Raw genomic sequence first — 71,928 nt, 5'->3', positions numbered from 1 at the left:
CAGATCAATGACGTCATCAGTCATAACCCACAATGGATCCTCTACGCAGCACAAGCCGTGACACATCAATACGGATCCGAGCCATTCGAGAAGGGTGCAACTGCAGCCCACAATTTGAGCATTCCGGAATCTGTAAGAACCCCTCTTTAGACTTTAGGACTACAGTACGTACATAGGCGGGAGGCAGGGGCGCTCCAGTACAGTCGATGGTGGTAATGCAACCGCCGATAAACCCCACAGAAGTAGTGGGGGTGACAACAGTAGATGGCTATAGTTAGCACAGACCGGTAGTGTCTTTCGCACCCGCCTGTCGGGCACTGTTTTCCCGCAATTCAGTTAAAGACAGCGACGGCAGGTGTTCGGCAGGCAGGAGCGAAGGACACTGTTAACTTAGCCAACTAGTCATAAGGAGGACTCCGGTACACAGCAGGTGTTCGGCAGGCAGGAGCGAAGGACACTGTGTTAACTTAGCCAACTAGTCATAAGGAGGACTCCGGTACACAGCAGGTGTGAGGCGACATCGTCTGCTAGCTAACTTGCAAGCTAACTAACTAGCCCCCGCCTCCTACCTACCGGAGTAGCTAGCGGTAGGCGACACCGGTAGACAGTGTCCTTCGCCCCAGCCTGTCAGGCATGGTGTTGCTCCAGCTTCCCACCTGCTGTTAGACGGGGGAGACCGGTAGACGGTGTACTTAGCCCCTGGGTACACAGGAGGCGGGGGCGACACCGTGTGCTAGCTAACAAAGCTATCCCAAGCTAGATAGCTAGCACACAGTGTTTCCCCCGCCTCCTGTGTACCCAGGGGCTAAGTACACCGTCTACCGGTCTCCCCCGTCTAACAGCAGGTGGGAAGCTGGAGCAACACCGTGTGCTGGCTAGCTAGTTAGCGTCACCGCCGTCTGTACTAGCGGGAAGCAGGGGCGACCGGAAGACAGTGACCTTCGCCCTAGCTTGTCGGGCACTGTTTTCCTGCAGTTCGATGGTGAGGGCAGGTGTTCAGCATGGCGGGAGCGAAGGATACTGTCTACCAGTGAAAAAACGCATAATACTTTTATTTCCCTTTTGACCCACATTCAAAAGCGTCACACTTTGGGTGGGGGTTCATGCAGGAACTAATGCAATACTCCTTCCTGCAGATAGAGGAAGTCCACATTGGGGGCTGCAGTTGCACACCATTGTGCCATTCACCGTGTCCCTCTCAATTAAATCTCACTCTCCTGCACAACTTTATTTTAAAAGTATTTTTTCCTTCTTGGTGAAATTTGTTTCAGGCAAAAGATGACGTACCTTGTACTGGATCTCTACCCGGATTCTGTAGCGGGAGAAGCAGGTTCCAGGGGTTTCAACCGTGTCTGTCGAACATCTATAGATGGTAGCTTCTATAGGAGTTAGCTACATGACATCTCATCACTGCCGGACAAACACACTGTATAACCTTAACCAGTTTGATGTAGGTATAAATAAATCTCAAATGTATTATAAGACCTTTCATAAAAGTTGGAAAAGTACTTCTGACCCCATCGCCGCTCGGTCGGTCGGCCGTAACTCCCGATCCAGGCTCACCCCACGGTAATAATATCCCGTTGGACCAGTGAGATGGGCAGAGGGCTTGCCCGGGCAGGGGTGAGCCTCGGTTGCAGTCCCGTTCCTTGTTCCGTCCTGTGCTAGCAGCTCTTCCATGGAGTCCCGGCCGAGACCGGCATCAGTAGTGTAGCCACGGAGAGGGAGAGCAGGCTGGAGTTATCACACACACCAGTCCGTTTTTAGCTGGCCTGGTACTTATACTTATCACAATACAAGTTAGCTAACTAGCTACAGTAGCTAAACATTCTGGCTAGCTAGTTAACTACTGTAACTAACTACTTCTGCTTTCCGCAGCGGCGCCTGTCTTCAGTCACTCCTTCCCCCGTCTCTCTTTCTCTGCTGGAAAAAGACGGGTGGCTTTCTCATTCAGCTATAAAAGAACGGTTCTGGTCTCAGTATCTAGCTACATGTTTTTCTATTTAGCAAACTGTTGACAACTTTTATAAATCCGGAAGTTACGCCCCCGTGGAGCCTCGTGTTTATGGTGCCCTGGTGACCCCTGCTGGCCAGATCCGATTACTACAGCCTTCCAGGTTGTAGGGGCAAGGGTTCCGGTGTTATGCCGAAAATCTTCCCCTGCCAGAATCCCCCCCATCTAATTTCCTTATTTTTGTGGCTAGAGTCAAATACTTTCTGTGACACACATCAGAGTCAAATACTTTATTTTGATCAAACTTAGTCAGGATAGGCAACCGAAATTAATAATTAATGTATGTGTGTTATATTAAACATAGAGGAAGGGGTAAAATGTTGGCAAGCAATGAACATTTCAGAACAACTATGGCTGAATTATTATCCTTACACTTTAAAAAATACTAGTCGAATAAGACATGTGAGAGATGACGAATTTTGGCAAAGAGATTTATTTATAGATTAATACAAATTCAGTAGAGGGTTTAGGTACAGGCGACATGGCATCTTTCCGCCCGGGTGCGGGTGCGGTCGGCGGGCGCTGAAGGGGGAGTTCGCTCAGGACGCCATACAAGCTAGAACCGCCACATACACTTGAAACAAATAGCCAAATAGAAAACTGCAGACAAAAATGCTTTCTGCTACTAAGATCAGTTAAATGTAGGCTAAACTGACAACGGAATGCAGAGCAGAAATCTCAACTAGCAAGCAAGTTGCAGCAATGAATGTTTGTTTATTCCAAGTGTTGTTGTTTGTGTCGCACTGCTTTGCTTTATCTTGGCCAGGTCGCAGTTGTAAATGAGAACTTGTTCTCAACTGGCCTGCCTGGTTAAATAAAGGTGAAATAAAATGAAGAACGCAAATAAAATGAAGAACGCAAGGGGGGGGGGGGGGGGGGATTCTGTCAGGGGGGAGATTTTCGGCACAATGGTTTCAAGGCTGATGCCCAGCCCAGAAAGACAATTTCCAAACATGGCCACTTAGAGAAGTCAGATTTGAATATTCATAATAAGACACTTTAGTCATCACTTTTGTGCACAAAACATCCATTGAATTATTCAAATAATTGTAGCTGAGAAGGAAGATATACATTTGTTTAATTCATCCAATATCTGCCATGTTTTCAGGCTGCACATTTCAGGCTGCACATTTTAGCCTACACATTTCAGCCTACACATTTCAGCCTAAACATTTCAGCCTACACATTTTAGCCTACACATTTTAGCCTACACATTTCAGCCTACACATTTTAGCCTACACATTTTAGCCTACACATTTCAGCCTACACATTTTAGCCTGCACATTTCAGCCTACACATTTCAGCCTGCACATTTCAGCCTGCACATTTCAGCCTGCACATTTCAGCCTGCACATTTCAGGCTGCACATTGCAGCCTACACAAACTATGTGATAAATGGTAGCCAATTTAAATCCGACCACCTCACTGGCACAACTCTGAAATAAAGGACTCTGGAGGCCAAATGGCAAAAACGAGTTCACAAACGGTTCACATCAAAAAAACACTTTAAATTCTTAAACCAATTAAAGATACAATATGTAACTTTTTGGGTAACCTGACCAAATTCACATAGAGATGTGAGTTATAGCTCTTTCATTCACATTGAAAGCAAGTCTAAGAAGTGTTAGAGCTGTTCTATGTGCTCTATTTCTATGCTTCCTGTTCTGAAGTTTAGTTTTTATGTATTTTACTTACAGTTTTGTACAGCTGGAACTACAATATTTTTGTCTATGTAAAAGATATTCCACAGCGGTTTAGATGGTACAACGATTCTCTACGCAATGACTGCTTGTTTTGTCATATTAACTATTACAATTTTAGTAACCAGGAAATGGCGGAGCGATTTCTGCATAGTACATCTTTAACGGTGCATTTGACAATGGTTCAATTACTTTAACCATCAATTAAATTTTTTAGACACATTTGTATTTGTATTTATTATGGATCCTCATTAGTTCCTGCCAAGGCAGCAGCTACTCTTCCTGGGGTTTATTATGGATCCCCGTTAGATCCTGCCAAGGCAGCAGCTACTCTTCCTGGGGTTTATTATGGATCCCCATTAGTTCCTGCCAAGGCAGCAGCTACTCTTCCTGGGGTTTATTATGGATCCCCGTTAGATCCTGCCAAGGCAGCAGCTACTCTTTCTGGGGTTTATTATGGATCCTCATTAGTTCCTGCCAAGGCAGCAGCTACTCTTCCTGGGGTTTATTATGGATCCCCGTTAGATCCTGCCAAGGCAGCAGCTACTCTTTCTGGGGTTTATTATGGATCCTCATTAGTTCCTGCCAAGACAGCAGCTACTCTTTCTGGGGTTTATTATGGATCCCCGTTAGATCCTGCCAAGGCAGCAGCTACTCTTTCTGGGGTTTATTATGGATCCCCATTAGTTCCTGCCAAGGCAGCAGCTACTCTTTCTGGGGTTTATTATGGATCCTCATTAGTTCCTGCCAAGGCAGCAGCTACTCTTCCTGGGGTTTATTATGGATCCCCATTAGTTCCTGCCAAGGCAGCAGCTACTCTTTCTGGGGTCCAGCAAAATGAAGGCAGTTTATACAATTTAAAAAACATTACAATACATTCACAGATTTCACAACACACTGTGTGCCTTCAGGCCCATATTCCACCACTGTTGTATCAATATGTTTTGATGACATCTCAACTTGCTCAATTTACACATAATTTATTACAAGATTTAGTTGAGGTTTAGGGTTTAGTGAATGATTTGTCCCAAATACAATGCTTTTAGTTTAAGAAATATTTAGGGCTAACTTATTCCTTGCCACACACTCTGAAACTAACTGCAGCTCTTTGTTAAGTGTTGCAGTCTTTTCAGTCGCTGTAGTAGCTGACTTGTACTTATTTTATTTTATAGATTTTTATTTAAGATGTCAGGGCTCTTAGTGTTGCAAGCTTTTTATGCCTCAAAAGCTGTGCTTGCAAGCTCTCTGAGTTGTAAGATATGCAAGCCAACATGTGCTGTATGGCCCAAGTAGGTAATGAAGGTGAGATGCATGTTTGACAGAAACATTTGTTTGAATGGCAATAGCTCTTCCATTCCTGTTTCAGTGAGTAGGCCAAAGTAAGCTGAACAAAGCCTATGATAGTAAGCTTGTGGGTGTTCAATCCGAGCTTGTTTGAAAATGTTAGCCAGTGAGCTATTGTATTTGCGAGTCGCAGAACCACTGAATTCTAATTTCAAAGCTGTACTCATTTAGCATGTGTTGCTGTTGTAGATGTGTCTATTCAACGTTCGCTTCAACAAGTAAACCCTGTCAGAACCTGTAGCGTTCGGGTAGCCATCCAATGCATCCTCTATGTCAGCTAGGAACGTCTCAGTATCGTTTGGCTGACCTGGAACGGTGTCAAAGATGGGGACATTTTTGACGAGTTTGTCAAGACGTTCTGTGCCAAGCGGGCGGAGAGGGTTGGCTTCATCCTGTGGGGAAATTGGGTCTGAAAGGCCAAGAGGAGAAGCCAAGTCTTGGCTTTGTTGGCGAAGAGGCGCCACATTACTCAGTGTCGAATGGCCAAGAGGAGAAAACTTAGGGACACATGAGGGAGGCAATGTCTGAAACCTTCTATCGTCTTCACTCCTTTGAGTACCAGACTCCGGTTGCTTGGTTGGGTAGTCACGCTGTAGCGCGGGACCATTCTGGACTTCCTCCAGATGGTACCTAAGGGTGGTATTCTGCTTCATAGCAGAGTCCACTTGGGAGCTTAGAGTACTGATTTTAGACACATGAGTCGCACTTGCTCCATTTAGCCTCATACTTATCTGTCATGGTTTGCAGATTTTATTTATTTATTTAACCTTTAGTTAACTAGGCAAGTCAGTTAAGAACAAATTCTTATTTACAATGATGGCCTATCAAAAGGCAAAAGGTGTCACGCCCTGACCTTTTTAGAGCTTTTTATGTCTCTATTTTGTTTTGGTCAGGGTGTGATTTGGGTGGGCATTCTATGTTCCTTTTTTCTATGTTTTTGTATTTCTTTGTTTTGGCCGGGTATGGTTCTCAATCAAGGACAGCTGTCTATCGTTGTCTCTGATTGGGAACCATACTTAGGTAGCTTTTTCCCACAGGGTTTTTGTGGGTAGTTGTTTTCTGTATGGTTTAGTTTCGTTACAGAACTGTTCGGTTTCCTCTTTGTTCTTTTGTTCAAGTGTTTTGATTTAATAAAATATCATGACAACGCTGCACGTTGGTCCAGTCATTTACAGGAAGAGGATCGTGACAAAAGGCCCCCTGCGGGGACGGGGCCTGGGATTAAAAATGAGAAATAAAATAAAAATATAGTACAAAACACACATCACGACAAGAGAGACAACACCACACTACATAAAGAGAGACCTAAGACAACAACATAGCCAGGCAGCAACACATGACAACACAGCATAGTAGCAACACAACATAACAACATGGTAGCAACACAACATGGTAGCAGCACAAAACATGGTAAAAACATTATTAGGCATAGACAACAGCACAAAGGGCAAGAAGGTAGAGACAACAATACATCACACATAGCTGCACAATATTGCTTAGAAACAAGGGCAGTGGTGTCATCGTTGAGGACCTTTAAGGTTGCAGTGACACATCCATAACCTGAGTGGAAACCAGATTGCATACCCAAGAGAATACTATAGACATCAAGAAAGCCAGTCAGTTGAGTAGATCCACGCCTTTTGCGTAAAGAAAGACGCCAGAAAAGGGGCCGCAGGGCATCCTTCTGAGAATCCGGAGGCGAGTGAGTAAACTCCCACTGCCTTCCATTCTACTGGCTAACGTGCAATCATTGGAAAATAAAATTGATTGATGACCTACGATTAAGATTATCCTACCAACGGGGCATTAAAAACTGTAACATCTTATGTTTCACGAGACGTGGCTGAACGACGATACGGACAATATAGAGCTAGTGAGATTTTCCATGCACCAGCAGAACAGAGACGCTACTTCTGGTAAGACGAGGGGTGGGGGTGTGTGTCTTTTTGTCAATAACAGCTGGGGCGTAATGTCAAATATTTAAAAAGTCTTGAGGTATTGCTCGCCTGAAGTAGAGTACCTTATGATAAGCTGTAGACCACACTATCTACAGGAGAGTTCTCATCTGTAATATTTGTAGCCGTCTATTTGCCACCACAGAACGAAGCTGGCACTAAGACCGCTCTCAACCAACTCGATAAGGTTATAAGCAAAGAAGAAAATGCTCACCCAGAAGTGGAGCTCCTAGTGGCCAGAGACTTTAATGCAGGCATACTTAAATCAGTTTTACCACATTTTTACCAGCATGTCACATGCGCAACCAGGGAAAAATCAGTCCTAGACCACCTTTACTCCACACACAGAGATGCATACAAAGCTCTCCCCCGTCCTCCATTTGGCAAATCTGGCCATAATTACATCCTCCTGATTCCTGCTTACAAGCAAAAACTAAAGCAGGAAGTACCAGTGACTCACTCAATACGGAAGTGGTCAGATGACACAGATGCTACGCTCCAGGACTGTTTTGCTAGCACAGACTGGAATATGTTCCAGGATTCATCCAATGGCATTAAGGAATACACCACCTCAGTCATCGGATTCATCAGTAAGTGCATCGATGACGTCATCCCCACAGTGACTGTATGTACATATCCCATATGGTTTCTGGATTACAGGCAACATCTGCATCAAGCTAAAGGCTAGAGCTGCCACTTTCAAGGAGCAAGAGACTAATCCATACTAATGCCCTCAGATGAACCATCAAAGAAGGAAAGCATCAATACAGGACTAAGATTGAATCATGCTACACTGGCTCTGATGCTCATCAGATGTGGCAGGGCTCGAAAACTACTACGGACTACAAAGGGAAACCCAGACGTGAGCTGCCCAGTGACGCGAGCCTACCAGACGAGCTAAATGCTTTCATGTTCGCTTCGAGGCAAGCAACCATGAAGCATGTACGAGAGCACCAGCTGTTCTGGATGACTGTGTGATAACGCTCTCAGTAGCCGATGTGAACAAAACCTTTAAACAGGTCAACATTCACAAAGCCGCTGTGCCAGACGGATTACCAGGACATGTACTCAAAGCATTAGTGGACCAAATGTCAAGTGTCTTCACAGACATTTTCAACCTCTCCCTGACTGAGTCTGTAATACCTACGTCTCAAGCAGACCACCATAGTCCCTGTGCCCAAGGAAGCAAAGGTAACCTGCCTAAATGATTACCGCCCCGTGGCATTCTCGTTGGTAGCCATGAAGTGCTTTGAAAGGCTGGTCATGGCTCACATCAACAGCATCCTCCCGGACACCATAGACCCACTCCAATTCCCCCCAACAGATCCATAGATGACGCAATCTCTACTGCACTCCACACTGCCCTTTCTCACCCGGACAAAAGGAACACTTATGTGAGAATGCTGTTCATCGACTACAGCTCAGCGTTCAACACCATAGTGCCCACGAAGCTCATCACTAAGCTAAGGACTCTGGGACTAAACACCTCTCTCTGCAACTGGATCCTGGACTTCCTGATGGGCCGCCCCCAGGTGGTAAGGGTAGGCAACAACACATCTGCCACGCTGATCCTTAAGACTGGGGCCCCTCAGGGGTGTGTACTTAGTCCCCTCATGTATTCCCTGTTCCCTGTTCACCCACGACTGCGTGGCCAAACACGACTCCAACACCATCATTAAGTTTGCTGACGACACAACAGTGGTAGGCCTGATCATCGACAATAATGAGACGGCCTATAGGGATGACGTCAGAGAACTGGCAGTGTGGTGCCAGGACAACAACCTCTCCCTCAATGTGAGCGAGACAAAGGAGCTGATCGTGAACTACAGTAAAAGGCGGGCCGAGCATGCCCCCAATCTCATCGACGGGGCTGTAGTGGAGCAGGTTGAGAGCTTCAAGTTCCTTGGTGTCCACATCAACAACAAACTAGATTGGTCCAAACGCACAGTTGTGAAGAGGGACAGTTGTGAAGAGGGCACGACAAAGCCTATTCCCCCTCAGGAAACTAAAAAGATTTGGCATGGATCCTAAGATCCTCAAAAGGTTCTACAGCTGCAACATCGAGAGCATCCTGAATGGTTACATCTCTGCCTGGTACGGCAATTGCTTTAACCATATCTACATGTACATACTACCTCAATCAGCCTGACTAACCGGTGTCTGTATGTAGCCTCGCAACTTTTATAGCCTCGCTACTGTATATAGCCTGTCTTTTACTGTTGTTGCATGTCTTTACCTACCTATTGTTCACCTAATACCTGGTGCACTGGTTGGTCGGCACTATTGGTTAGAGCCTGTAAGTCAGAATTTCACTGTAAGGTCTACTACACCTGTTGTATTCAGCGCACGTGACAAATAAACTTTGATTTGATTTAGGGAGTCCCATTGCTTTAGGACTTGGTTAGGTGGTTTAAGCATGTCCCAGTTTTGGTCAGCTAGCAGGACAAATTCAGACTTACTGTAAGGGGCCAGGAGAGAGCATAGGGCAGGTTAGTGTACAGGCCGGTGCTCATGGAGGACGATAGCACCCAGCAACAGTCAACAAAGAGCTATTTGAAAGTTGAATGCTTAAAACCAGACAATCAAATTGTTTGGTATAGAAGAAAAAGAAACGCACACCTATTTAGGCGAGGTGCTGGCTAGAGGAGTAGAAAGCTTGAAAATACCCTGATGAAGACAGCTTGGCTGACGAAACGTTGGAAATAAAATTTTTGCATCTGAGCTCCTAGAGTGTGCGGCTCTCTTTTATTTTCAATCAAATTGTTTGGAAGAGACTTGGTGGAGACAACCGAGCACTGAAGGTGATCCTTGGTAAAGATTGCCACTCCCCCACCTTTAGAAGATCTGTCTTGCTGAAAAAGGTTATAACCAGACAGGTTAACATCAGTGTTCAAAACACTCTTTTTGAACCACGTCTCATTAATGACCAACACATCTGGATCGGAGCTGTGAACCCACCCTTTCAATGGATACATTTTAGGTAATAAGCTTCTTGTGTTAACATGCAGAAAACCCAGGCTTTTACGAGAGCAGAAATCAGTGAAGCAGAAGTCAGAATTGGGGCAAGCAACAGTAGATGGGCCAGGGTGTACATGCACATTTCAGACAGACATCATCAACAGTAATTCAATCAAGGCACGGCAGAGGACAGGGAGAGCTCTGCAGTGCTGATTTATGACATCTGAATGTGCATCAAGATTATGTTGTACAGCAATTTCATCAGGTAACATGAATATTAAGCCGGCGAGAGGTGGTTAGAATAGGATGGGAGGACAAAAGTCTGTGTAACCAATAGAGTCAGAGTCCTCAGTGTGGGAACAAATATAGTCTGTCCCACGGTTGGGTTAAGAAAGTTTGTAGTCAACAAGGCATGCAGGAGTCATGAGGCAAATATCTAAATAGCAAAATGCACTATATTTAAAAAAAATATATAACGACTTGGGGCTAGCTATTGTAAGTTCAGAGTCACTCGCGTGCGCTGGAGGTGTGCTGGAGTGTGCTGGAGGTGAGCGAAAGCTCAGGAGAGAGGGGGGAGTGTGGTGGGGGTAGCTGTACCAGACAGGCCAGGGAGAGAGGGTTGAGTGTGGTGGGGGTACCTGTACCAGACAGGGGGAGACAGGCCAGGGAGAGAGGGGTGAGTGTGGTGGGGGTACCTGTACCAGACAGGGGGAGACAGGCCAGGGAGAGAGGGGGGAGTGTAGTGGAGGTACCTGTACCAGACAGGGGGAGACAGGCTAGGGAGAGAGGGGTGAGTGTGGTGGGGGTACCTGTACCAGACAGGGGGAGACAGGCCAGGGAGAGAGGGGGAGTGTGGTGGAGGGACCTGTAACAGACAGGGGGAGACAGGCTAGGGAGAGAGGGGTGAGTGTGGTGGGGGTACCTGTAACAGACAGGGGGAGACAGGTCAGGGCAGACGGTGAACAGAGAGGGGTGAGTGTGGTGGAGGTACCTGTACCAGACAGGGGGAGACAGGCCAGGGAGAGAGGGGTGAGTGTGGTGGAGGTACCTGTACCAGACATGGGAGACAGACCAGGGTAGACGGTGAACAGAAAGGGGTGAGTGTGGTGGGGGTACCTGTACCAGACAGGGGGAGACAGACTAGGTGCAGACAGTGAACAGAGAGGGGTGGAGTGTAGTGGGGGTACCTGTACCAGACAGGGGGAGACAGGTCAGGGCAGACGGTGAACAGAGAGGGGTGGAGTGTAGTGAGGGTACCTGTACCAGACAGGGGGAGACAGACTAGGGCAGACGGTGAACAGAGAGAGGTGGAGTGTAGTGGGGGTACCTGTACCAGACAGGGGGAGACAGACCAGGGCATATGGTGAACAGAGAGAGGTGGAGTGTAGTGGGGGTACCTGTACCAGACAGGTAAAGACAGACCAGGGCAGATGGTGAACAGATCACCAGGTGGATTCCAAGCATTAGTGCAGCAGGTAACAGGAGTAGGTGTGGGGTGGCATGTAGCCAAGTGGTTAGAACGTTGGGCCAGTAACCGAAAGGCTGCTAGATCCTGATTCTACCTGGATTATATTTGAGAGGCTTCCATTGAAGAACACCCTCTGTGTTCTGTTAGACAGGTAACTCTTTATCCACATTATAACAGGGGGTGTAAAGTCATAACACCCTCTGTGTTCTGTTAGACAGGTAACTCTTTATCCACATTATAGCAGGGGGTGTAAAGCCATAACACCCTCTGTGTTCTGTTAGACAGGTAACTCTTTATCCACATTATAGCAGGGGGTGTAAAGTCATAACACCCTCTGTGTTCTGTTAGACAGGTAACTCTTTATCCACATTATAGCAGGGGGTGTAAAGTCATAACACCCTCTGTGTTCTGTTAGACAGGTAACTCTTTATCCACATTATAACAGGGGGTGTAAAGCCATAACACCCTCTGTGTTCTGTTAGACAGGTAACTCTTTATCCACATTATAGCAGGGGGTGTAAAGCCATAACACCCTCTGTGTTCTGTTAGACAGGTAACTCTTTATCCACATTATAGCAGGGGGTGTAAAGTCATAACACCCTCTGTGTTCTGTTAGACAGGTAACTCTTTATCCACATTATAACAGGGGGTGTAAAGCCATAACACCCTCTGTGTTCTGTTAGACAGGTAACTCTTTATCCACATTATAGCAGGGGGTGTAAAGCCATAACACCCTCTGTGTTCTGTTAGACAGGTAACTCTTTATCCACATTATAGCAGGGGGTGTAAAGCCATAACACCCTCTGTGTTCTGTTAGACAGGTAACTCTTTATCCACATTATAGCAGGGGGTGTAAAGCCATAACACCCTCTGTGTTCTGTTAGACAGGTAACTCTTTATCCACATTATAGCAGGGGGTGTAAAGCCATAACACCCTCTGTGTTCTGTTAGACAGGTAACTCTTTATCCACATTATAGCAGGGGGTGTAAAGCCATAACACCCTCTGTGTTCTGTTAGACAGGTAACTCTTTATCCACATTATAGCAGGGGGTGTAAAGCCATAACACCCTCTGTGTTCTGTTAGACAGGTAACTCTTTATCCACATTATAGCAGGGGGTGTAAAGCCATAACACCCTCTGTGTTCTGTTAGACAGGTAACTCTTTATCCACATTATAACAGGGGGTGTAAAGCCATAACACCCTCTGTGTTCTGTTAGACAGGTAACTCTTTATCCACATTATAGCAGGGGGTGTAAAGACATACGTTTTCCCACAGCAGACTACGATCAATAATGTCAAACCTGCACTGTAAGTCTAACAAGACAGCACCCACAATCATTTTATTATCAATTTCTCTCTGCCAATCATGGGTAATTTGTATAAGTGCTGTGCTTGTTGAGTGTCCTTCCCTATAAGCGTGCTGAACGTCAGTTTGTTCACTGTGTAATAGCATTGTATCTGGTCAAACACAATGGGTGTGTGCTTATTAGTACCTGGAATAAGCCATTTCAATTGGGGCGTCTGTTTGCTCCTCATTACACACCACAGACCAACAAATATGATTTACATCAACATATGAATCACTACAGAACCTCTTGTATGACCTCTTATAGACTATAGTAGTCCCAGCCTTTGGAACTTTGGTTTTCCTAGATATGGCTATTTTATTGTGATCACTACATCCGATGGATTTGGATACCGCTTTAAAGCAAATTTCTGAAGCATTAGTAAAGATGTGATCAATACATATTGATGATTTCATTCCTGTGCTGTTTAACTACCCTGGTAGGTTGACTGATAACCTGAACCAGGTTGCAGGTACTGGTTACAGTTTGAAGCTTTTTCTTGAGTGGGCAGCTTGTCAATATTTAAATCACCCAGAAAATATACTTCTCTGTTGATACATACATTATCAAGCATTTCACACATATTATCCAGATACTGACTGTTAGCACTTGGTCTATAGCAGCTTCCCACCAGAATGGGCTTTAGGTGAGGCAGATGAACCTGTAGCCAGCCATATTACGTCAACAGTATTTAACATGAGAAAGTGTTTTTGCACCTGGACTACTGTTCAGGTGCCACAAAGATGGACTTGGGAAAATTGCAGTTGTCTCAGAACAGGGCAGCAATGCTGGCCTTTAAAAGCACACGGAGAGCTAACGTTAATGACATGCATGTCAATCTCTCATGGCTCAAAGAGGAGGAGAGATCAACTTCATCACTACTTGTTTTTGTAAGAGGTGTTGACAAGCTGAATGTACCAAGCTGTCCGTTTAAAATACTTGCACACATCTCAGAAACCCATGCCTACCCCACAAGACAAGCCACCAGAGGTCTCTTCACAATCCAAGCCAGAACAGATTATGGGAGGCTCACAGCACTACATAGAGCCATGACTACATGGAACACTATCCCACATCAGGTAACTGATGCAAGCAGTAGAATACTGTCTGTACCTGTGTGTGAAGACATTCAAAGGTACAAACACACACATTGTTGTATGGTGGTATTATACATTTTGTATTGTAGATACAGTACCGTTCAAAGTATGAACACACGTACTCATGCCAGGGTTTCTTTATTGTACTATTTTTCTACATTGTAGAATAATAGTGAAGACATCAAAAGTAATGAACACATATGGAATCATGTAGTAACCCCCCCCCCAAAAAAAGTGTTAAAGAAACCCAAATATATTTTATATTCTTCAAAGTAGCCACATTTTGCCTTAATGAAAGCTTTGCACACTCTTGGCACTCAACCAGCTTCACATGTAATGCTTTTCCAAAAGTCTTGGGAGTTCCCACATATGCTGAGCACTTGCTGCTTTTCCTTCACTCTGCGGTCCGACTCATCCCAAACCATCTCGATTTGGTTGAGGTCGGGTGATTGTGGAGGCTAGGTCATCTGATGCAGCACTCCATCACTCTCCTTAGTAAAACAGCCCTTACACAGCCTGGAGGTGTGTTGGGTCATTGTCCTGTGGAAAAACATATGAGCCCAAACCAGATGGGATGGCGTGTCGCTGCAGAATTCTGTGGTAGCCATGCTGGTTAATTGTGCCTTGAATTCTAGATAAATCACAGACAGTGTCACCAGCAAAGCACCATCACACCTCCTCCTCCATGCTTTACGGTGGGAAATACATATGCGGAGACCATCTGTTGACCTACACCGCATCTCACAAAGATACGGAGGTTGAAACCGAAAATCTCCAATTTGGACTCCAGACCAAAGGACACATTTCCACCGGTCTAATTTACATTACTCTGTTTCTTGGCCCAATGATGATGCTGTATGTTGAGAAGCAGGTGAAACGTTGAATAAAACAACAAACATGGAACGAGCTAACATTCGCGTCTTTGCATAAACACAGGAACAATACTGACTGGGGAAAGAACCTAAGGGAGTGCCAGAAATAGGGGCGGTAATAGGTGAGGTAATGGAGTCCAGGTGTGCCTCATGATGACATGCAGGTGCGCGTAATGATTGATGCCAGGTGTGCGTAATCCCAGGACCAGTGGTGTACCAGAGACGTTGAATGCCGAAGGGGAGGAGCAGGAGTAGACGTGACACTTCTTATTGGTGTTCTTTAGTGGTGGATTTTTTGCAGCAATTTGACCATGAAGGCCTGATTCACACAGTCAATTTCTGAGGCTGGTAACTCTAATGACCTCTGGGTCTTCCTTTCCTGTGGCGGTCCTCATGAGAGCCAGTTTCATCATAGCGCTTGATGGTTTTTGTGACTGAACTTGAAGAAACTTTCAAAGTTCTTGAAATTTTACACATTGACTGACCTTCATGTCTTAAATTAATGATGGACTGTCGTTTCTCTTTGCTTATTTGAGCTGTTCTTGCCTTAATATGGACTTTGTCGTTTACCAAAAAGGGCTATCTTCTGTATACCACCCCTACCTTGTCATAACACAACTGCCTCAAATGCAATAAGAAGGAAAGAAATTCCACAAATTAACGTTTAACAAGGCACATTTTCTAGTGTGTAATTGACTGTACATTTGTTTATTCCATGTGTAACTCTGTGTTATTGTTTGTGTCGCACTGCTTTGCTTTATCTTGGCCAGGTCCCAGTTTTAAATGAGAACATGTTCTCAAACTGCCTACCTGGTTAAAATTCTAGATTTTTTCCCCCCTCTGGTTGCCCATTTAACATTTTGATAGAAATTTGGTAAGACTGATTTAAGTTTCCCTGCATTAAAGTCTCTGGCCACTAGGAGCGCCACCTCTGGGTGAGCGGTTTCCTGTTTGTTTATTTCCTTATACAGCTGACTGAGGGCGGTCTTAGTGCCAGCATCCATCTGTGGTGGTAAATAAACAGCCACGAAAATTATGGATGAAAATTCTCTAGGCAAATAGTGTGGTCTACAGCTTATCATAAGATACTCAAAATCTAGAGACTTCCTTAGATTTCGTGCACCAGCTGTTGTTTACATATATGCACAGACCGCACCCCCTCATTTTACCGAAATGTGCTGGTCTATCTAGCCGGTGCAGCGTGTAACCCGCTAGCTCAATATCCATGTCATTATTCAGCCATGATTCTGTGAAACATAAGATGTTACAGTTTCTGATGTCCCGTTGGTAGGATATTCGCGATCGTACCTCGTCTAATTTATTGTCCAAGATTGCACATTGGCAAGTAATATTGACGCTAACGGCAGCTTTCCCACTCGCCGTCTGCGGATCCTTACGAGTGACGCTGCTCTGTGTCCTCTGTATCTGCGTCTCTTCCTCTTGCAAATAACAGGGATGTTGGCCTTGTCGGGTGTCTGAAGTACATCCTGTGCATCCTGCTTGTTGAAGAAAAAATATTAGTCTAATCCAAGGTGAGTGATCGCTGTCCTGATATCCAGAAGCTCTTTTTTGCCGTAAAATATGGTGGCAGAAACATTATGTACAAAATAAGTCACAAATGACGTGAAAAACCCCCACATAACAGCACAATTGGTTAGGCACCGTAAAAAGGCTGCCATTTCTTCCGCTGCCATTTTACTTGTGTAATTGGCGTTTAATCCGTTTCTTGATATGCCACACCTGACAGGTGGATGGATTATCGTGGCAAATGAAAAACACTCACTAGCAGGGAGTTAAACAAATTTGTCCACAACATTTGAGAAATAATATTTTTGTTTGTATGGAACATTTCTGGGATCTTTTATTTTAGCTCATGAAACCAACACTTTACATGTTGCAATGATATTTTTGTTCAGTGTATTTCATATCACTCAAATATCCAATAAACGGATGCCAATATTGAGACATAGATAGGCTACCCTCCCGTATCTGAAATTACATGATCATTGATGTTTACTGATCATGAAAGCATGCAGTTACTTGCTGTATAACTCTGATGATAGAGCTACATGTGTGCAATCGTTTTGCATGGAATAATCTGACATTTGTTGTTCTGACTAAGCTCTTCAAGAGATGCTGATATTACAACATTTATTTAACAATTCCTTGAAAATGGCACGCAGTTGTCAATGGTTTTAGCAGAGCTGAGGGTCTCCTTGCCCCACAGCAGGCAAATTGAACGCTCTGCAATGTATTGTGATGTTTTATAAAACTCTACAGAACCCTAACCTCCAGCTATTTTTAAACATTTTATTTCACCTTTATTTAACCAGGTAGGCTAGTTGAGAACAAGTCCTCATTTACAACTGCGACCTGGCCAAGATAAAGTATAGCAGTGTGAACAGACAACAACACAGAGTTACACATGGAGTAAACAATAAACAAGTCAATAACAGTAGAAAAAAAAGCTAGAACTCTGACCTAGAAGGTGTTGCAGCATCTTTGGGTTAATCTGTAAATCTTATTTTTTTTCTGATTATACGTGTGAACAACTCTTCACACAGATGTGTGTCTAGATGAAGTGGAGGTGTTTGTCTGGTGCAATGCCGTAGTTCTCCTTGTTGTCTTCAAACACCGTAGTGAGGCCCTCCAGGTAGAGAGAATGGAGACCGTCTATATCATCCTTAGTGGGAGAGGGGGTCTGGACCACTGGAATAGGCCTACCCACTGGAGAGAGAGAGAGAGAGGGGGGGGGGTCTGGATCACTGGAATAGGCCTACCCACTGGAGAGAGAGAGAGAGAGAGATGAGAGGGGGTCTGGACCACTGGAATAGGCCTACCCACTGGAGAGAGAGAGAGATGAGAGGGGGGGGGGGGTCTGGACCACTGGAATAGGCCTACCCACTGGAGAGAGAGAGAGAGAGAGAGGGGGGTCTGGACCACTGAATAGGCCTACCCACTGGAGAGAGAGAGAGGGGGGGGGTGTCTGGACCACTGGAATAGGCCTACCCACTGGAGAGAGAGGGGGGGGGGGGTCTGGACCACTGGAATAGGCCTACCCACTGGAGAGAGAGAGGGGGGGGGGGGGGTCTGGACCACTGGAATAGGCCTACCCACTGGAGAGAGAGAGAAGGGGGGGGGGGTCTGGACCACTGGAATAGGCCTACCCACTGGAGAGAGAGAGAGAGAGAGAGAGGGGGGGGGGGAGGTCTGGACCACTGGAATAGGCCTACCCACTGGAGAGAGAGAGAGGGGGGGGGGGTCTGGACCACTGGAATAGGCCTACCCACTGGAGAGAGAGGGAGGGGGTAGAGAGGAAGAGGTTTCATCCATATTTCTCTCTCTATAACCCACTGGGATGGTCAGGTGCCACAAAGATGGACTCAGAACAGGGCAGCAATGCTGGCCTTTAAAAGCAAACGGAGAGCTAACGTTAATGACATGCATGTCAATCTCTCATGGCTCAAAGAGGAGGAGAAATCAACTTCATCACTACTTGTTTTTGCAAGAGGTGTTGACAAGCTGAATGTACCGAGCTGTCTGTTTAAAATACTTGCACACATCTCGGACACCCATGCCTACCCCACAAGACAAGCCACCAGAAGTCTCTTCACAGTCCTCAAGTCCAGAACAGACTATGGGAGGTACACAGTGCTACATAGAGCCATGACTACATAAACTCTAGGAGTATCAGATTTTAAAAAAAAACTGGTAAAAATACACATAATGGAACAACGGGGACTGTGAAGAGAATCACAATGGCACAGACACATGCATACATTGTGATATTGTTATGTGGTGGTATTAAACATTTTGTATTGTAGATATGTAGTGGTGTAATAATTTTATATGATGTACAGTTTTATATTTAGTTTTATATGTAATATAAGTGCTTTAATATTTTTGGACCCCAAGAAGAGTAGCTGCTGCCCTGGCAGGAACTAATGGGGGTCCATAATAAACCCCAGGAAGAGTAGCTGCTGCCTTGGCAGGACCTAATGGGGATCCATAATAAACACCAGGAAGAGTAGCTGCTGCCTTGGCAGGAACTAATGGGGATCCATAATAAACCCCAGGAAGAGTAGCTGCTGCCTTGGCAGGAACTAATGGGGATCCATAATAAACCCCAGGAAGAGTAGCTGCTGCCTTGGCAGGATCTAACGGGGATCCATAATAAACCCCAGGAAGAGTAGCTGCTGCCTTGGCAGGAACTAACGGGGATCCATAATAAACCCCAGGAAGAGTAGCTGCTGCCTTGGCAGGAACTAGTGGGGATCCATAATAAACCCCAGGAAGAGTAGCTGCTGCCTTGACAGGAACTAATGGGGATCCATAATAAACCCCAGGAAGAGTAGCTGCTGCCTTGGCAGGAACTAATGGGGATCCATAATAAACCCCAGGAAGAGTAGCTGCTGCCTTGGCAGGAACTAACGGGGATCCATAATAAACCCCAGGAAGAGTAGCTGCTGCCTTGGCAGGAACTAGTGGGGATCCATAATAAACCCCAGGAAGAGTAGCTGCTGCCTTGACAGGAACTAATGGGGATCCATAATAAACCCCAGGAAGAGTAGCTGCTGCCTTGGCAGGAACTAATGGGGATCCATAATAAACCCCAGGAAGAGTAGCTGCTGCCTTGGCAGGAACTAATGGGGATCCATAATAAACCCCAGGAAGAGTAGCTGCTGCCTTGGCAGGAACTAATGGGGATCCATAATAAACCCCAGGAAGAGTAGCTGCTGCCTTGGCAGGAACTAATGGGGATCCATAATAAACCCCAGGAAGAGTAGCTGCTGCCTTGGCAGGAACTAATGGGGATCCATAATAAACCCCAGGAAGAGTAGCTGCTGCCTTGGCAGGAACTAACGGGGATCCATAATAAACCCCAGGAAGAGTAGCTGCTGCCTTGGCAGGAACTAACGGAGATCCATAATAAACCCCAGGAAGAGTAGCTGCTGCCTTGGCAGGAACTAGTGGGGATCCATAATAAACCCCAGGAAGAGTAGCTGCTGCCTTGGCAGGAAATAATGGGGATCCATAATAAACCCCAGAAAGAGTAGCTGCTGCCTTGACAGGAACTAATGGGGATCCATAATAAACCCCAGGAAGAGTAGCTGCTGCCTTGGCAGGAACTAATGGGGATCCATAATAAACCCCAGGAAGAGTAGCTGCTGCCTTGGCAGGAACTAATGGGGATCCATAATAAACCCCAGAAAGAGTAGCTGCTGCCTTGGCAGGATCTAACGGGGATCCATAATAAACCCCAGGAAGAGTAGCTGCTGCCTTGACAGGAACTAATGGGGATCCATAATAAACCCCAGGAAGAGTAGCTGCTGCCTTGACAGGAACTAATGGGGATCCATAATAAACCCCAGGAAGAGTAGCTGCTGCCTTGACAGGAACTAATGGGGATCCATAATAAATACAAATACTCACTGGCGAGATAGGGGAGAAAGTGTGTGTGTGTCTCATACCAACAGTGTGTATGGGCTGTCTGTAGGGCAGTAGACCAAAGCTGTACTGGAACACTCCTCTCCCGGTGAACAGCGGCAGTGCCACTCCCATGAGCCTTTGCAGGTGGTCCTGTAGCCAACGGAGCGGCGAGCCGGTAGGGTTGGTCATCTGGTCGAAGAGCTCATTCTCCCCAAAGGAGAACACAGGTACTAACTGAGCCCTATAGATACAGTACATTAACATAAAATCTAGCTTTATTTCTACAGTACATTTCAGGCATGGATTCAACGCAATGCGCTTCACAGGAAAAAACAAATTAAAAAAACATGCAATACTACACAACAAACGTATGAGGATAAAAAACTAAAGAATAACAATAAAAGCTGAATGAATAAAAGTCAAAATCAAAGCTAGAAAATCAAAGCTAGAAAGGTTTTAAGATCTCTTTTAAAAATGTCCCCAGTTAGGGCCCCTCAGGTTCTCTGGCAGGCTATTGCAGAGGATGGGGGCATAGTAGCTAAAGGCTGTCTCTCCATGCCTCTTGGTCCTAGGCTTTGGGATAGTTAAAAGGCCAGAGGACCTGAGGGACCTACTGGGTACATAACTTAAAGCATGTCTGGGGGTGCACAATCATGGATTGATTTAAAAACCAATGGAATAATCTTAATAATCTTAAACAGGCAGCCAGTGCAGAGCCTTTAAAAATCAAATAAAATGTTTATTTGTCACTTGCGCCAAATATAACTTGTGTAGAACGTACTGTGAAATGCTTACTTCCAAGCTCTTAAAAATAAATAAAATATCACAGTAAAAATGACAATATCGAGGCTATATACAGGGGGTACCGGTGCTGAGTCAATGTGCCAGGATACAGGTTAGTCGAGGTAATTATTAAGGTAATATGTACATGTAGGTAGGGGTAAAGTGACCATGAATAGATAATAAGCAGCGAGTAGCAGCAGTGTAAAAACAAAGGGGGGTCTATGTAAATAGTCCAGGTGGCCATTTGATTAATTGTTCAGCAGCAGTCTTATGAGGTAGAAGCTATTTGGACCTAGACTTGGTGCTCTGGAACCGCGCGATAGCAGATAGTCTATGACTTGAGTGGCTAATATAGAGGTCCTGGATGGCAGGAGGCTTAGTGGATGTATTATCTTGGCAGTGATGTACTGGGCCGTACGCACTACCCTCTGTAGTGCTATGAGGTCGGATGCCGAGCAGTTGCCATACCAGGCGGTGATGCAAATGGTCAGGATGCTCTCAAATGGTGCAGCTGTAGAACTTTGAGGAACTGGGGACCCATAACAAATCTTTTCAGTCTCCTGAATAGGCGTTATCGTGCCCTCACGACTGTCTTGGTGTGTTTGGACCATGATGGTTTGTTGGTCATTTTCGGCCCTCCTTTTCCTGTAGTCCACGATCAGCTCCTTTGTCTTGCTCACGTTGAGAGAAAGGTTGTTGTCCTGGCACCACACTGCCAGGTCTCTGACCTCCTCCCTATAGGCTGTCTCATCGTTGTCGTGATCAGGCCTACCGCCGTTGTGCCGTCAACAAACTTGATGAGGGTGTTGGATTTGTGTTTGGCTACGCAATTGTGGGTGAACAGGGAGTACAGGAGGGGACTAAGCACACACCCTTGAAGGGCACCGGTGTTGAGGATCAGCGTGGTAGATGTGTTGTTGCCTACCCTTACCACCTGGGTGTGGCCCGTCAAGAAGTCCAAGATCCAGGTGAAGGTGTTTAGTCCCAGGGTCCTTAGCTTGGTGATGAGCTTTGTGAGCACTATGCTATTTTTATTTAACTAGAAAAGTCAGTTAAGAACAAATTCTTATATACAATGACGGCCTACCCCAGCAAAACCCGAACGACGCTGGTTCAATTGTGCACCGCCCTATGGGACTCCCAATCACGACCGGTTGTGATACAGCCTGAAATTGAACCAGGGTCTGTAGTGACGCCTCTAGCACTGAGAGGCAGTGCCTTTGGACGCTGCGCCACCCAAATGAACAGTATTCTCACATATGTGTTCCTTTTGTCCAGGTGGGAAAGGGTAGTGTGGAGTGCATTTCAGATTGTGTCACCTGTGGATCTGTTGGGGCAGTATGCGAATTGGAGTGGGTCTAGGGTTTTTGGAATGATGGTGTTGATTGACCACGGTTTCAAGTGACTTCATTGCGACAGAGGTGAGTGATACGGGGCAGTAGTCATTTAGACAGGTTACTTTTGCTTTATTGGCTGCTTTTCCTTCACTCTGCGGTCCAACTCATCAAACCATCTCAACTGGGTTTAGGTCGGGTGATTGTGGAGGCAAGGTCATCTGATGCAGCACTCCATCACTCTTATTGGTCAATTCGCCCTTACACAGCCTTGAGGTGTGTTGGGTCATTGTCCTGTTGAAAAATAAATGATAGTCCCACAAAGCTCAAACCAGATGGATGGCGTGTCGCTGCAGAATGCTGTGGTAGCCATGCTGGTTAATTGTGCTGTGAATTCTAAATAAATCACCAACGGTGTCACAAGCAAAGCACCCTCACAACTCCTCCTCCATGCTTCACGGTGGGAACTACACATGCGGAGATCATCCGTTCACCTACTCTGCGTCTCAAAAAGACGCGGCGGGTTTGGAACCAAAAATCTCAAATTTGGACTCAGACCAAAAGGACAGATTTCCACCGATCTAATTTCCATTGCTCGTGTTTCTTGGCCCAAACAGGACTCTTCTTCTTACTGGTGTCCTTTAGTAGTGGTTTATTTGCAGCAATTCGACTATGAAGGCCTGATTCACGCAGTCTCCTATGAAGGGTTGATGTTGAGATGTGTCTGTTACATGCAATCTGAGGTGCAGTTAAATCAGTTAAATCATTTAAATCTAATGAATTTATCCTCTGCAGCAGAGGTAACTGAGTCTTTCTGGGTCTTCCTGCAGCAGAGGTAACTCTCGGTCTTCCTGCTGCAGAGGTAACTCTGGGTCTTCCTGCAGCAGAGGTAACTCTGGGTCTTCCTGCAGCAGAGGTAACTCTGGGTCTTCCTTTCCTGTGGCGGTCCTCATGAGAGCCAGTTTCATCATAGCGCTTGATGGTTTTTGTGACTGAACTTGAAGAAACTTTCAAAGTTCTTGAAATTTTACACATTGACTGACCTTCATGTCTCAGTTTCATCATAGCGCTTGATGGTTTTTACGACTGCACTCAAAGAAATGTTCCACATTGACTGACATTCATATCTCAATGTCATAATGGACTGTCATTTCTCTTTGCTTATTAGAGCTTTTTTGCCATAATATGGACTTGGTCTTTAAAGCAAATAGGGATATCTTCTGTTTACTAACCCTACCCTTTCACAACACAACGATTTGGTCCACGCATTTAGGTGGCTACATTGAAGAATCTCAAATATATCATATATTTTGATTTGTTTAACACTTTTTTGGTTACTGTATGATTCCATATGTGTTATTTCATATTTTTGATGTCTTCACTATTATTCTACAATGTAGAAAATAGTAAAAATAAAGAAAAACCCTCAAATGAGTAGTTATGTCCAGACATTTGACAGGTACTGTATTTCAGTCTGTACTAGCAAAACAGTCCTGTAGTTTAGCATCCATGTCATCTGACCACTTCCGTATTGAGCGAGTCACTGGTACTTCCTGCTTTAGGTTTTTGCTTGTAAGCAGGAATCAGTTGAGGATAACATTATGGTCAAATTTGCCAAATGGAGGGTGAGGGAGAGCTTTGTGAAGTTAAGGTGGTTTAAAGTTTTTTGTTGTTGTCTGGTTGCACATGTTACACGCTGGTAGAAAGGTAAAACTGATTTAAATTTGCATCCCTAGGAGCGCCACTTCTGAATTAGTTTTTTCTTGTTTGCTTACGTTGAATGCAGTCTTAGTGCCAGAAACAGTTTCTGGTGGTAAATAGATGTCTACAAAAAATATAGATTAAAACCTTCTTGGTAGATAAAAATATATATATATATTTCATCTTTATTTATTTAACCAGGTAGGCTACTTGATAACCAGTTCTCATTTGCAACTGCAACCTGGCCAAGATAAAGCAAAGCAGTTCGACACATACAACAACACAGAGTTAAACATGGAATGAACAAACATAGGGTAAATAATACAATAGAAAAAGTCTATATACAGTGTGTCCAAATTAGGTAAAGATTAGGGAGGTAAGGCAATAAATAGGCCATGGTGGCGAAGTAATTACAATATACCAATTAAACACTGGAGTGATAGATGTGCAGAAAATGAATGTGCAAATAGAGATACTGGGGTGCAAAGGAGCAAGATATAATAAATAAATACAGTATGGGGATGAGGTAGTTGGGATGGGCTATTTACAGATGGGCTATGTACACGTGCAGTGATCTGTGAGCTGCTCTGACAGCTGGTGCTTAAAGCTAGTGAGGGAGATATGAGTCTCCAGCTTCACTGATTTTTGCAGTTTGTTCCAGTCATTGGCAGTAGAGAACGAAAGGACGGCCAAAGGAGGAATTGGCTTTGGGGGTGACCAGTGAGATATACCTGCTAGAGCGGGTGCTATGGGTGAGTGCTGCTATGGTGACCAGTGAGCTGAGACAAGGCAGGGCTTTACCTAGCAAAGACTTGTAGATGACCTGGAGCCAGTGGGTTTGGAGACGAGTATGAAGCGAGGGCCAGTCAACGAGAACATACAGGTCGCAGTGGTGGGTAGTGTATGGGGCTTTGATGACAAAATTGATGGCACTATGATAGACTGCATCCAATATGTTGAGTAGAGTGTTGGAGGCTATTTTGTAAATGACATCGCCGAAGTCAAGGATCGGTAGGATGGTCAGTTTTACAAGGGTATGTTTGGCAGCATGAGTTAAGGATGCTTTGTTGCGAAATAGAAAGCCAATTCCAGATTGAATTTTGGATTGGAGATGTTTGATGTGAGTCTGGAAGGAGAGATTACAGTCTAACCAGACACCTAGGTATTTGTAGTTGTCCACATATTCTAAGTCAGAACCGTCCAGAGTAGTGATGCTGGATGGGCGGGCAGGTGCAGGCAGCGATCGGCTGAACAGCATGCATTTAGTTTTACTTGCATTTAAGAGCAGTTGGAGGTCATGAAAGGAGAGTTGTATGGCATTGAAGCTCGTCTGGAGGTTAGTTAACACAGTGTCCAAAGAAGGGACAGGAGAATACAGAATGGTGTCATCTGCGTAGAGGTGGATCAGAGAATCACAAGCAGCAAGAGCGACATCATTGATGTATACAGAGAAGAGAGTCGGCCCGAGAATTGAACCCTGTGGCAACCCCATAGAGACTGCCAGAGGTCCGGACAACAGGCCCTCCGATTTGACACACTGAACTCTATCAGAGAAGTAAGTAGTTGATGAATCAGGCGAGGCAGTCATTTGAGAAACCAATTCTGTTGAGTCTGCCGATAAGAATGTGGTGGTTGACAGAGTCGAAAGCCTTGGCCAGGTCGATGAATACGGCTGCACAGTAATGTCTCTTATCGATGGTGGTTATGATATAAGCACGCTGAGGTGCACCCATGACCAGTTCGGAAACCAGATTGCATATCGGAGAAGGTACGGTGGGATTCGAAATGGTCGGTGATCTGTTTGTTATTTTGGCATTCGAAGACCTTAGAAAGGCAGGGTAGGATAGATATAGGTCTGTAGCAGTTTGAGTCTAGTGTCTCCCCCATTGAGGAGGGGGATGACCGCGGCAGCTTTCCAATCTTTGGGAATCTCAGACGATATGAAAGATGTTGAACAGGCTAGTAATAGAAGTTGCAACAATTTCGGCAGATCATTTTAAAAAGAGAGGGTCCAGATTGTCTAGCCCTTCTGATTTGTAGTTGTCCAGATTTTGCAGCTCTTTCAGAACATCAGCTATCTGGATTTGGGTGAAGGAGAAATGGGGAGGCTTGGGCGAGTTGCTGTGGGGGGTGCAGGGCAGTTGACCGGGGTAGGGGTAGCCAGATGGAAAGCATGGTCAATGTAGAGAAATTATTATTATGACTATTATATTCTCAATTATCGTGGATTTATCGGTGGTGACAGTGTTTCCTAGCTTCAGTGCAGCGGGCAGCTGGGTGGAGGTGCTCTTAGTTTGTGGTACAGGATGCATATTTCTGATTGAAAAAGCTAGCCGTAGCTTACCTAACTGCCTGTATATATAATTGGCTCCTAACTCCTAACCCTGAAAAGTTGCATATCAGGGGGGTTATTCGATGCTAATGCAGTATGCCACAGGATGTTTTTGTGCTGGTCAAGGGCAGTCAGATCTGGAGTGAACCAAGGGCTGTATCTGTTCCTGGTTCTACATTTTTTGAATGGGGCATGCTTATTTAAGATGGTGAGGAAGGCACTTTTTAAAGAATAACCAGGCATCCTCTACTGACGGGATGAGGTCAATATCCTTCCAGGATTCCCAGGCCAGGTCGATTAGAAAGGCCTGTTTGCTGAAGTGTTTTAGGGAGCGTTTGACAGTGATGAGGTCGTTTGACCGCAGACCCATTACGAATGCAGTGCTCGCTGAGATCTTGGTTGAAAGCAGCAGAGGTGTATTTGGAGGGCAAGTTGGTTAGGATGATATCTATGAGGGATAGTGTGATAGTGTAGTCTACAGCTTATCATAAGATACTCAGGCGAGCAGTATCTTGAGATCGCCCACCAGCTGTTATTGACAAATACCACCACCCCTCGTCTTACTGTTCTGATTTACTGATGCACAGAAAACCCAGCCAACTGTGTATTATCCATGTCATCGTTCAGCCACGCCTCGGTGAAACATAAGATATTACAGTTTTTAATGTCCCGTTGGTAGGATAGTCTTCATTGGAGCTCATCCAGTTTATTCTCCAGTGATTGCACGTTGGCCAATAGGACGGATGGTAGTGCCGGGTTATCCACTCACCTACAAATTCTCACAAGGCATCCAGATCATCCACAAGGCACCTCTTCATGTGAATGACGGGGATTTGGGCCTGGTCCGGGAACAACAATATATCCTTCGCGTCAGACTCATTAAAGAAAAACTCTTTGTCCAGTTCGAGGTGAGTAATCGCTGTTCTGATAATCAGAAGCTCTTTTCGGTCATAAGAGATGGTGGCAGAAACATTATGTACAAAATATGTTACAAAAAACACTCAAAATAGCACAGTTGGTTAGGATCACGTAAAACGGCAGCCATCCCCTCTGGCGCCAACCGGCAGTGATTGGGAGTCCCATAGGGCGGCGTGCAATTGCCCAGCGTTGTCCAGGTTTGGCCGGTGTAGGCCGTAAATAAGAATTTGTTCTTAACTTATTTGCCTAGTTAAATAAATGTTAAATAAACAAATATATTTAAAAAATGAAATTATCTGGTGTATAACTGGTGTAATGTGTGCTCTCCATCTGGTCATGGTCAGTACCTGTGCTGCAGCATTCTGTATGTTTTGCAGTTGACCAATGGCTCTCTTGGGTAGACCAGACAGGAGAGCATTATAGTAGTCAAGCCTGTTTTTAATAAAAGCATGAATGAGTCTCTCTGTATCACCCTGAGAATGAAACAGCATCACCTTGGCAATGTTCCTCAGGTGGTAAAAAGCTATTTTGGTCACATTCCTAATGTGTGATTCGAAATTGAGTTCAGAATCTAAAATAACACCTCAGCTTTTTACCTAGTGTTTTATCTTTATTGCCCGTGAATAAAAATGTCCAGATTCTCTCTCTGTGCTTTTTGTCCAACAATAAGTACCTCTGTCTTGACTTGATTTAGCTGGAGGAAGTAGTGAGCCATTCAAGTAATTAAATCACTAATTCAGTCTTATAATTTATCTGTGCAGCTAAAAAGTTGTTTATCGTCTGTGTAGCAGTGAAAATAAATGTTGTGCTTTCTGATAACGCTGCCAAGGTGTAACATAAACTATATGACCAAAAGGATGTGGATACATGCTCGGCAAACATCTCATTCCAAAATCATGGGCATTAATATAGAGGTTGTCCCCCGTTTGCTGCTATAACAGCATCCCCTCTTCTGGGAAGGCTTTACACTAGATGATGGAACACTGCTGCGGGAACTTGCTTCCATTCAGCCACAAGAGCACTAGTGAGGTCCGGCACTGATGTTGGGCGATTAGGCCGGCTCGCAGTCGGCATCCAAATCTCGACAAACCAGTTCTGTATGGACCTTGCTTTCTGCACAGGGGAATTGTCATGCTGAAACAGGAAAAGGTCTTCCCCCAAACTGTTGCCACAAAGTTGGGAGCACAGAGGCGTCTAGAATGTAAATTCCCTTGACTGGAACTAAGGGCTCTACCCCGAAACATGAAAAACAGCCCCAGACCATTATTCCTCTCCGCCAAACTTTACAGTTGGCACTATGCATTCGAGAAGGTAGCGTTCTCCTGGCATCCGCCAAACCCAGATTCATCCGACAGACTGCTAGATGGTGAAGCGTGATTCATCACTCCAGAGACTGCGTTTCCACTGCTCCAGAGTCCAATGTTGGCGAGCTTTACCCCACTCCAGCCGACGGTTGGCATTGCGCATGGTTATCTTAGGTTTGTGTGCGACTGCTTGGCCATGGAAACCCATTTCATGAAGCTCCCGATGAACAGTTATTGTGCTGAAGTTGCTTCCAGAGGCAGTTTGGAACTAGGTAGTGAGGGTTGCAACGGAGGAAAGCCTATTCTTAAGCGCTAGGCACGTCAGCACTCGGCAGTCCAGTTCGGTGAGCATGTGTGGCCTACCACAGCGGATGGGCTATGGTTGCCCCTAGATGTTTCCACTTACCAATAACATAATTTACAGTTGACTGGGGAAGCTCTAGCAGGATAAACATTTGAAAAACTGTCATCCTACATCGGTGCTACATTGAAAGTCACTAAGCTCTTCAGTACGGGCCATTCTACTGCCAATGTTTGTCTATGGAGATTGCATGGTCGTGTGGATATTAACATTACACTGGGACCAGCTGGATATTAACATTACAACTGTGACCAGCTGGGTATTAACATTACACTGGGACCATCTGGGTATTAACACTACACTGGGACCAGCTGGATATTAAAATTACAATGGGACCAGCCGGGCATTAACATTACACTGGGACCAGCCAGGCATAAATCATTAGACTGGGACTAGCCGGGCATTAACATTACACTGGGACCAGATTGGTATTAACATTACACTTAGACCAGCTGGGTATTAACATTACACTGGGACCAGCTGGCTATTAACATTACACTGGGACCAGCTGGGTATTGACATTACACTGGGACCAGCTGGATATTAAGGGACCAGCTGGGTATTAACATTACACTAGGACCAGCTGGGTATTAACATTATACCCAGCTGGTCCCAGTGTAAACATTACACTGGGACCAGCTGGGTTATAACATTACACTGGGACCAGCTAGGTATTGACATTACACTGGGACTAGCTGGATATTAAGGGACCAGCTGGGTATTAACATTACACTTGACCAGCTGGATATTAACACTACACTGGGACCAGCTGGGTATTAAGGGACCAGCTGGCTATTAACATTACACTGGGACCAGCTGGGCATTAACATTACACTGGGACCAGCTGGATATTAACATTACACTGGGACCAGCTGGGTATTAACATTACACTGGGACCAGCTGGGTATTAACATGACACTGAGACCAGCTGGAATTAACATTACACTGGGACCATCTGGATATTAACATTACACTGGGACCAGCTGGGTATTAACATTACACTGGGACCAGCTGGGTATTAACATTACACTGGGACCAGCTGGGCATTAATATTACACTGGGACCAGCTGGGCATTAATATTACACTGGGACCAGCTGGGTATTAACATTACACTGGGACCAGCTGGGCATTAACATTACACTGGGACCAGCTGGGCATTAATATTACACTGGGACCAGCTGGGCATTAATATTACACTGGGACCAGCTGGGCATTAACATTACACTGGGACTAGCTGGGTATTAAGGGACCAGCTGGATATTAACATTACACTGGGACCAGCTGGGTATTAACGTTACACTGGGACCAGCTGGATATTAACATGACACTGGGATCAGCTGGGTATTAACATTACACTGGGACCAGCTCGCTATACACATTACACTGGGAACAGCTGGGTATTAACATTACACTGGGACCAGCTGGGAATTAACATGACACTGGGACCAGCTGGGTATTAACATTACACTGGGACCAGCTGGGTATTAACATTACACTAGGACCAGCTGGGTATTAACATTACACTAGGACCAGCTGGGTATTAAGGGAAGAGCTGGGGATTAACATGACACTGGGACCAGCTGGGTATTAAGAGACCAGCTTGATAGTAAAATTACACTGGGACCAGCTGGGCATGAAGGGACCAGCTCGGTATTAACATTACATTGGGGCCAGCTGGGTTTAAATATGACACTGGGACCAGCTGGATATTAACATGACACTGGGACCAGCTGGCTATTAACATGACACTGGGACCAGCTGGCTGTTAACATGACACTGGGACCAGCTGGGTATTAAGGGACCAGCCGGGCAATAACATTACACTGGGACCAGCTGGATATTAACATTACACTGGGACCAGCTGGGTATTAAGGGACCAGCCAGGCATTAACATTACACTGGGACCAGCTGGATATTAAAATTACACTGGGACCAGCTGGATATTAACATTACACTGGGACCAGCTGGATATTAACATTACACTGGGACCAGCTGGCTATACACATTACACTGGGACCAGCTGGGTATTAAGATTACACTGGGACCAGCTGGCTATTAACATTACACTGGGACCAGCTGGATATTAAAATTACACTGGAACCAGCTGGGTATTATCATTACACTGGGACCAGCGGGGTATTAAGAGACCAGCTTGATATTAACATTGCACCGGGACCAGCCGGGCTTTAACATTGCACCGGGTCCAGCCGGGCATTAACATTACACTGGGACCAGCTGGATATTAACATTACACTGGGACCAGCCAGGCATTAACGTTACACCAGGACCAGCCGGGCATTAACATTACACTGGGACCAGCTTGATATTAACATTTCATCGGGACCAGCCGGTCATGAACATTTCACCGGGACCAGCCGGGCATTAACATTTCACCGGGACCAGCCGGGCATTAACATTACACTGGGACCAGCTGGATATTAACATTACACTGGGACCAGCTGGGCCTTAATGAACACCACACGCATACAGTACATTAACATTAAACACACCACACGTAATATTGAATTACAATATCCAATACACGTGTTTCAGATGTTTCAAACCTAGCCGTGTTTCAGACCTACCCGTGTTTGACATCTACCTGTTTTTCCCACCTACCCGTGTTCAGACGTGCTTCCCACCTACCCGCGTTCAGACGTGCTTCCCACCTACCCGCGTTCAGACGTGCTTCCCACCTACCCGCGTTCAGACGTGCTTCCCACCTACCCGTGTTCAGACCCAGGATTGGGGTCAACTACATTTAAATTCCAGTCAATTCAGGAAGCAGAAATACCAATTCAGGTTACTTTTATTTGGTCTTCCCAGACAGTATCCCTTCCCAAAACGAATCAGGCCTGACCCTGAACTGGCATGTTCAGGGTGGTTTGTATGGACACAAGCGTATTCTTTCTAAACTGTTTCCTCCCCGAATTAAGTCCCTTCGCTAATCTCTAAAATGACCCGTCTGGCTGCCCACTACATACCATACTGCTCGCTGGAATTTAAATTAATTTGACCCCAACCCTGTTCAAACGTAACTGTTTTTCATGCCTATCTGTGTTTCAGACCTACCAGTGTTTCAGACCCACCTGTACTTCAGGCCTACCCGTGTTTTAGTGCCAGTTTGATGAATCCCTTGCGGTGTAGAATCTGAAGGGTGAGAGCACCTGGCCGGGCGTCTAGAGCCTCTGGAGCGCCCCCTATAGCCACCACCGCCACATTACCTCCTCTAGGAGCTGAGAGCAGGTAGGACAGGCTGGCTTTCTCACTGGATACCAGACCTGGCATGAACACATAATACACACATCACACAAACACACAAACACCTTAACCCCCTTAACCTTATTCTTTTTTTGCTATAGTTTATTTGGTAAATGTTTTTTTAACTCTTTCTTGAACTGCATTGTTGGTTAACTTTTTATGGCTGCAGGGGCAGTATTGAGTAGCTTGGATGAAAAGGTGCCCATTGTAAACGGCCAGCTCCTCAGTCTCGGTTGCTAATATATGCATATTATTATTAGTATTGGATAGAAAACTCTAAAGTTTCCAAAACTGTCAAAATATTGACAGGGGAATATTGATATTGCAGGTGAAACCCTGTTGAAAATCAGGGCTTCTATTTTGAAAACTCCATGTTCCATAGCCTCCCTTTGCTGGATTTAAAGGGATATGAACCAGATTCCTTTTCCTATCGCTTCCTCAAGGTGTCAGTCTTCAGACATAGTTTCAGGCTTTTATTTTGAAAAATGAGCCAGAACGATAACATCGCGTCAAGTGGTCACATGAGTTTTGCTCGCGCAACAGAATTTGGACAGCCATTGTTTTCCCCTCTCCTACTGTGAAAGACATTTGCGGGTTATAAATTATCGATTATATATTTTAAAAACAACCTGAGGATTGATTATAAAAACGTTTGACATGTTTCTGTGGACATTATGGAAACTATTTGGAATTTTAATCTGCGTTGTCGTGACCGCTCTTTCCTGTGGATTTCTGAACATAACACAACAAACAAACGGAGGTATTTTGGATATAAAAATAAACTTTATGGAACAAAAGGAACATTTGTTTGTGTAACTGGGAGTCTCGTGAGTGAAAACATCCAAAGATCATCAAAGGTAAACGATTAATTTGATTGCTTTTCTGATTTTCGTGACCAAGCTACCTGATGCTAAGTGTACTTAATGTTTTGTCATGCGATCGATAAACTTACACAAACGCTTGGATTGCCGTCGCTGAAAAGCATAATTTCAAAATCGGACACGACAGGTAGATTAACAAAAGGCTAAACTGTATTTTCCTATATTGTACTTGTGATTTCATGAATATAAATATTTGTAGTAATATTTATTAAATGTAGCGCTATGCTATTCAGCGGTTGTTGACGACACTTATCCCGATATCGGGATTGCGGCCATAACAAGTTAAGGGCTTGTAAGTAAGCATTTCACAGTATTCTGTTGTATTCGGCGCATGTGACAAATAAAGTTTGATTTGAAGGTGACACTGTAGACACAGAGAGAGACATGTATTCAGGATGTTCCCCTGAAGACACAGAGAGAGAGACTTGTATTCAGGATGTTCCCCTGTAGACACAGAGAGACATGTATTCAGGATGTTCCCCTGTAGACAGAGAGAGAGAGAGAGATATATTCAGGATGTTCCCCTGGAAACACAGAGAGATAAATGTATTCAGGATGTTCTGAAGGTGACCCTGTAGACAGAGAGAGAGAGAGAGACATGTATTCAGGATGTTCTGAAGGTGACCTTGTAGACACAGAGAGAGACATGTATTCAGGATGTTTCCCTGTAGACACAGAGAGAAACATGTATTCAGGATGTTTCCCTGTAGACACAGAGAGAGACATGTATTCAGGATGTTCCCCTGTAGACACAGAGAGATATGTATTCAAGATGTTTCCCTGTAGACACAGAGAGAGAGACATGTATTCAGGATGTTCTGAAGGTGACCCTGCAGACACAGAAAGAGAGACATGTATTCAGGATGTTTCCCTGTAGACACAGAGGGAGACATGTATTCAGGATGTTTCCCTGTAGACACAGAGAGAGAGACATGTATTCAGGATGTTCCCCTGTAGACACAGAGAAAGACATGTATTCAGAATGTTCCCCCGTAGACACAGAGAGAGAGACATGTATTCAGGATGTTCCCCTGTAGACACAGAACGGGAGACATGTATTCAGGATGTTTCCCTGTAGACACAGAGAGAGAGACATGTATTCAGGATGTTCCCCTGTAGACACAGAGAAAGACATGTATTCAGAATGTTCCCCCGTAGACACAGAGAGAGAGACATGTATTCAGGATGTTTCCCTGTAGACACAGAGAGAGAGACATGTATTCAGGATGTTTCCCTGTAGACACAGAGAGAGAGACATGTATTCAGGATGTTCCCCTGTAGACACAGAGAGAGACATGTATTCATGATGTTCTGAAGGTGACCCTGTAGACAGAGAGAGACATGTATTCAGGATGTTCCCCTGTAGACACAGAGAGACATGTATTCAGGATGTTTCCCTGTAGACACAGAGAGAGAGACATGTATTCAGGATGTTCCCCTGTAGACACAGAGAGACATGTATTCAGGATGTTTCCCTGTAGACACAGAGAGAGAGACATGTATTCAGGATGTTCCCCTGTTGACACAGAGAGACATGTATTCAGGATGTTTTCCTGTTGACACAGAGATACATGTATTCAGGATGTTTTCCTGTTGACACAGAGAGACATGTATTCAGGATGTTTTCCTGTAGACACAGAGAGACATGTATTCAGGATGTTTCCCTGTAGACACAGAGACACATGCATTCAGGATGTTTCCCTGTAGACACAGAGAGACATCTCTTCAGGATGTGTCCCTGTAGACACAGAGAGACATCTATTCAGGATGTTTCCCTGTAGACACGGAGAGAGAGACATGTATTTAGGATTTCCCCTGTAGACACAGAGAGAGAGACATGTATTCAGGATGTTCCCCTGTAGACACAGAGAGAGACATGTATTCAGGATGTTCCCCTGTAGACACAGAGAGAGAGACATGTATTCAGGATGTTCCCCTGTAGACACAGAGAGACATGTATTCAGGATGTCCTGAAGGTGACCCTGCAGACACAGAGAGAGAGACATGTATTTAGGATTTCCCCTGTAGACACAGAGAGAGAGACATGTATTCAGGATGTTCCCCTGTAGACACAGAGAGAGAGACATGTATTCAGGATGTTTGGAAGGTGACCCTGCAGACACAGAGAGAGACATGTATTCAGGATGTTTCCCTGTAGACACAGAGATAGAGAGACATGTATTCAGGATGTTTCCCTGTAGACACAGAGAGAGAGACGTGTATTCAGGATGTTCCCCTGTAGACACAGAGAGACATGTATTCAGGATGTTTCCCTGTAGACACAGAGAGACATCTATTCAGGATGTTCTGAAGGTGACCCTGCAGACACAGAGAGAGAGACATGTATTCAGGATGTTCTGAAGGTGACCCTGCAGACACAGAGAGAGAGACATGTATTCAGGATGTTCCCCTGTAGACACAGAGAGAGAGACATGTATTCAGGATGTTCCCCTGTAGACACAGAGAGAGAGAGAGATGTATTCAGGATGTTCCCCTGTAGACACAGAGAGAGCGACATGTATTCAGGATGTTCCCCTGTAGACACAGAGAGAGAGAGAGATGTATTCAAGATGTTCCCCTGTAGACACAGAGAGAGCCATGTATTCAGGATGTTGAATGGATGGATGATGAGTACTTGCGAGCTCACACACTGTATGTACACAGTCAGCCACTTGCCTGTTGTGAAATAGAGTTGAGTAAGTCTGTCTGACAGAGGAGTGGGAGAGGTGAGGAGAGGTGTGTGTGTGTGTGTGTGTGTGTCAGTGTTACCTACTTGGTCAGCATTGTCAGATATTTCAACAGAAACTTTCACAACTGGACAACCCTGTGACTGAGAAAATACAGTGTGTATACACACAACACACTACACATACTAACCACTCAGCCTTTTCTCCACACATGATGTCGTCCCTGAAGTGGGATATCAGGGTCAGATGTTAGGGGTTAGAGTTCAGGGTTACTAACCTCCACACATGATGTAGTCCCTGAAGTGGGATATCAGGGTCAGAGGTTAGGGGTTAGAGTTCAGGGTTACTAACCTACACACATGATGTAGTCCCTGAAGATCAGGATCAGTCATCAGAGGTTAGGGGTTAGAGGTCAGAATTACTAACCTCCAAACATGATGTAGTACCTAAAGAAGGGTATTAGGGTGAGGGGTTAGAGGTTAGGGTACCAACCTCCACACATGATGTAGTCCCTAAAGAAGGGTACTCTGAACCAGAATGGCAGCATCAGGAGGTAGGGGGTCAGCCCGGGGAACAGCGAGGAGAACCCTGACGCCTCCGTACAGAAGTTCCCAAAACCCCCCGCCACTAGAACACCATGGGGGTGGAACCCAAAGATGTAGTTAGAACCAGGGTCCAGATCCACCATCTTTATGAGCTGGGGAGGGGGGGGGAGAGAGAAACAGGTACTGTAGTTAGAACCAGGGTCCAGATCCACTGTCTTTATGAGCTGGGGGGGGGGGAACAGGTACTGTAGTTAGAACCAGGGTCCAGATCCACTGTCTTTATGAGCTGGGGGGGGGGGGGACAGGTACTGTAGTTAGAACCAGGGTTGAAGGCTCACTCACCACATACAGTTCAGTTGAAGTCGGAAGTTATATACTGTATATACATTTGTAATGTCTTTATTATTTTGGAACTTTGTGAGTGTAATGTTTACTGTCCATTTTAATTGTTTATTTCACTTTTGTTTATCTCCTTCACTTGCTTTGGCAATGTTAACATATGTTTCCCATGCCAATAAAGCCCATTGAATTTAATGAAAAATATTGAGCGATAGATAGGTAGCTAGAGAGAGGGATAGATAGAAAGTGCTTTGGCAAAGTGGGTGGGGTTATATCCTGCCTGTTTGGCCCTGCCTGGGGGTATCGTCGGACGTGGCCACAGTGTCTCCTGACCCCTCCTGTATCAGCCTCCAGTATTTATGCTGCAGTAGTTTGTGTCGGGGGGCTAGTGTCAGTATATCTGGAGTACTTCTGTCTTATCCGGTGTCCTGTGTGAATTTAAGTATGCTCTCTCTAATTCTCTCTTTCTTTCATTCCCTCAGAGTACCTGATCCCTAGGACCATGCCTCAGGACTACCTGGCATGATGACACCTTGCTGTCCCCAGTCCACCTGGTCGTGCTGCTGCTCCAGTTTCAACTGTTCTGCCTGCGGCTATGGAATCCTGAGCTGTTCACCGGACGTGCTACCTGTCCCAGACCTGCTGTTTTCAACTCTCTAGAGACAGCAGGAGTGGTAGAGATACTCTTAATGATCGGCTATGAAAAGCCAACTGACATTTACTCCTGAGGTGCTGACTTGTTGCACCCTCGACAACTACTGTGATTATTATCTTTTGACCCTGCTGGTCATCTATGAACAGTAGAACATCTTGGCCATGTTCTGTTATAATCTCCACCCGGCACAGCCAGAAGAGGCCACCCCTCATAGCCTGGTTCCTCTCTAGGTTTCTTCCTAGGTTTTGGCCTTTCTAAGGAGTTTTTCCTAGCCACTGTGCTTCTACACCTGCATTGCTTGCTGTTTGGGGTTTTAGGCTGGGTTTCTGTACAGCACTTTGAGATATCAGCTGATGTACGAAGGGCTATATAAATACATTTGATTTGATTTGTGTGTATTGGTGTGTGTGTTTAAATTGGTGTGTGCAGTAGACCTAGGTTTCATTGATATTAATGGGAGCGTCGCACACAATGAAAGAGTTACGGCCCATGTAGGAACCCTGTTAGTGTTAGGGTTATAGTTTAGAGTCTTACATTGAGAGGGAAGTAGTCTCTGAAGTGTTTCCAGACGCTCCAGTTCCGAAGCCACTCTGACCTCCGACCCCCACTGGTGGGTGTGTCCCTGTCCAGATACAGCCAACCAGCATACAGCGCAGCCAGAACCCACCAGTCAGAGACGCATAGCAACACATAGCCTGCTAGACAGCACTGGGCTGGGGGAGGGGGGGGGGGGGGGGGAGAGAGACATGTCACTGGTCAGTTACTCTCTGGGTGGGAGAGAGGGAAGACATGAAGACATGTCACTGGTCAGTTGCTCTCTGGGGGAGGGGGAGTTGGCAGGAGGAGAATAATTTCACATGGTTGGTAAAGGAGAACATAGAGTAAATGTCTGCGTGTGCGTGTGCGTGTGCGTGTGTGTGTGTGTGTGTGTGTGGTGTGTATGTGAGCAGAGCCAAGTGGGCGAACGCCAGCCATGCACTCTCACCCACTACCCTCTACACACACAGTACCCCTGTCCCTTACTCCTACCAAGGTGACCCCAGCTTCACAGTTGAGACGTAGCAGAGACAGAGTCAGGGTAAGGGTTAGACGGTAAGGGTTAGATGGATCAGATCATTGTGAGGTCATGGAGTCCAGAGAGAGCCAATCATATGGACCAGAAAACACAGAAAGTCTAGAATCCTCTCTATAGAATCTGAACTCCCTCCAGCTGTTACAATGGATAGAAGAATGCTAACTGCTTGGCTTCTCCACTGTCCCGTTTACTGGGCTCCCACCAGCAGTCCTCTGCTCACAAACACACGTGACCACCCGCTTGACAACGTACTAACCAGCAGCGTCACAAAAAAGGAACCTCTTCCATGGCGCCATTAGTGCCAAGTCAAACTGTGGAGCAGGTGTTCCTAGATTATCCAGAACCATATCACTCCGTTATACTATACAACCCTAACCACTGATCTAGGACCAGATCACACTACCCCAGCCCAAACCTGAACCATTAGACACTAACCTAACCACTAACCTAGGACCAGTCTAATCGTCATGGGGACAGACACTAAACTGACATTAGACCAGACAGTCAATAAAGATATTGATTAATTTGTGCAAGCCTTTGTGTTACCTACTTTTGCTGAGAAATAGTCTCTCTAGCCTAATCAGAGTTACTATTTACTCTATTTAGCAACAAACGGATTGATTTACCCTTCAAATCAAATAAAAATGTTATGTCACACACACACACACACACACACACACACACACACACACACACACACACACACACACACACACACACACACACACACACACAGAGCGAGAGAGAGGCTTACCTAGCGCCAGGAAAGAGAAAACCCACTGCAGCACAGCAGCTGTCTGGAGTCTCCTCCGCAGCGGGATGTTTAGCGGAGCGAACTGGATCTTCATCTCCGGGAAAGACGCAACCTTTCCGGCTACAAGGTGAGGGTTAGTCTGTCTGGTCCCCTTCTCTCTGTCTGTCTCTGTCTTTCTGTGTGTGTGTGTATGAGGAAACACGTTGCTGTTTTGAGTGAAAGTTCCTAATTTGATGCAACTAAAAGTTCTGAAACTGAAGGGCTCGGGCAGCGCTGTGGAAGTTCTGTTATTCAGTTGTTGCTGGTCTCTAGTTCACCTTCCTAATGGAGTTAAACTCTGCAAACAAACTTGATGAAATAACAGAACAGCTTGCCTTGTGGACCCTCCTCTCATGTCACCACCCTCCTCCTTGAATGGAACCACATCAACCTATCAAAGTAGAGGAGAGGTGGAAAGCATCAACCAATCAGAGGAGAGGTCGGGAGGACAGCATTTATTTGACTCCTGCTATAGTTACTTCAGCCAGAATAATAATACAGTTTTTTCCAACTGCTTACACACAAAATCTTTTAATGTCACACGATTTTTGAAACCTCTCACTCAAAGTGCAAAACTACACACGAAATATCCAAAACCAGAAGCTATTTCCCAGCCTTTGACTCAGTTGTCAATTGCATAAAAACTTTTTTCAAGACACTACACACAATTCTCTACTTAAAACACAAAAATCTAACAGGAAGTGACTTGCTTTCCTTTTCCAAACACAACCAATCAAAATGCTACACTTATTCACCAGGTCACACACACACACTCCTCACATGTGCAAACACTAATAGCTTAACTGATCACCAACCAATCACTGCTTTACTGTAGTATAGGCCTATACATATGTCAAAGGTCAGATTACCTGTTTTGAACAATGGATGCCAACAATGGACAGAGAGCAAGAGGAGTAGGAGGGAGAGGAAGAGGAAGAAGAGGACGAGGGCAAAGAAGAGAAGGAAGGAGAGCCATCTCTGATGAGATTAGGGCAACAATGGTTGATCATGTGATCAACCACGGTTTGACCATGAGAGAGGCTGGACTGAGAGTCCAGCCCAACTTGAGTCGATTTATAGTGGCGTCCATAATTCGACCCTTCAGAAATGAGAACAGGTATGCAATTATCTAATGACTATTTTAGCATTACAGTTATGTACTGTAAAATACGTATGACTGCATAGTATTGCATAAACATTTGTAACCCTAAGCCATCCATTTACTGCACTGCATTGAATGAATGAGGTTGGTTATCAGGCTGTACTACATGTTTTTGTACATTGTTTACAGTTCCTATGCTGAACACATACTGTGTTTGAATTCTGTACAGAGTGGAAAGGCAAAGACATCATGGAGGACGAGGACGCTTGTTTACAGATGTACAAGAGACTGCAATTATAAATGTGGTTTTGGCCAACAATGCAATTAGGATTAGAGAGCATATCTTGAATAATGACACCATACTTAACAACATCAATGCTGTAAGCCTGTCGACCATACAACGCATCCTCCAACGGCACCGAGTGACGATGAGACAACTTCACAAGGTGTCATTTGAGAGAAACTCTAACAAGAATATGCGATATGACTTTGTAGAGGTATGTTTGCAAAACTACTTCCAGTACTTCAGACCATATTTACTCATCTGTATATCCTTTTGTCTGTTACAGAGAGTATTAGAGCTGGATGCCCATGTAATTCACCATGAATTTATTTATGTGGATGAGGTTGGCTTCAACCTCACCAAAACCAGGCACCGCAGAAGAAATGTAATAGGACAGAGGGCATTTACCAATGTCCCCGGACAGCGTGGGGGTAACTATATGTGCTGCCATCACTCAAAACGGGGTCCTCCATCACAACGCCACACTGGGTCCGTACAACACCGGCCATATGCTCACTTTTCTGGTGTAATTTACACAATGCTTGTCCCTGATCCAGATCAGGAGTCTGCTAGATTTGTGGTTTTATGGGACAATGTTAGTTTTCACCGGGCTGTTCTGGTCCAAAACCGGTTTGCCACCCATCCACAATTTGTAGTTTTGTACCTACCCCCATATTCACCTTTTCTAAATCCCACAGAGGAATTCTTCTCAGCCCGGCGCTGGAAAGTGTATGATCGCCAACCCTATGCCCGCATGCCGCTTTTCCAGGCATTGGAGGACGCATGTGGTGACATAGAGGGTGCCTCTGTCCAAGGTATCTTGTGATGTGGACGAAGTATTGTGGCCAGACCCAGGCCGGAGAAGAGATGGAGGGTAGCTTAGCACTGGTGACTGCCCCCACCCTACCAATTCCTGGACTGTCCCCCCGGGACCCCACACACACAATTGTGTTCTTTACTGTATTCTAAAGAATATACTTTTGGTTTACATATGTTTATGGTTTTGTTGTATGCTACTGTATACAACAGTAATGTTTGGCCTAATAAATATTTTCTGTTTCTACATTGCATTGGTGTTTACAGTGTACTTGTTACCCCTCTCAGCAGATTACTTTCACTGTAGAACATTGTATTGAAATGTAGATAGAAGCCTATGAAAGACCAAAGAGCTTTAGATTTAGAACAACAGTGTTTACATGGTAGATCCAGAAATGTACTATTATGAAAGCAGTGTTTGCCATTTGATGCAAATGCTTCATTCTGACATGTGTTCATGGCATTTTGAATGCAGTGTTACATTTTGAAGGAGATGTGAGGCATTTTGCATTTTGTGTCTGCAGTTTTGGGAGATGTGTGTAGAGTTTTGAAAAAAAGGAGACAGTTTTGAAAACGTGTGTAAGCAGTTGGAAAAAACTGTAAGAAGCAGTTACCAGTGGTGGTTGGTGCCGTTTAAGATGAGGGAGGATGATTTGTTTTTTTCATGAGCATGGCCTTATTTCAATTACAGCATATTGGATGACTGTCATTCATATTCCATTCACCCAGTTCAACGTAACAGCGATAGGTTTAGGCTAACCCTATCATGATACTCTAATTTTCTCTATACCCATCATGAGGTTGATACAACCTAGCCTATGAATGAAAGTTTACAACGTAGGTCCACACAGATCGAGATAAAAATTTGAGGCGACAGACAGTGACACATGGACAGACAGTGACACAATCATAACACCATGCATACTCTTGCTTGCATCTAGTTGATGTAGGGTGCAATCATTAGCCCAACAGTTGCAAATGAGAGTTTCTATTGGACAAATTCAAGGTATGTTTATCCCTGTTTTTAACAGAATCAGCAGAATGAATTCACCCCTGTAAACACAGCTCAATTTCATAGCAGCCATGTTGTATTCCTTCTTGAGACTATGCACTCTCCTCCGATCACCTTTTCCCTTTGCTTGTGAACTTCAATGCACAACACATCAGCTGTATGTGACCAGGCGAAAACACCTTTCCAAGCCTAACCATATCAAAACTGCTAGACACAGCCTACATCCTTGTCTCCATATTAGCTAAAGTAATGTCACAGTCAACATAGCTAATAGAACTAATGTAAACAAAGTGCAATCATGCTGTACAGTGTAGTCAGTAATCAGTTTAGCAGTTACACCAGCGGGCCCAGGTGGCAATAAATGAATAAAACCAAAAACTTACACAGTGCCCAAAGAAAGGCCAGGTGTATTCAGAATGGTGTCGCCTGTGTAGAGGTGGATCAGGGAATCACCTGCAGCAAGAACGACATCATTGATATATACAGAGGAAAGAGTCGCCCGAGAATTGAACCCTGTGGCACCCCCATAGAGACTGCTAGAGGACCGGACAACAGGCCCTCCGATTTGACACACTGAACTCTATCTGAGAAGTAGTTGGTGAACCAGGCAAGGCAGTCATTTGAGAAACCAAGGCTGTTGAGTCTGCCAATAAGAATACAGTGATGAACAGTACTGTCTTTTATCGATGGTGGTTATGATATTGTTTAGTACCTTGAGCGTGGCTGAGGTGCACCCGTGACCAGCTCGGAAGCCAGATTGCACAGTGGAGAAGGTACGTTGGGATTCGAAATGGTCAGTGATCTGTTTATTGACTTGGCTTTCGAAGACTTTAGAAAGGCAGGGCAGGATGGATATAGGTCTGTAACAGTTTGGGTCTAGAGTGTCACCCCCTTTGAAGAGGGGGATGACCGCGGCAGCTTTCCAATCTTTAGGGATCTCGGACGCTACGAAAGAGAGGTTGAAAAGACTGGTAGTAGGGGCTGCAACAATGGCGGCGGATAATTTTAGAAAGAGAGGGTCAAGATTGTCTAGCCCGGCTGATTTGTACGGGTCCAGGTTTTGCAGCTCTTTCAGAACATCTGCTATCTGGATTTGGGGAGGCTTGGGCAAGTATCTGCGGGGGGTGCGGAGATGTTGGCCAGGGTTGGGGTAGCCAGGAATAAAGTATGGGAAATGCTTCTTGAAATTCTTGATTATCGTGGATTTATCGGTGGTGACAGTGTTACCTAGCCTCAGTGCAGTTCGCAGGTGGGAAGAGGTGCTCTTATTCTCCATGGACTTTATAGTGTCCCAAAACTTTTTGGAGTCAGAGCTACAGGATGCAAATTTCTGTTTGAAAAAGCTAGCCTTTGCTTTCCTGACTGACTGCGTGTATTGGTTCCTGACTTCACTGAAAAGTTGCATATCGCGGGGACAATTCGATGCTATACCAACATAATACAACCTCATGTATCTGGGTCCGTGGTCAAACGACCACCCCTCATCACTGTCAAACACTCGCTATAACACTTCAGCGAGCAGAATGTTTTTGTGCTGATCGAGGGCAGTCAGGTCTGGAGTGAACCAAGGGCTATATCTGTTCTTTGTTCTACATTTTTTTAATGGGGCATGATTATTTAAGATGGTGAGGAAATTACCAGGCAACCTCTACTGACGGGATGAGGTCAATATCCTTCCAGGATACCCGGGCCATGTCGATTAGAAAGGCCTGCTCGCTGAAGTGTTATAGGGAGTGTTTGACAGTGATGAGGGGTGGCCGTTTGACCACGGACCCATAGCGGATGCAGGCAATGAGGCAGTGGTCGCTGAGATCTTGATTGAAAACAGCAGAGGTGTATTTGAAGGGCAAGTTGGTCAGGATAATATCTGTAAGGGTGCCCATGTTTACAGATTTAGGGTTGCACCTGGTGGGTTCCACAATAATTTGTGTGAGATTGAGGGCATCTAGTTTAGATTGTAGGACTGCCAGGTTGTTATTAAGCATATCCCAGTTTAGGTCACCTAACAGAACGAACTCTGAAGATACAGTGCCTTGCGAAAGTATTCGGCCCCCTTGAACTTTGCGACCTTTTGCCACATTTCAGGCTTCAAACATAAAGATATAAAACTGTATTTTTTTGTGAAGAATCAACAACAAGTGGGACACAATCATGAAGTGGAACGACATTTATTGGATATTTCAAACTTTTTTAACAAATCAAAAACTGAAAAATTGGGCGTGCAAAATTATTCAGCCCCTTTACTTTCAGTGCAGCAAACTCTCTCCAAAAGTTCAGTGAGGTTCTCTGAATGATCCAATGTTGACCTAAATGACTAATGATGATAAATACAATCCACCTGTGTGTAATCAAGTCTCCCTATGAATGCACCTGCACTGTGATAGTCTCAGAGGTCCGTTAAAAGCGCAGAGAGCATCATGAAGAACAAGGAACACACCAGGCAGGTCCGAGATACTGTTGTGAAGAAGTTTAAAGCCGGATTTGGATACAAAAAGATTTCCCAAGCTTTAAACATCCCAAGGAGCACTGTGCAAGCGATAATATTGAAATGGAAGGAGTATCAGACCACTGCAAATCTAACAAGACCTGGCCGTCCCTCTAAACTTTCAGCTCATACAAGAAGAAGACTGATCAGAGATGCAGCCAAGAGGCCCATGATCACTCTGAATGAACTGCAGAGATCTACAGCTGAGGTGGGAGACTCTGTCCATAGGACAACAATCAGTCGTATATTGCACAAATCTGGCCTTTATGGAAGAGTGGCAAGAAGAAAGCCATTTCTTAAAGATATCCATCAAAAGTGTCGTTTAAAGTTTGCCACAAGCCACCTGGGAGACACACCAAACATGTGGAAGAAGGTGCTCTGGTCAGATGAAACCAAAATTGAACTTTTTGGCAACAATGCAAAACGTTATGTTTGGCGTAAAAGCAACACAGCTGAACACACCATCCCCACTGTCAAACATGGTGGTGACAGCATCATGGTTTGGGCCTGCTTTTCTTCAGGAGGGACAGGGAAGATGGTTAATTGATGGGAAGATGGATGGAGCCAAATACAGGACCATTCTGGAAGAAAACCTGATGGAGTCTGCAAAAGACCTGAGACTGGGACGGAGATTTGTCTTCCAACAAGACAATGATCCAAAACATTAAGCAAAATCTACAATGGAATGGTTAAAAAATAAACATATCCAGGTGTTAGAATGGCCAAGTCAAAGTCCAGACCTGAATCCAATCGAGAATCTGTGGAAAGAACTGAAAACTGCTGTTCACAAATGCTCTCCATCCAACCTCACTGAGCTCGAGCTGTTTTGCAAGGAGGAATGGGAAAAAATGTCAGTCTCTCGATGTGCAAAACTGATAGAGACATACCCCAAGCGACTTACAGCTGTAATCGCAGCAAAAGGTGGCGCTACAAAGTATTAACTTAAGGGGGCTGAATAATTTTGCACGCCCAATTTTTCAGTTTTTGATTTGTTAAAAAAGTTTGAAATATCCAATAAATGTCGTTCCACTTCATGATTGTGTCCCACTTGTTGTTGATTCTTCACAAAAAAATACAGTTTTATATCTTTATGTTTGAAGCCTGAAAGGGTGGCAAAAGGTCGCAAAGTTCAAGGGGGCCGAATACTTTCGCAAGGCACTGTAGATGGGCAGTCAGGTCTCTAACTCTGTGTTGTTGTTTGTCTCGCACTGCTTTGCTTTATCTTGGCCAGGTCGCAGTTCTAAATGAGAACTTGTTGTCAACTAGCCTACCTGGTTAAATAAAGGTGAATAAAAAAAATAACCCCCCTAACCCTAACCCCCCTAACCCTCCTAACCCCCCTAACCCTAACCCCCCTAACCCGCCTAACCCTAACCCTCCTAACCCCCTAACCCTAACCCCCCTAACCCTAAACCCCCTAACCCCCCTAACCCTGACCCCCGTAACCACCCAACCCTAACCCCCCTAACACACTCACCCTAACCACCCTAACCACCCTAACAACCCTAACCCTAACCACCCTAATAACCCTAACCCTAACCACCCTAACAACCCTAACCTTAACCACCCTAACAACCCTAACCCTAACCACCCTAACAACCCTAACCCTAACACTAACCACCCTAACAACCCTAACACTAACTATCCTAACAACCCTAACCCTAACCCTAACCACCCTAACTACCCTAACCACACTAATCTCCCTAACCCTAACCACCCTAACAACCCTAACCCTAACCCTAACCACCCTAACAACCCTAACCCTAACCCTAACCCTAAACCACACTACCCCCCCTAACCACACTAATCTCCCTAACCCTAACCACCCTAACAACCCTAACCCTAACCCTAACCACCCTAACAACCCTAACCCTAACCCTAACCACCCTAACTACCCTAACCCTAACCCTAACCCTAAACCACCCTAACCCCCCTAACCACACTAATCTCCCTAACCCTAACCACCCTAACAACCCTAACCCTAACCCTAACCACCCTAACTACCCTAACCCTAACCCTAAACACCCTAACAACCCTAACCCTAACCCTAACCACCCTAACCCCCCTAACCACACTAACCACACTAATCCCCCTAACCCTAACCACCCCAACAACCCTAACCCTAACCCTAACCACCCTAATCCCTCTAACCCTAACCACCCTTACCACCTTAACCCCTCTAACCCTAACCACCCTAACCACCGAATTCCCCTAACCCTAACCACCCTAACCACCATAATCCCCCTAACCCTAATCCCCCTAACCCTAACCACCCTAACCCTAACCACCATAATCCCCCTAACCTTAACCACCCTAATCCTCCTAACCCTAATCCCCTTTACCCTAACCACCCTAACCACCCTAATCCCCCTAACCCTAATCCCCCTAACCCTAACCACCCTAACCACCCTAATACCCCTAACCCTAATCCCCCTAACCCTAACCACCCTTACCACCCTAATCCCCCTAACCCAAACCACCCTTACCACCTTAACACCCCTAACCCTAACCACCCTAATCCCCCTAACCCTAACCACCCTTACCACCCTAATCCCCATAATCCTAACCACCCTAACCACCGAATCCCCCTAACCCTAACCACCCTTACCACCCTAATCCCCCTAACCTAACCACCCTTACCACCCTAATCCCCCTAACCCTAACCACCCTAACCACCGAATCCCCCTAACCTAACCACCCTTACCACCCTAATCCCCCTAACCTAACCACCCTTACCACCCTAATCCCCCTAACCCTAACCACCCTAACCACCCTAATCCCCCTAACCACCCTAACCACCCTAATCCCCCTAACCACCCTAACCACCCTAATCCCCCTAACCCTAACCACCCTTACCACCTTAATCCCCCTATCCCTAACCACCCGAACCACCCTAATCCTAATCGCCCTAACCCTAGCCACCTTTACCACCCTAACCACCCTAATCACCCAAATCCTAACCACCCTAACCCTAATCCTCCTAACCCCATTCCCCCTAAAAATCCTAATCCCCCGAACCATAATCCACCTAACCACCCTAATCCTAAACACCCTATCCCTAACCAACCTAACCCTAAACACCCTAACCACCTGTGGTAAATTCAATTGAGTGGACAATTGAGTGGACATGATTTGGAAAGGCACACACTTGTCTATATAAGGTCCCACAGTTGACAGTACATGTCAGAGCAAAAACCAAGCCGTGGGGTCAAATGAATTTTCCGTAGAACTCGAGGCACAGCTCTGGGGAAGGGTACCAAAAAATGTCTTCAGTATTGAGGGTACCCAAGAACTCAGTGGCCTCCATCATTATGTCATGACGTTGCCCTCTTTGGGTACAGTGAGCACTATTCCCCCTCCCTCTGCACAATCCCCCTCTCTCTGTCTCTCCTACACCAAGGCTGCTGCGACCTCGTCGTAAATACCTGGAGGAGAATCCTGCCTCATGGCCAGACAGTATAGAGAGTGTGAGTTTTCATAGAGAGAACAAGGGGATTTCTTCCACCTCACAGAACATGACAACGAACAATATTCCTGTTCTGGAGAAGGTATAAAAGATCGGTGAAGAATCCATCTACGAACTGGTCCGTTTGGTACAATTTTGTGAAACTCATGAGACAATACAACCACATTACCATAACCATGTTTATACAAGAGACTCCGTTATGAGGCTTACATCTAATTGTTGTATAAAATGAATGAGTAAAGATTAAACTATTTGTGAAATTATGTCATGTGATTTTAGACTGTTCAATTCCCTTTGGAGTTTAACTAAATCAGAGGACCGCCCATGAGCACAGTTATGGTCTGGCGTCGTGGGACAGCCCCTTTCTGCTCTTCTGAATATAACCCCCACCTGGATTTTCCCACTTCAGTCCAGCTTACCTCGATAACGAGAGGGCCAAGGTTTGAGACCAGACCAGTACCTCTATCACAGAGGGAAATAAGGTTTAAGTAGATTGCTGAATCTTTTAACCATCCCACGTGGTTAAACTCTTAGACTATCGATACAGACAGAATAAGAACAAGTCTTTGATATTCATTACTAGTCTGCAGCTAGGAATTATGTACCTGTGAATGCGAGGACCCGTCAACCGCCGAAACATCTATTCTATAACAACATGAATGAATGTTACTCTGAACTGTCCATTCTAACCACTGCATAGAGAGAGAGAGGGCGGACAAACTCTCCAACAGAAACAAACTTTTCAACAGAGATCCCGACGACACCCTGAGCGTAAATATATATATTGATTGCAATTATTCCCAAATGAGTGAGAGTTCATGTTCAAAGGATTAGCATTTCAATTGTTATAATTATCAACTTTGTAGTGTGTCATCTCAGTCGACCCCCTCTTCCCTGTTGTCCACCAAGCCGCGATACCGGTTTAGCCCACTAGGGCACATTCCCCTATCATTTCCTTGTAACCATATCTACTGTTTGTTATGCATTTCTGTGAATTACTTAGTTAGTAAATTAAGAATTTCAGACAAGTGATGTATGGATAACTCATAGTGAAGACTGGGTTTGTGCAGATAACCAACTATTGACGACGTTTGGAATGAGACTAACATGAGGTAAATAATAATTTATTAATTCGAGGACTATTATTAAGCAGATATTAAAATATCTGAAAGTTATATTAGGAAAATTATAACTTTGTAATCTGAATATTTTCCTTGGTGCCCAGACTTCCTAGTTAATTACAGTTACATGATTCATCAGTTTAATCGCGTAATAATAATTACAGAGAATTATTTGATAAATAAGTCTTCAGTTTTAATGATGCCAAAGACGAGACAATTATTAAATGGAAGGAGTTTAGAACCACCGAGACTCTTCCTAGAGCTGGCCTCCCGGCCAAACTGAGCAATCAGGGGAGAAAGGCCTTGGTCAGGGAGGTGACCAAGAACCCGATGGTCACTGTGACATAGCTCCTCTGTGGAGATGGGAGAACCTTCTAGAAGGACAACCATCTCTGCAGCAATCCACCAATCAGGTGATTATGGTAGAGTGGCCAGACGGATGCCACTCCTCAGTAAAAGGCACATGACAGCCAGCTTGGAGTTTGCCAAAAGGCACCTAAAGGACTCTCAGACCATGAGAAACAAGATTCTCTGGTCTGATGAAACCAAGATTTAACTCTTTGGTCTGAATGCCAAGCGTCACATCTGGAAGAAACCTGGCACCATCCCTACGGTGAAGCATGGTGGTGGCAGCATCATGCTGTGGGGATATTTTTAGGCGGCAGGGACTGGGAGACTTGTCAGGATCGAGGGAAAGATGAATGGAGCAAAGTACAGAGAGATCCCTGTTGAAAACTTTCACCAGAGAGCTCAGGACTTCAGACTGGGATGAAGGTTCACCTTCCAACAGGACAACAACCCTAAACACACAGCCAAGACAGCGCATCAGTGGCTTTGGGACAAGTCACTGAATGTCCTTAAGTGGCCCAGCTACAGCCCAGACTTGAACCCGATCTAACATCTCTGGAGAGACCTGAAAATAGCTGTTCAGCGATGCTCCTCATCCAACCTGCTAGAGTTTGAGAGAATCAACAGAGAAGGGGAAAATTAATAATGCTAAGCTTGTAGCATCATAGCCAATGTCTTGACTTTACTTTCATTAATCTGATGATTGTTATTTATTTAATCCGCTAACTATGTTAAATTATTACTCGATTCAATTAATCATGTAACAATAAACTAGTTAGGATTCGGGGCACAACGGAAGAGTTTGTTTAATAAATCCTCTTAAGGTATAGGGGGCAGCATTTTCACTTTTGGATAAATAGCGTGCCCAATTCCAACTTCCTGCTACTCATGCCAGGAATATATGATATGCATATGATTAGTAGATGTGGATAGAAAACACTCTGAAGTTTCTAACACTGTTTCAATCATGTCTGTGACTATAACAGAACTTATGTAGCAGGCAAAACCCTGAGGACTAACTGTTCAGATTTTTTTTTCTTTTTTGCCTCTGACTGTGCCCTCTGTTGTCTTTGCCAAGGGATATTTGATAGGGACCATTTTACATTTAATACCACTTCCACTGGATGTCACCAGTCTTTAGAATTTGGTTGATGTTATTCATTTGTGCAAAGAAGAAGAAGCACATCCTGGAACAATGTTAAAAGGAGCATGGTTTGTTTACTTGCTGTATTGAATACAGATTGCCCCGTCTTCAATTTGATTGATTATTAACGTTTAAAAATACCTAAAGTTGTATTACAAAAGTAGTTTGAAATATTTTGGCAAAGTTTATAGGCAACTTTTGAAATGTTTTGTAGTGACGTTCTGTTTTTGTAAGCTGTTTTTTTCTGGATCAAACGCGCTTTATAAATGGATATTTTGGGTATATATGGACAGAATTAATCGAAAAAAAGGACCAATTGTGATGTTTATAGGACATATTGGAGTGCCAACAAAAGAATCTTGTCAAAGGTAATGCATGTTTTCTATTTTATTTCAGCGTTTTGTGTAGCGCCTGCAGGTTTGAAATATGCTACCCTCTTTATTGACATAGTGCTATCGTCAGATAATAGCTTCTTAATGCTTTCGCTGAAAAGCTTTTTAAAATCTGACATGTTGGCTGGATTCACAACGAGTGTAGCTTAAATTGAGTATCTTACATTTTGATTTAATGAATGTTTGATTTTATATCATTATTTGAATTTGCCGCTCTGCATTTTCCCTGTTTTTTTCCCCAAGTGAGACGCAAGCATCCTCTATACCATAAGAAGTTAAGTTCTTTCAGCTCATTGGGAGGCTAGCATCCCACCTTGACAACATCCGTTGAAATTGCAGAGCGCCAAATTCAAATGACAAAAATAGTAATAATAAACATTCATGAAAATACAAGTGTTATACAGTTAAAAGATTAACTTCTTGATAATCCAGCTGCTTTGTCAGATTTCAAAAAGGCTTTACGGCGAAAGCATACCATGCGGTTATCTGAGGACGCCCTGCTTACAAAAGCATACAAACATTTTCCAGTCAGAAATAGCGATAAAATAAATCACTAACCTTTGAAGATCTTCCTCTGTTGACATTCCAAAGGGTCCCAGCTACACAATAAATGGTTGTTTTGTTCGAAAAAGTCCCTCTTTATATCCCCAAAACAAAAAAAAGTTTTGTCGTCGCGTTTTGTTCAGTAATCCATTGGCTCAAAGGCGGTCAAAACATGCAGACGAATACATCCTAATAGTACCGGTAAAGTTCGTCGAAACATGTCAAATGATCTTTATAATTAATCATCAGGTTGTCAATTATCTAAATAATCGATAATACTTCAACCGGACGATAGGGTATTCAATAGAAAGGAAAAAGAACGAAGAGCATGTTGACATCTAGTGGAAGCCATAGGAACTGCAATCTGGGCGCTAAACCCCTATATAGTCAATAGGCTTTCAATGGAAAACCCCTCACATAAAAAAAATCCCATTTCCTGGATGGAGTTTCCTCGGGTTTTCGCCTGCCATATCAGTTCTGTTATACTTACAGACATTATTTTTGTTTTAGAAACTTCAGAGTGTTTTCTATCCAATGCCTCCAATTATATGCATATCCTAGCTTCTGGGCCTGAGAAGCAGGCCGTTTACTTTGGGCACGTCAATCATCAGATATCCGAATACTGCCCCCTAGCCCAAAAGTTACCATCTCCTGAATATTATCTCTATCTATTACATCAATAAACAGTCATCTGATTAATCATTACCTCTTACCATATCATCATTCTGAACAGTTGTAACCTTATGCATCTGCAAAAAAAACAGCCTTACTCATGATTCAGTACTACACCAATTGGTTTAATTATTTATTTATTAGCTACTAAAATGAGTAAACAGGATAACATGCACACTTAATACATGAGAAGAAAGTCCCTAGCGGACTGACAATATGATGATTTGTTACACAGAGATGGAGAGCGGTAAAAGGGAGAGAGAGAGAAAAAGGGACACTTATCGTGGATACATTCTAGAACTATTCTCACATTAATCATATACTTTGCACACGAACTGCCGCCCGTTTGGAATAAGAAATCATTAATGTATTTACTTGTGAGTGCCCTTACTCGCCATCTATCTCTGTCGGAACCAGGCCTTGTTAGCCTTTCAGCGGCACCCGAAAGGGTCCAGACCTGTCTCTTCTACTGTTGTTCACTCTGGAAGACAGCCAGCCATGTCGACGATTCCCATTGGTGATGATGGTAGGAGAATATGGTGATGTAAGACTCGTAGTAGGGTTGGATGGTTTGAAGCGTAGTGGGATGGCCCCTCTTAGATATGCTTTCCTCCATTTCTGATTTAGGGCAGCTAATCAGCCGTACCAGTGATTGTCTGGAAGGAGAACTTCTAGCCTACACCTCATGTTGATTATTCAGGATTGAAACAATGTTCTAAAGACGGTTGACATCTAGTGGAAGCCTTAGGAAGTACAACATGACCCATATCCCACATCCCACTGTGTATTCGGGCTGAGTTCAAAAACTACAAACCTCATATTTGTTACTTTTATTTCTTATTTTTTCCCTATCTACTTTTTACTTAACATGTATTTTTCTTAAAACTGCATTGTTGATTAAGGGCTTGTAAGTCAGCATTTCACTGTAAGGTCTACCTACACCTGTTGTATTCGACGCATGTGACAAAGACAATTTGATTTGATTTGATTGATTAAGGGCTCTTCAACAACGTGAGACCTGACTGACCTCAGAGAGAGAGAGACAAAGCTGGTCTTTCTCACACGTGTCCCAATGTTAGTTTTACTGTTAGGGTAAACACACACACACAGCACAACACTCGCACAGGCTCAGTAGGTGGCTCAAAGTGCAGGTTGGGGTGCAGTGACCGATAGTTTGGGTCCCAAACACACACACCACTAAGAGACTTAGTCGCGAACGCACTCTGGATTTCCATCCACTCACTATAGAATAGAACTATAATATCTATAGAATAGAACTGTAATAGCTATAGAATAGAACTATAATATCTACAGAATAGGTTGTGATGAAGGAGCCTGGGTCCGTCCAGGGGTCTGTTGTCATGACTACAGAATATCATGACGACTTCCAAAATACAGACACCAGCGACAACCGAGCCTTCTGGACCAAAGGTGTGTGTGTAGTGTGTATGGTGTGTGATGTGTGTGTAGTGTGTGTGGTGTTTGTGGGGTTGTGTGGTGTGTGTGTGTATGGTTGTGTGTGTCGTGTGTATGGTGTGTGTGTGTGGTTGTGTATTTTGTGTATGGTGTGTGCGGTTGTGTGTGTGTGGTGTTTGTGTGTGGTTGTGTGTGTGTGTGGTTGTATGTTGTGTGTATGGTGTTTGTGGGGTTGTGTGTGTGTGTGTGTGGTCATGTGTATAGTGTGTGTGTGTGGTTTTGTGTGTAGTGTTTGTGTAGTTTGTGTGTGTAGTGTATGTGGTGTGGTTGTGTGTGTGATGTTTCAGTGCTTTAGATCAGTGCTTCCCAAAACTCTCCTTGGGAGACCAGACATTTCACAACTTTGATTTAGCCCTGAACTAGCTCACCTGATTGACCTAGTCAAGGGCTTGATGATTAGTTGACAAGTTGAATCGGGTGTGTTTGCTCTAATAAATAAATCCAATACATGGAAAAGCTGGAGGTACCTGAAGAAAGGTTTGAGATCCACTAGGCTAGAGTCCCAAGATAAGAAGAGGTTTGAGATCCACTGGGTAAGAGTCCCAAGATAAGAAGAGGTTTGAGATCCACTGGGCTAGAGTCCCAAGATAAGAAGAGGTTTGAGATCCACTGGGCTAGAGTCCCAAGGTAAGAAGAGGTTTGAGATCCACTGAGTAAGAGTCCCAAGGTAAGAAGAGGTTTGAGATCCACTGGGCTAGAGTCCCAAGGTAAGAAGAGGTTTGAGATCCACTGGGCTAGAGTCCCAAGATAAGAAGAGGTTTGAGATCCACTGGGTAAGAGTTTTGAGAACCGCTTGGTTAGAGTCCTCAGGGGAGGAGAGGTTTGAAATACACTTGGTTAGTCCCAATGTGAGGAGAGGTATGAGAACCTCTGGATTAGAGCATAGTGTAACAACAGGCCACATACAGTGTGTGAAGTGTGCTGGCTCTACGTATAACTTACTATATGAAGTGTGTGTGTGTTCGTGTGTGTGTGATTGTGTGTTTGTGTGTGTGTGTCTCTGTGTGTTTGTGTCTGTGTGTAGAGCCAGAGTCGGGATTAGGCCAAGCGCACCAATCAGGCAGAGGGAGATGGATGTGGGCGGGGCCTGTTCTGTCTGCTTTCTTCCTATTGGCTCTGATCATCTTTGTCTCCGTCAGCAGTGAGTACACACGCATGTACACTCGCACACTCACACTATTGTGTCTAACCCATACTCTCCTGTGTGTGTGTGTGATTGTGTGTGTGTGTGTGTGTGTGTGTGTGTGTGTGTGTGTGTGTGTGTGTGTGTGTGTGTGTGTGTGTGTGTGTGTGTGTAGACAGGAATACTGACAGCAGGTTCTCGTCAATAGAAAAGACTGTTGCCAACCTGAGTTCGGCTGTTCAGACTGTCATCACCACTCTACAACAGAGCAAGGCCTCAGGTACACACCCACACACCACACACCCACACACTACACGCTCAGGTCCTCCGAGAGAGAAAGAAAGAAAGAAAGAAAGAAAGAAAGAAAGAAAGAAAGAAAGAAAGAAAGAAAGAAAGAAAGATTGAAAGAAAGAAAGGAGAAAATGAAAAAATCCATTGAGATTGCTGAGGCAAACATGTTTAGTTTTGCCCAAGCTAGGTCGAGGCACAGACACGGTCTCAATGGGGATAGCTGAGCTGACTACACTGACTGTGCTAGTGGCAGACTCCACTAAGCTGGCAGCCTGGCCTGCACCCTATTTCATTGTGGAGCTAGAGGAGTTAGAGCCCTGTCTATGTTGGTAGATAAGATGAGAGCACCCCTCCAGCTAGGATGGAGTCCGTCACTCCTCAACAAGTCAGGCTTGGTCCTGTTTGTGGGTGAGTTCCAGAAAGAGGGCCAAATATCTAGAAATTCTATCTTTTGGGAGGGGCAGAAAACAGTTTTCAACCAGCGATTGAGTTGAGAGACTGCTGTAGAGCTCATCACTCCCCTTAACTAGGAGGGAGCCAGAGACAATTACTCGATGCCGACACTCACACACACACACAACAAACACTGACCATGCACACACACAGACCATGCACACACCACACATCCACATACGATGCATACACAAACTAAACATCCACCCTGTGTTCACTGTTAAGGGTTAAACCAATCCAAAAATGCACTAATAATTTAGCACTGGTATTCAGTATAACATGACATGATATTTAGCATTAAACATGAACTGATTACTAGAGTAGGTTGAATTTAATAATTAAATTAAGCTTATTAAACTGATTAAAACGGCAGATTTTAATAATAGAGCATATTCAACTGATTAAAAAGGGTGATTTTAATATTTCAATTGAGCATGTTAAATTAAGTATATTAAACTGATTTAAAAGTCTGATCCTCTAGATCTGTAGTGTTGCTGTAAGGAAGGCAGGTTCCACACAGACGTCGGAGGAGTCTCCTTTTGGCTACTATTTTATTTGTACACTTTTCTTTCCTTAATTGGATTTTTACACAGCTCTCATATACAGTGCCTTGTGAAAGTATTCGGCCCCCTTGAACTTTGCAACCTTTTGCCACATTTCAGGCTTCAAACATAAAGATATAAAACTGTACTTTTTGTGAAGAATCAACAACAAGTGGGACACAATCATGAAGTGGAACGACATTTATTGGATATTTCAAACTTTTTTAACAAATCAAAAACTGAAAAATTGGGCGTGCAAAATTATTCAGCCCCCTTAAGTTAATACTTTGTAGCGCCACCTTTTGCTGCGATTACAGCTGTAAGTCGCTTGGGGTATGTCTCTATCAGTTTTGCACATCGAGAGACTGAACATTTTGCCCATTCCTCCTTGCAAAACAGCTCGAGCTCAGTGAGGTTGGATGGAGAGCATTTGTGAACAGCAGTTTTCAGTTCTTTCCACAGATTCTCGATTGGATTCAGGTCTGGACTTTGACTTGGCCATTCTAAACACCTGGATATGTTTATTTTTTAACCATTCCATTGTAGATTTTGCTTAATGTTTTGGATCATTGTCTTGTTGGAAGACAAATCTCCGTCCCAGTCTCAGGTCTTTTGCAGACTCCATCAGGTTTTCTTCCAGAATGGTCCTGTATTTGGCTCCATCCATCTTCCCATCAATTTTAACCATCTTCCCTGTCCCTGCTGAAGAAAAGCAGGCCCAAACCATGATGCTGCCACCACCATGTTTGACAGTGGGTATGGTGTGTTCAGGGTGATGAGCTGTGTTGCTTTTACGCCAAATATAACGTTTTGCATTGTTGCCAAAAAGTTCAATTTTGGTTTCATCTGACCAGAGCACCTTCTTCCACATGTTTGGTGTGTCTCCCAGGTGGCTTGTGGCAAACTTTAAACAACACTTTTTATGAATATCTTTAAGAAATGGCTTTCTTCTTGCCACTCTTCCATAAAGGCCAGATTTGTGCAATATACGACTGATTGTTGTCCTATGGACAGAGTCTCCCACCTCAGCTGTAGATCTCTGCAGTTCATCCAGAGTGATCATGGGCCTCTTGGCTGCATCTCTGATCAGTCTTCTCCTTGTATGAGCTGAAAGTTTAGAGGGACGGCCAGGTCTTGGTAGATTTGCAGTGGTCTGATACTCCTTCCATTTCAATATTATCGCTTGCACAGTGCTCCTTGGGATGTTTAAAGCTTGGGAAATCTTTTTGTATCCAAATCCGGCTTTAAACTTCTTCACAGCAGTATCTCGGACCTGCCTGGTGTGTTCCTTGTTCTTCATGATGCTCTCTGCGCTTTTAACGGACCACTGAGACTATCACAGTGCAGGTGCATTTATACGGAGACTTGATTACACACAGGTGGATTGTATTTATCATCATTAGTCATTTAGGTCAACATTGGATCATTCAGAGATCCTCACTGAACTTCTGGAGAGAGTTTGCTGCACTGAAAGTAAAGGGGCTGAATAATTTTGCACGCCCAATTTTTCAGTTTTTGATTTGTTAAAAAAGTTTGAAATATCCAATAAATGTTGTTCCACTTCATGATTGTGTTCCACTTGTTGTTGATTCTTCACAGAAAAATACAGTTTTATATCTTTATGTTTGAAGCCTGAAATGTGGCAAAAGGTCGCAAAGTTCAAGGGGGCCGAATACTTTCGCAAGGCACTGTATACCACACACATACCACACATACCACACACACACACACACACATATACACATACACACATATATACCACACACAGACAGACATACATAAATACCACACACACACACACACACACACACACACACACACACACACACATACCACACATACCACACACACACACACACACACACACACACACATATACACATACACACACACATATATACCACACACACACACACACACAGACATACCACACACACACACACACACAGACATTGTATCTCTCTATGCCTCCAGAGGCAGAGTTGCAGAAGGAGATTGGAAGGCAGAAGTTCACCATGGAAATGACAGAACGAAAGCTGGATTCAGGTGTGTCTGGGAATCATTCCCCCCTCAGACTGAACTATCACAACACTGGTTCCATATGAACAATATGAATAAGGAATGTTAGACACAGTGCATCATATAACATGAATTGGTACTATCTGTGTGTGTGTGTATCTGTGTGTGTGTGTGCATGGAGTCTATGTGTGTTTTCTGTGTGTGTGTGTGTGTGTGCATGGTGTCTATGTGTGTGTTGTCTGTGTGTGTGTGTGTGTGTGTGTGTGCGTGTGTGTGTGTGTGTGTGTGTGCATGGTGTCTATGTGTGTGTTTTCTGTGTGTGTGTGTGTGTGCATGGTGTCTATGTGTGTGTTTTCTGTGTTTAAGTGTCGGAGTCGGTGAAGGAGTTTGATCAGTTGGAGTCCCTTCGTTCTGCTGTAGCCGGATTGAAGTGTTCCTTAGACAGAGTCCTGCACAACGGTAAACACACTCACAATGTTTACAGAATATGTGTATATTTGTAGTGTGTCTATGTGTCGTGTGTCTATGTGTAGTGTGTCTATGTGTCTATGTGTCTATGTGTCTATGTGTCGTGTGTCTATGTGTCTATGTGTAGTGTGTCTATGTGTCTATGTGTAGTGTGTCTATGTGTCTATGTGTCTATGTGTCTATGTGTCTATGTGTCTATGTGTCTATGTGTAGTGTGTCTATGTGTCTATGTGTCTATGTGTATATTTGTAGTGTGTCTATGTGTCTACGTGCAGTGTGTCTATGTGTCTATGAGTAGTGTGTCTATGTGTCAATGTGTCTATGTGTAGTGTGTCTATGTGTCTATGAGTAGTGTGTCTATGTGTCTATGAGTAGTGTGTCTATGTGTCTATGTGTCTATGAGTAGTGTGTCTATGTGTCTATGTGTAGTGTGTCTATGTGTCTATGTGTAGTGTGTCTATGTGTATATGTGTCTATGTGTAGTGTGTCTATGTGTCTATGTGTAGTGTGTCTATGTGTCTATGTGTAGTGTGTCTGTGTGTAGTGTGTCTATGTGTAGTGTGTCTATGTGTAGTGTGTCTATGTGTAGTGTGTCTATGTGTCTATGTGTAGTGTGTCTATGTGTAGTGTGTCTGTGTGTCTATGTGTAGGGTGTCTATGTGTCTATGTGTAGTGTGTCTGTGTGTAGTGTGTCTGTGTGTATATGTGTAGTGTGTCTATGTGTAGTGTGTCTGTGTGTCTATGTGTCTATGTGTAGTGTGTCTATGTGTAGTGTGTCTATGTGTCTATGTGTAGTGTGTCTGTGTGTCTATGTGTAGTGTGTCTATGTGTCTATGTGTAGTGTGTCTGTGTGTAGTGTGTCTGTGTGTCTATGTGTAGTGTGTCTATGTGTAGTGTGTCTGTGTGTCTATGTGTCCATGTGTAGTGTGTCTATGTGTAGTGTGTCTATGTGTAATGTGTCTATGTGTAGTGTGTCTATGTGTCTATGTGTAGTGTGTCTGTGTGTAGTGTTTCTGTGTGTAGTGTGTCTGTGTGTCTATGTGTAGTGTGTCTATGTGTAGTGTGTCTATGTGTCTATGTGTAGTGTGTCTGTGTGTAGTGTGTCTATGTGTCTATGTGTAGTGTGTCTATGTGTAGTGTGTCTATGTGTAGTGTGTCTATGTGTCTATGTGTAGTGTGTCTGTGTGTAGTGTTTCTGTGTGTAGTGTGTCTGTGTGTCTATGTGTAGTGTGTCTATGTGTAGTGTGTCTATGTGTCTATGTGTAGTGTGTCTGTGTGTAGTGTGTCTATGTGTAGTGCGTCTGTGTGTCTATGTGTAGTGTGTCTATGTGTAGTGTGCCTGTGTGTCTATGTGTATTGTGTCTGTGTGTCTATGTGTAGTGTGTCTTTGTGTAGTGTGTCTATGTGTCTACGTGTAGTGTGTCTGTGTGTAGTGTGTCTGTGTGTAGTGTGTCTATGTGTCTATGTGTAGTGTGTCTGTGTGTAGTGTTTCTGTGTGTCTGTGTGTATATGTGTAGTGTGTATATGTGTAGTGTGTCTGTGTGTCTATGAGTAGTGTGTCTATGTGTCTATGTGTCTATGTGTCTATGTGTCAATGTGTCGTGTGTCTATGTGTCAATGTGTAGTGTGTCTATGTGTCTATGTGTAGTGTGTCAATGTGTAGTGTGTCTATGTGTCTATGTGTAGTATGTCTATGTGTAGTGTGTCTGTGTGTCTATGTGTCTATGTGTCTATGTGTCTATGTGTCGTGTGTCTATGTGTCTATGTGCAGTGTGTCTATGTGTCTATGTGTAGTGTGTCTATGTGTCTATGTGTCTATGTGTCTATGTGTCTATGTGTAGTGTGTCTATGTGTCTATGTGTCTATGTGTATATTTGTAGTATGTCTATGTGTCTACGTGCAGTGTGTCTATGTGTCTATGTGTCTATGAGTAGTGTGTCTATGTGTCAATGTGTCTATGTGTAGTGTGTCTATGTGTCTATGTGTAGTGTGTCTGTGTGTCTATGTGTCTATGAGTAGTGTGTCTATGTGTCTATGTGTAGTGTGTCTATGTGTCTATGTGTAGTGTGTCTATGTGTATATGTGTCTATGTGTAGTGTGTCTATGTGTCTATGTGTAGTGTGTCTATGTGTAGTGTGTCAGTGTGTCTATGTGTAGTGTGTCTGTGTGTAGTGTGTCTATGTGTAGTGCGTCTGTGTGTCTATGTGTAGTGTGTCTATGTGTAGTGTGCCTGTGTGTCTATGTGTATTGTGTCTGTGTGTCTATGTGTAGTGTGTCTTTGTGTAGTGTGTCTATGTGTCTACGTGTAGTGTGTCTGTGTGTAGTGTGTCTATGTGGCTATGTGTAGTGTGTCTGTGTGTAGTCTTTCTGTGTGTCTGTGTGTATATGTGTAGTGTGTCTATGAGTAGTGTGTCTATGTGTCTATGTGTCTATGTGTCTATGTGTAGTGTGTCTATGTGTCAATGTGTAGTGTGTCTGTGTGTAGTGTGTCTATGTGTCTATGTGTAGTGTTTCTGTGTGTAGTCTTTCTGTGTGTCTGTGTGTATATGTGTAGTGTGTCTATGAGTAGTGTGTCTATGTGTCTATGTGTCTATGTGTAGTGTGTCTATGTGTCTATGTGTAGTGTGTCTGTGTGTAGTCTTTCTGTGTCTGTGTGTATATGTGTAGTGTGTCTATCAGTAGTGTGTCTATGTGTCTATGTGTCTATGTGTCAATGTGTAGTGTGTCTATGTGTCAATGTGTAGTGTGTCTATGTGTCTATGTGTAGTTTGTCAATGTGTAGTGTGTCTATGTGTCTATGTGTAGTGTGTCTATGTGTAGTGTGTCTGTGTGTCTATGTGTCTATGTGTCTATGTGTCTATGTGTCTATGTGTCGTGTGTCTATGTGTCTATGTGTAGTGTGTCTATGTGTCTATGTGTAGTGTGTCTATGTGTCTATGTGTCTATGTGTAGTGTGTCTATGTGTCTATGTGTCTATGTGTATATTTGTAGTGTGTCTATGTGTCTACCTGCAGTGTGTCTATGTGTCTATGTGTCTATGTGTAGTGTGTCTATGTGTCTATGTGTAGTGTGTCTGTGTGTCTATGTGTAGTGTGTCTATGTGTCTATGTGTAGTGTGTCTATGTGTCTATGAGTAGTGTGTCTATGTGTCTATGTGTCTATGAGTAGTGTGTCAATGTGTCTATGTGTAGTGTGTCTATGTGTCTATGTGTAGTGTGTCTATGTGTCTATGAGTAGTGTGTCTATGTGTCTATGAGTAGTGTTTCTATGTGTCTATGTGTAGTGTGTCTATGTGTCTATGTGTATTGTGTATATGTGTATATGTGTCTATGTGTAGTGTGTCTATGTGTCTATGTGTAGTGTGTCTATGTGTCTATGTGTAGTGTGTCTGTGTGTAGTGTGTCTATGTGTAGTGTGTCTATGTGTAGTGTGTCTATGTGTAGTGTGTCTATGTGTCTATGTGTAGTGTGTCTATGTGTAGTGTGTCTATGTGTCTATGTGTAGTGTGTCTGTGTGTAGTGTGTCTGTGTGTCTATGTGTAGTGTGTCTATGTGTAGTGTGTCTGTGTGTCTATGTGTCTATGTGTAGTGTGTCTATGTGTAGTGTGTCTATGTGTAGTGTGTCTATGTGTCTATGTGTAGTGTGTCTGTGTGTCTATGTGTAGTGTGTCTATGTGTCTATGTGTAGTGTGTCTGTGTGTAGTTTGTCTGTGTGTCTATGTGTAGTGTGTCTGTGTGTCTATGTGTAGTGTGTCTTTGTGTAGTGTGTCTATGTGTCTACGTGTAGTGTGTCTGTGTGTAGTGTGTCTATGTGTAGTGTGTCTATGTGTCTATGTGTAGTGTGTCTGTGTGTAGTGTTTCTGTGTGTCTGTGTGTATATGTGTAGTGTGTATATGTGTAGTGTGTCTATGTGTCTATGAGTAGTGTGTCTATGTGTCTATGTGTCTATGTGTCAATGTGTAGTGTGTCTATGTGTCAATGTGTAGTGTGTCAATGTGTAGTGAGTCTATGTGTCTATGTGTAGTGTGTCTGTGTGTAGTGTGTCTGTGTGTCTATGTGTCTATGTGTCTATGTGTCGTGTGTCTATGTGTCTATGTGTAGTGTGTCTATGTGTCTATGTGTCTATGTGTATATTTGTAGTGTGTCTATGTGTCTACGTGCAGTGTGTCTATGTGTCTATGTGTCTATGAGTAGTGTGTCTATATGTCAATGTGTCTATGTGTAGTGTGTCTATGTGTCTATGTGTAGTGTGTCTGTGTGTCTATGTGTCTATGAGTAGTGTGTCTATGTGTCTATGTGTCTATGAGTAGTGTGTCTATGTGTCTATGTGTAGTGTGTCTATGTGTCTATGTGTAGTGTGTCTATGTGTCTATGTGTAGTGTGTCTATGTGTCTATGTGTAGTGTGTCTATGTGTATATGTGTCTATGTGTAGTGTGTCTATGTGTCTATGTGTAGTGTGTCTATGTGTCTATGTGTAGTGTGTCTATGTGTATATGTGTCTATGTGCAGTGTGTCTATGTGTAGTGTGTCTATGTGTATATGTGTCTATGTGTAGTGTGTCTATGTGTCTATGTGTAGTGTGTCTATGTGTCTATGTGTAGTGTGTCTGTGTGTAGTGTGTCTATGTGTAGTGTGTCTATGTGTAGTGTGTCTATGTGTCTATGTGTAGTGTGTCTATGTGTCTATGTGTAGTGTGTCTATGTGTATATGTGTCTATGTGCAGTGTATCTATGTGTAGTGTGTCTATGTGTATATGTGTCTATGTGTAGTGTGTCTATGTGTCTATGTGTAGTGTGTCTATGTGTCTATGTGTAGTGTGTCTGTGTGTGGTGTGTCTATGTGTAGTGTGTCTATGTGTAGTGTGTCTATGTGTAGTGTGTCTATGTGTCTATGTGTAGTGTGTCTGTGTGTCTATGTGTAGTGTGTCTATGTGTCTATGTGTAGCGTGTCTGTGTGTAGTGTGTCTGTGTGTCTATGTGTACTGTGTCTATGTGTAGTGTGTCTGTGTCTCTATGTGTCTATGTGTAGTGTGTCTATGTGTAGTGTGTCTATGTGTCTATGTGTAGTGTGTCTGTGTGTAGTGTTTCTGTGTGTAGTGTGTCTATGTGTCTATGTGTAGTGTGTCTATGTGTCTATGTGTAGTGTGTCTGTGTGTCTATGTGTAGTGTGTCTGTGTGTAGTGTGTCTATGTGTCTATGTGTAGTGTGTCTATGTGTAGTGTGTCTGTGTGTCTATGTGTCTATGTGTAGTGTCTATGTGTAGTGTGTCTATGTGTAGTGTGTCTATGTGTCTATGTGTAGTGTGTCTGTGTGTCTATGTGTAGTGTGTCTATGTGTCTATGTGTAGTGTGTCTGTGTGTAGTGTGTCTATGTGTCTATGTGTAGTGTGTCTGTGTGTAGTGTTTCTGTGTGTACAGTGTCTATGTGTAATGTGTCTATGTGTAGTGTGTCTATGTGTCTATGTGTAGTGTGTCTGTGTGTCTATGTGTAGTGTGTCTGTGTGTAGTGTGTCTATGTGTCTATGTGTAGTGTGTCTGTGTGTCTATGTGTAGTTTGTCTGTGTGTAGTGTGTCTATGTGTCTGTGTGTAGTGTGTCTATGTGTAGTGTGTCTATGTGTCTATGTGTAGTGTGTCTGTGTGTCTATGTGTAGTTTGTCTGTGTGTAGTGTGTCTATGTGTCTATGTGTAGTGTGTCTATGTGTCTATGTGTAGTGTGTCTATGTGTCTATGTGTAGTGTGTCTATGTGTAGTGTGTCTATGTGTCTGTGTGTAGTGTGTCTATGTGTAGTGTGTCTATGTGTCTATGTGTAGTGTGTCTATGTGTCTATGTGTAGTGTGTCTATGTGTAGTGTGTCTATGTGTAGTGTGTCTATGAGTAGTGTGTCTATGTGTATGTGTGTAGTGTGTCTATGTGTAGTGTGTCTATGTCTATGTGTCTATGTGTAGTGTGTCTATGTCTATGTGTCTATGTGTAGTGTGTCTATGTGTCTATGTGTAGTGTGTCTATGTATAGTGTGTCTATGTGGTGTGTGTCTATGTGGTGTGTGTCTATGTGTCTATGTGTAGTGTGTGTCTGTGTGTGTAGTGTTTCTATGTGTAGTGTGTGTCTGTGTGTAGTGTGTCTATGTGTCTATGTGTAGTGTGTGTGTGTAGTGTTTCTATGTGTAGTGTGTCTGTGTGTGTAGTGTTTCTATGTGTAGTGTTTCTGTGTGTCTATGTGTCTATGTGTAGTGAGTCTATGTGTAGTGTGTCTGTGTGTCTATGTGTCTATATGTAGTGTGTCTATGTGTAGTGTGTCTGTGTGGAGTGTGTCTATGTGCAGTGTGTCTATGTGCAGTGTGTCTATGTGCAGTGTGTCTATGTGCAGTGTGTCTATGTGTCTATGTGCAGTGTGTCTATGTGTAGTGTGCCTGTGTGTCTATGTGTAGTGTGTCTATGTGTAGTGTGTCTATGTGTAGTGTGTCTGTGTGTCTATGTGTAGTGTGTCTATGTGTCTATGTGTAGTGTGTCTGTGTGTCTATGTGTAGTGTGTCTGTGTGTAGTGTGTCTATGTGTCTATGTGTAGTGTGTCTAGGTGTAGTGTGTCTATGTGTAGTGTGTCTGTGTGTCTATGTGTAGTGTGTCTATGTGTAGTGTGTCTGTGTGTCTATGTGTAGTGTGTCTATGTGTCTATGTGTAGTGTGTCTATGTGTAGTGTGTCTATGTGTCTATGTGTAGTGTGTCTGTGTGTAGTGTGTCTATGTGTCTATGTGTAGTGTGTCTATGTGTAGTGTGTCTATGTGTAGTTTGTCTATGTGTCTATGTGTAGTGTGTCTATGTGTCTATGTGTAGTGTGTCTATGTGTCTGTGTGTAGTGTGTCTATGTGTCTATGTGTAGTGTGTCTATGTGTCTGTGTGTAGTGTGTCTATGTGTCTGTGTGTAGTGTGTCTATGTGTCTGTGTGTAGTGTGTCTATGTGTAGTGTGTCTATGTATAGTGTGTCTATGTGGTGTGTGTCTATGTGTAGTGTGTCTATGTGTCTATGTGTAGTGTGTCTATGTGTCTATGTGTAGTGTGTCTATGTGTCTATGTGTAGTGCTTCTATGTGTCTGTGTGTAGTGTGTCTATGTGTCTGTGTGTAGTGTGTCTATGTGTCTGTGTGTAGTGTGTCAATGTGTAGTGTGTCTATGTGTCTATGTGTAGTGTGTCTGTGTGTCTGTGTGTCTATGTGTAGTTTGTCTGTGTGTAGTGTGTCTATGTGTCTGTGTGTAGTGTGTCTATGTGTAGTGTGTATATGTGTCTATGTGTAGTGTGTCTGTGTGTCTATGTGTAGTTTGTCTGTGTGTAGTGTGTCTATGTGTCTATGTGTAGTGTGTCTATGTGTCTATGTGTAGTGTGTCTATGTGTAGTGTGTCTATGTGTCTGTGTGTAGTGTGTCTATGTGTAGTGTGTCTATGTGTCTATGTGTAGTGTGTCTATGTGTCTATGTGTAGTGTGTCTATGTGTAGTGTGTCTATGTGTAGTGTGTCTATGAGTAGTGTGTCTATGTGTATGTGTGTAGTGTGTCTATGTGTAGTGTGTCTATGTCTATGTGTCTATGTGTAGTGTGTCTATGTCTATGTGTCTATGTGTCTATGTGTAGGGTGTCTATGTGTAGTGCTTCTATGTGTAGTGTGTCTATGTGTAGTGTGTCTATGTGTAGTGTCTATGTGTAGTGTGTCTATGTCTATGTGTCTATGTGTCTATGTGTAGGGTGTCTATGTGTCTATGTGTAGTGTGTCTATGTGTAGTGTGTCTGTGTGTAGTGTGTCTATGTGTAGTGTGTCTATGTCTATGTGTCTATGTGTAGTGTGTCTATGTCTATGTGTCTATTTGTCTATGTGTAGTGTGTGTCTGTGTGTGTAGTGTTTCTATGTGTAGTGTGTGTCTGTGTGTAGTGTGTCTATGTGTCTATGTGTAGTGTGTGTGTGTAGTGTTTCTATGTGTAGTGTGTCTGTGTGTGTAGTGTTTCTATCTGTAGTGTTTCTGTGTGTCTATGTGTCTATGTGTAGTGTGTCTATGTATAGTGTGTCTATGTGTAGTTTGTCTATGTGTCTATGTGTAGTGTGTCTATGTATAGTGTGTCTATGTGGTGTGTGTCTATGTGGTGTGTGTCTATGTGTCTATGTGTAGTGTGTGTCTGTGTGTGTAGTGTTTCTATGTGTAGTGTGTGTCTGTGTGTAGTGTGTCTATGTGTCTATGTGTAGTGTGTGTGTGTAGTGTTTCTATGTGTAGTGTGTCTGTGTGTGTAGTGTTTCTATGTGTAGTGTTTCTGTGTGTCTATGTGTCTATGTGTAGTGTGTCTATGTATAGTGTGTCTATGTGGTGTGTGTCTATGTGGTGTGTTTCTATGTGTCTATGTGTAGTGTGTGTTTGTGTGTGTAGTGTTTCTATGTGTAGTGTGTGTCTGTGTGTAGTGTGTCTATGTGTCTATGTGTAGTGTGTGTGTGTAGTGTTTCTATGTGTAGTGTGTCTGTGTGTGTAGTGTTTCTATGTGTAGTGTTTCTGTGTGTCTATGTGTCTATGTGTAGTGTGTCTATGTGTAGTGTGTCTGTGTGTCTATGTGTCTATATGTAGTGTGTCTATGTGTAGTGTGTCTGTGTGTAGTGTGTCTATGTGTAGTGTTTCTATGTATAGGGTGTGTCTATGTGTAGTGTTTCTATGTGTAGTGTGTCTATGTGTCTGTGTGTAGTGTGTCTATGTGTAGGGTGTGTCTGTTTGTGTAGTGTTTCTTTGTGTAGTGTGTCTGTGTGTAGTGTGTCTATGTGTCTATGTGTAGTGTGTCTCTGTGTGTAGTGTTTGTCTATTGTAATATGTTAATGTCTGTATGTGTAGACACAGTTTCAGGGTGCTGTCCACTTGGCTGGGTGTTGTCTGGCTCCTCCTCGTGCTACTTCTTCTCGTCTGACGGGTTACCATGGAACCAGGCTAGAGACTACTGCTCTAACTACAATGCCCAGCTGGCTGTACTGAAGACTGAACAGGACTGGGTAAGACACACACGTAGGCACGTACACACACACACCATACGCACACACATGTCCTAACTCTGTGTGTGTGTGTGTGTGTGTGTGTTGCCAGGACTTTGTAACAGGCAGTACCAAGCCGCTGTTCTTCTGGATTGGACTGTCAGATGAGAGGACAGGAGAATGGGAGTGGGTGGATGGAACACCTTATATCATGGACCGCAGGTACCACAGTCTGTGTTCTGATAACGTGTGTGTTTTCTGATAACACGTGTGTGTTCTGATAACATGTGTGTGTTCTGATAAAGTGTGTGGGTTCTGATAAAGTGTGTGAGTTCTGATAACATGTATGTTCTGATAACGTGTGTGTGTTCTGATAGCGTGTGTGTTCTGATAACGTGTGTGTGTTCTGATAACGTGTGTGTGTTCTGATAACGTGTGTGTGTTCTGATAACATGTGTGTTCTGATAACATGTGTGTTCTGATAACATGTGTGTGTTCTGATAACGTGTGTGTGTTCTGATAACGTGTGTGTTCTGATAACATGTCTTTTCTGATAACGTGTGTGTGTTCTGATAACATGTGTTCTGATAACGTGTGTGTGTTCTGATAACGTGTGTGTGTTCTGATAACATGTGTGTTCTGATGACATTTCTGTTCTGATAACATGTGTGTGTTCTAATAACATGTCTGTTCTGATAACGTGTGTGTGTTCTGATAACGTGTGTGTGTTCTGATAACGTGTGTGTGTTCTGATAACATGTCTGTTCTGATAACGTGTGTCTGTTCTGATAACGTGTGTGTGTTCTGATAACATGTGTGTTCTGATAACGTGTGTGTGTTCTGATAACATGTCTGTTCTGATAACGTGTGTGTGTTCTGATAACATGTCTGTTCTGATAATGTGTGTCTGTTCTGATAACGTGTGTGTTCTGATAACATGTGTGTTCTGATAACATGTGTGTGTTCTGATAATGTGTGTGTGTTCTGATAACATGTGTGTTCTGATAACGTGTGTGTGTTCTGATAACGTGTGTGTGTTCTGATAACATGTGTGTTCTGATGACATTTCTGTTCTGATAACATGTGTGTGTTCTAATAACATGTCTGTTCTGATAACGTGTGTGTGTTCTGATAACGTGTGTGTTCTGATAACATGTCTTTTCTGATAACGTGTGTGTGTTCTGATAACATGTGTGTTCTGATAACATGTGTGTTCTGATAACATGTGTGTGTTCTGATAACGTGTGTGTGTTCTGATAACGTGTGTGTTCTGATAACATGTCTTTTCTGATAACGTGTGTGTGTTCTGATAACATGTGTGTTCTGATGACGTGTGTGTGTTCTGATAACGTGTGTGTGTTCTGATAACATGTGTGTTCTGATGACATTTCTGTTCTGATAACATGTGTGTGTTCTAATAACATGTCTGTTCTGATAACGTGTGTGTGTTCTGATAACGTGTGTGTGTTCTGATAACGTGTGTGTGTTCTGATAACATGTCTGTTCTGATAACGTGTGTCTGTTCTGATAACGTGTGTGTGTTCTGATAACATGTGTGTTCTGATAGTGTGTGTGTTCTGATAACATGTCTGTTCTGATAACGTGTGTGTGTTCTGATAACATGTCTGTTCTGATAACGTGTGTGTGTTCTGATAACATGTCTGTTCTGATAATGTGTGTCTGTTCTGATAACGTGTGTGTGTTCTGATAACGTGTGTGTTCTGATAACATGTCTGTGTTCTGATAACGTGTGTGTTCTGATAACGTGTGTGTTCTGATAACATGTGTGTTCTGATAACGTGTGTGTGTTCTGATAACGTGTGTGTGTTCTGATAACATGTCTGTGTTCTGATAACGTGTGTGTTCTGATAACGTGTGTGTTCTGATAACATGTGTGTTCTGATAACATGTGTGTGTTCTGATAATGTGTGTGTGTTCTGATAACATGTGTGTTCTGATAACATGTCTGTTCTGATAACATGTCTGTTCTGATAACATGTCTGTTCTGATAACGTGTGTGTGTTCTGATAACGTGTGTGTGTTCTGATAATGTGTGTGTTCTGATAACGTGTCTGTTCTGATAACGTGTGTGTGTTCTGATAATGTGTGTGTTCTGATAACATGTCTGTTCTGATAACATGTCTGTTCTGATAACGTGTGTGTTCTGATAACGTGTGTGTGTTCTGATAATGTGTGTGTTCTGATAACTTGTCTGTTCTGATAACATGTCTGTTCTGATAACGTGTGTGTTCTGATAACGTGTGTGTGTTCTGATAACATGTCTGTTCTGATAACATGTGTGTGTTCTGATAACATGTCTGTTCTGATAACGTGTGTGTGTTCTGATAACATGTCTGTTCTGATAACGTGTGTGTGTTCTGATAACATGTCTGTTCTGATAACACGTGTGTGTTCTGATAATGTGTGTGTTCTGATAATGTGTGTGTGTTCTGATAACATGTGTGTTCTGATAACATGTCTGTTCTGATAACATGTGTGTTCTGATAACATGTCTGTTCTGATAACGTGTGTGTGTTCTGATAACATGTGTGTTCTGATAATGTGTGTGTTCTGATAACATGTCTGTTCTGATAACATGTCTGTTCTGATAACGTGTGTGTTCTGATAACATGTCTGTTCTGATAACATGTCTGTTCTGATAACGTGTGTGTGTTCTGATAACGTGTGTGTGTTCTGATAATGTGTGTGTTCTGATTACATGTCTGTTCTGATAACATGTATGTTCTGATAACGTGTGTGTTCTGATAACGTGTGTGTGTTCTGATAACGTGTGTCTGTTCTGATAACGTGTGTCTGTTCTGATAACATGTCTGTTCTGATAACGTGTGTCTGTTCTGATAACGTGTGTGTGTTCTGATAACATGTGTGTTCTGATAATGTATGTGTTCTGATAACATGTCTGTTCTGATAACATGTGTGTTCTGATAATGTGTGTGTTCTGATAACATGTCTGTTCTGATAACGTGTGTGTGTTCTGATAACATGTGTGTTCTGATAATGTGTGTGTTCTTATAACATGTCTGTTCTGATAACATGTGTGTTCTGATAACGTGTGTGTGTTCTGATAACATGTCTGTTCTGATAACGTGTGTGTGTTCTGATAACATGTCTGTTCTGATAACGTGTGTGTGTTCTGATAACGTGTGTGTGTTCTGATAACGTGTGTCTGTGTATCATAACTCTTTATGTGTTTTGTGCCCGTAAGTGTCCATTTAACTGTGTTCTTTGAAATGTGTGAATCCTTCTTGACTATGCCTGTGTGTGTTCTGACCTTGTGTGTTTTCTGATAACATGTGTTTTCTGATAACATGTGTGTGTGTGTGTGTGTGTGTGTGTGTGTGTGTGTGTGTGTGTGTGTGTAGCCAGTGGAAGCCGGGCCAGCCTGATAACTGGAAAGGCCATGGTCTGGGTGGGACAGAGGACTGTGCTATGATACATGCCAACGGACAGCTGAATGATGATCACTGTTCCCGTAGTTACCGCTACGTCTGTCAGGGACACACACTGACACACACTCACTGATACACACATAACTCACACACTGATACACACATTGTAACTGACACTGATACACACACACACACACACACACACACTGATACACACAGACACACACACACTGATACACACAACTCACACACACTGATACACACACACACTGATACACACATTGTAACTCACACACTGATACACACATTGTAACTCACACACTGATACACACACACACTGATACACACATAACTCACACACTGATATACACACACACACACACACACTGATACACACATTGTAACTCACACACTGACACACACACACACACCAACAAGCTCTCACAGTCTTACTGTAGAATTAGACTTGTATCCACGTTCTCCAAACGTTAAACTTCAAAGTGTTTTTGACACCCTGGGTGCTCAGCATCGTTCAGTTTCACCAAATGTCAAATAAATTAAGAGTTTGGGATAGGGTAAAAAAATACATATACTGAACAAAATTAACGCAACATGGAAAG

General features: G+C 43.8%; 3 protein-coding genes and 1 long non-coding RNA gene across 10 annotated transcripts in view; 1 reads left to right on the top strand and 3 right to left on the bottom strand.

Moving 5' to 3' along the window:
- Positions 1-2,053, bottom strand: part of LOC110500813 (TSC22 domain family protein 4) — a 59,569-nt gene extending 57,516 nt beyond the window's left edge. The window contains exons 1-2 of one of the 5 annotated variants that reach the window (XM_036958397.1): positions 1,517-2,053; positions 1,288-1,363 (exon numbers count right to left, since the gene is read on the bottom strand). In XM_036958397.1, coding sequence (XP_036814292.1) covers positions 1,288-1,363; positions 1,517-1,680 — 240 coding nt within the window. In that variant the 5' untranslated portion in view covers positions 1,681-2,053. The remainder of the gene's footprint in view (positions 1-1,287; positions 1,364-1,516) is intronic. The other 4 variants (XM_036958396.1, XM_036958394.1, XM_036958393.1 and 1 more) reach the window with 4 other exon arrangements.
- Positions 2,054-17,052: 14,999 nt separating this feature from the next.
- Positions 17,053-39,477, bottom strand: mogat3a (monoacylglycerol O-acyltransferase 3a). Its single transcript, XM_036958391.1, has 6 exons — positions 39,118-39,477; positions 37,823-38,001; positions 36,242-36,446; positions 32,027-32,201; positions 20,228-20,427; positions 17,053-17,483 (listed from the first exon to the last, which is right to left on the bottom strand). The coding sequence occupies exons 1-6, from the start codon at positions 39,209-39,211 to the stop codon at positions 17,329-17,331; spliced, it is 1,008 nt and encodes a 335-aa protein (XP_036814286.1). The 5' UTR covers positions 39,212-39,477; the 3' UTR covers positions 17,053-17,328.
- A 14,185-nt stretch (positions 39,478-53,662) lies between these two features.
- asgrl2 (asialoglycoprotein receptor-like 2) overlaps positions 53,663-71,928 on the top strand; it is an 18,330-nt gene continuing 64 nt past the window's right edge. The window contains exons 1-8 of one of the 3 annotated variants that reach the window (XM_036958389.1): positions 53,663-53,971; positions 55,041-55,157; positions 55,348-55,419; positions 58,400-58,471; positions 58,811-58,903; positions 67,765-67,919; positions 68,011-68,120; positions 71,282-71,928. The exon at positions 71,282-71,928 is cut by the window's right edge and continues 64 nt beyond it. In XM_036958389.1, coding sequence (XP_036814284.1) covers positions 53,866-53,971; positions 55,041-55,157; positions 55,348-55,419; positions 58,400-58,471; positions 58,811-58,903; positions 67,765-67,919; positions 68,011-68,120; positions 71,282-71,441 — 885 coding nt within the window. In that variant the 5' untranslated portion in view covers positions 53,663-53,865 and the 3' untranslated portion in view covers positions 71,442-71,928. Of the gene's footprint in view, positions 53,972-55,040; positions 55,158-55,314; positions 55,420-58,399; positions 58,472-58,810; positions 58,904-67,764; positions 67,920-68,010; positions 68,121-71,281 lie in introns of all 3 variants that reach the window. The other 2 variants (XM_036958388.1, XM_036958390.1) reach the window with 2 other exon arrangements.
- LOC118942975 overlaps positions 71,768-71,928 on the bottom strand; it is a 1,425-nt gene continuing 1,264 nt past the window's right edge. Inside the window, exon 2 of the long non-coding RNA XR_005038699.1 lies at positions 71,768-71,928. This exon is cut by the window's right edge and continues 625 nt beyond it. This is a non-coding gene — a long non-coding RNA (uncharacterized LOC118942975).

This window comes from Oncorhynchus mykiss, chromosome 21 (assembly GCF_013265735.2).
Source record: "Oncorhynchus mykiss isolate Arlee chromosome 21, USDA_OmykA_1.1, whole genome shotgun sequence".
NCBI lineage: Eukaryota > Metazoa > Chordata > Actinopteri > Salmoniformes > Salmonidae > Oncorhynchus > Oncorhynchus mykiss.
This window is presented reverse-complemented; position numbering and strand designations above follow the sequence as displayed.

Excerpts from the sequence above, each read along its gene's own strand:
- mogat3a (XM_036958391.1), bottom strand. The coding sequence starts at position 39,211 with ATGAAGATCCAGTTCGCTCCGCTAAACATCCCGCTGCGGAGGAGACTC. Across the intron at positions 36,447-37,822 it reads GAGACTACTTCCCTCTCAAT|CTCATAAAGATGGTGGATCT; the intron begins GTAAGACTCTAA and ends CCCCCTCCCCAG. Across the intron at positions 32,202-36,241 it reads GGACTACATCATGTGTGGAG|GTCTGGTATCCAGTGAGAAA; the intron begins GTTGGTACCCTA and ends TGTTCATGCCAG.